Source organism: Amblyomma americanum, chromosome 2 (assembly GCF_052857255.1).
Source record: "Amblyomma americanum isolate KBUSLIRL-KWMA chromosome 2, ASM5285725v1, whole genome shotgun sequence".
Lineage (NCBI taxonomy): Eukaryota > Metazoa > Arthropoda > Arachnida > Ixodida > Ixodidae > Amblyomma > Amblyomma americanum.
In genome coordinates this window covers 69249359-69321447 of record NC_135498.1, presented here as the reverse complement: position 1 = coordinate 69321447, position 72089 = coordinate 69249359, and the positions used below count along the sequence as shown (strand labels likewise).

Sequence of the window (72089 nt, the reverse complement as noted above, 5' to 3'; positions counted from 1 at the left end):
GGTGGATGCACAATACTTGAGGCGCGGAATTAATCTCTCCCTTCCTCACGCCATTTTCATCGGCAGCCGGTAATGGGATATACTGCGCTGGGCGCGGAGCTATCGCTGCGGTGCAAATAAGCCCTTCCTCTAGTCCGTCCTCGACCAGGAAAATGATTAGTCCCTCCCTGCCTATTTTTCTGCGGGATCCTGAACCCATTAATTCACTATGAAGGGCCGAAATTCATGCGCTTGATTCGCGTGATATTTTTAAAAACAAATTTGTTGTTTTGACGGGGCTTTCATTTTAAGTATCACGAGGTGACAATAGTTGAAAAGGAACTAAAATAAAAATTGAAAGAACTACAACTAAAGAAAATGTTAAACACAAAAGATTAAAAGGAAACATCATTTTTGTATAAAATATGAACAAGCAGCAGCAGTGCACCCCGTGGGTTAAAAGGAAGGACGAGAAGTGCTTTACGGTGCGGTATGTGGGATTTAATGTCGGTATTGCTGAGGAGGATGCCAATGTGGAAGACTGGGTGAGTTGGTAGGTAGTCATTCTAGAAAAAACAGCGCACACAGGACAGGGACAGGGAACAGGGCGCTGTTTTTTCTAGACTGAGGAGGATACCACTATTGAATACAAAGACGCCTCTCGCTATTGCTGATTGATCCCCGATCGGTTTCTTTACTCTTGATGCGACTTGGAAATGCGCTGTCGTGTTTCCGATCACTGCCCAATCATTTGCTTACTCTTCGGTACAAACAAGCTTTTCTGATGCTTAGTGTCTTGGAATGATCAATTTTACAATCGTCCTTCTGGCAATGCCAACGCTGGACGCGCTTCCACTGCATGCTCTTAATGCACTCATCCGGCTTTAGGAAGCCCCAAGTTTCGAAACAGGAACCGTGGCGTCAGCACAAACGCAGGCGCCTCGGTGTCGGGCTTCGTAAGCTGTTGGCCCGTCGCTTTATGGGGCGCCGCATTTCCTTCCAAGGCAGGGACATTCGTGGACATAGACTAATATCCATTTATCTCAACTACTTTCGCCTTGTTCGCTGACGCTTGCGTTGTCCGCATGCGAGCGCTGAACTTGGACGAAAGATGCAAAAAAATATATAAAAATACGAAGTCGCGCAACTTCCTGTTTCATTACTGCAGAAAGCCTCTTGGCCCGTAGAGTAAATGACGGTGCGTTGTATGCAAAGCTATCTCACGACTGTCGGATTGGCAGCTCTGTGATATTTTGTGCGACTGGAAATAATACACGAGTAGTCGGATGCCGTGGCTATTCTCCTTCTCTTCTTGTATTTGTTTTCGGCCGCTTGGCATCTACTGCCGCGGTTAGAGAGACAAACATTGGCGTTTGTGCTACGGTTTTCACCCAGCATGTTGGCGATTGCATTCTACTTTTCACGAGTGTTTTCTTCTTGTTTTATCTTTCGCCACATGGGAGGTTTCGTGATGCGCAGCCTTCCGCGGCTGTTATCAAGGCCGCGACTTTTGTTGCTGATAATTTTGGTAAAACGCAAAAATGACTCTAGGAGGAACTCGGAAGTAGTGGCAATTTCATGGGGCAGAAAATATTAGATGAACGTACAGTCTATGGTAAGAAAGAGTTGTGTATTGTAGGGTGACACTAGGGAGGCAATATGTGCTCCGGAGTGTGGGAAAGATCAGGTGAAACAAGGTTACTAGCCTCTCATCTGAGCTCTAAGGTGGCCTTGATAAACCTGCTATTCAGACTGGCTTTTTTCCTTCACGGAACTTGACTGAGCCGCGGTGCCTTAGTATCGTGTGTGTCTGCTCTGCTCAGCCCAAGGGCACGTGTTCGAATCCCGGTCAACCCGGCCCATTTCTATGGAGGCAAAGCGCAATAGACGTACGTGCGCTGTGCGATGTCAGCGAAAAGCTGAGAACCGCAGGCGTCCGGAATTAGCGCGGAGCCCACCACAGTGGCTTCTTTCATAGCCTGCCAATATGCAGTCATGTAACGTTAAGCCTCAAAAACCAAACCACACAACCAAGGTGTCAGTGATAATGGTCAAGTGCTGCTTTCAAGGATATTCCATTTTCGGACACACAAACCGCAGTCACTCGCACGTTATGGTTAATACTATGGGGGAAACGTTTGTAGTAATGTATGTCAGTCTTATCCTCTTAATTGCATAGCCTCTTTACTTAGGAGAAAATGTCCGTGCTTTTCAAAAGGAGATGGACGGGAGGTTAGCACGGCTTCAAAATCCACCTTTATTTTTTTTTCACCAAATATCCGATTCCTGATAGTCCATTGTCCGAATCCAGGTTTTCTCAAGGATTAGCTTTGCTGAATGGCAGCTCTCATCTGCGAGAAAGTGCGAAGAAACACTGCACTGCATTCGCGGCTCAGAGGACTTTTTAAGAGTGTGGAATATGTGTTTTAGCATATTTGCAACTGAAATCTACCCTCGCGAACAGCCCTGAATTCAACGCTGAGTGAGCCTGATGTTCAATGCTGACGTCAGTGGGACACTTTCAAGAACAAAATGCTGCAACACGCCAGAAAACACAACAAAAAGTCATAGTAAATGCCAAGATTACAAGCCAGCACACCTTTCACATCACAATTGTGCATCAGCCTTGCCACTAGGCGTCTTTGCGGTGCGGCAATCATATACCAATTACAATAATTTTGTTAAGTTATGTAACCAGATTTTAGCTGCCATAGTTACCATCATGCATACTAAAACGATTAGCAGAGACACAGTTTAGAGCAACCATGTGCCGAGCCATCTTCTTACTGTATGGTTAGTCATCAAAAAGCTGTAACCTATTCCTTTTCCGCGGATGCTTAACATAAGAGTCTGATGTAAGTAAATTGTAAATAGGCGAGTTTACAGTCCCGAAGTGAAGCAGGGGCATTGAGGGATGACCTAAATGAGGGCTCTGGAATAATTCTGGATTACCTCAGGTTCTTTGACGTGCACTGATATCGCACACCACATGGGCGCTTTGGTATTTCGGCTCCACCGTAATGCGGCCGCCGCAGCCGGGAGGAAACCAACTTTGAAGTCAGCCGGCGAGTGGGCCAAATTCACTGAGCTCTCACGGCAGGTGAAGTCTAATGTAGAGAGGGTAGTACTGTTTCGCTATACATTTGCCCGAACCTCACTTCACACTTAGCTTTAGCCAGCATGGCTTATGCAATGAAAATTTGGAAATGGATAATTGTGGCGAGTATCCCCCCCCCCGCCCCCCCCCCCCCCCAATGTGTCCTGCAGTTTTGTCTTCTTATCTTTTCCTGCAGAAATTGCTTCTGAATGTTCATCGTGAATTCCGGTGACGTGATGAAGGAACTTACCTTTTCTCTGTATCGGGGTTTGGGAGGACGGGCGACGCAAGAGGAAGACTAAGTTTGGCGAATTCAGCAGCGTTTAAGAAATTTTGATGACGACACTGATATTGTTGGTCCACTGAGTTCCCCACCTTACTACTAGCCACAAAGCATTCGGAAGAGAACGTAACTACCACTCATGACCAAGTGTTGGTTGACAAGCGCTGCATGCCCTTTCCTCTCATACCTGCTCTTCACAGCATGCGATTCCTGCCTCGAAGAGTAAAATTTTAAAGTGGACCCTTTTATGTTTCAGTATTGAGTGCACAAGCTTCGTTTCTGAACGTGTGCCTGCGTTTATATCTTCAGTCAGAGGAGCGAAGATGCGTGCAGCTTTTTCTCAAAGGGGAAATGATGACGAAAATGAAAATCTAAGACGTAATCTCCCTAACACAATTATGGTGGCGGTTTGCTACGTTGCAGGTGCGGACGCTATCGGCCATTGCAGTCGCACTGTTCTTCGCAAACGCACTAACACACAGCACTTAATCTTTCCAGTTTCCTTTTACAGCTGATAGAAAATATGAGTGAAGATCAGAACAAGGAACACTCCTTCCTGACAAGAGGCTTCCAGCTACATCTTCCTCTGCCTAGGAAAGGTTGGCTGACGAGCACAATCTTCTCAGTGGGGTTGAGCCGGAGAGAAGCCATGTGAAATAAGCGTAATAGCAGAACCTACTTTTATGCCCCTTTGTTCTAGTTCCGCCGAAGATTCCTCAAATATCCGTTTTTTTTTTGGAATTTAGCCCGGAGAAAGGTTTTCAAAACTAGAACAAAATTAAAAATAGCCAACTTGGTACAGCAAAAAAAAGAGGAAATTTCTTCCATGGTTGGTGTATACCGGTCACAAGCTTTGCAATGGCTTAACCTCTGTAAGAGTGTTGGTTGCCACAGGCGAAAACATTCTTTGCTTGGTGTATGCGCATACTGCCGGGCACAGAGATGTCTAATGACGGAAGCGCGAATATACTATTTATCGCGTTCAGGATGCCGTCCTTGGAAAGATCGCTAACTTTATTACCTTGCTCCTGTTGAAACAAAGACGCAGCTGCATGATTTTCATAAAGAGAACATTTTCAGAGCTACGTCTATTGTTCTATTCTGGCGAAGGAATAAGGATGTAGAGAAAGATGTTCTTGTTGCATTCTGCTAAAATAAAAAAAAATGCGCTCGAACACATGAGGTTGTCACAGCACACGCCTGAGTTGTGTGTCTGGCTGAAGTAGAGGATTTTAGGAAACAAGGGACTAGGGCCATGTACTCAGGGCGTGGATTGGAAAGAGTGAGCAATTCGAATGTTGCGCTTGCATGGTTATCTTGGTAGTCATTGTTTTCATAGAAGTGAAAGTACCCTTGTCTTTAAACGAGCTCCAAGCTTTGTTTCGGTTTAATCAAAGCAAAATACATCGACTTCCTCTCCAGTTGCTGCTTCATGATAAGCTTCACACATAACTGCCGCAGCTACCTACTTCTGCGCAGGCGCTGGTTCATGGAAACAAAGCTGCTGTCATCAAGGTCCATATGACGAAACTGTAGCTTCTTGAATAAGCTAGCTAAAGGTTTGGCGAACAGAGCTTTTTGTTCTGGCATCAAAAATCAGGAGCCCACTGTAATTTGTGGCTCTCTGCACAGTTTTGTTGAGCCCATTGAAGAATTTGCGCTATTAGTAGGATTTCGCAATCTTACCTCCTTCTTGAATTTGTAGCTGAGTGGGTGGATAAGACAAAAACCATTTAGTGGTGGTTTTCAGGGATGATAAATGTTGCCAGTTAATATATTTTGGCCAATACACATATAAGCCATTGTATGCATGAATTTCCTTCCTATGTACTAAAATCATTCCGCGTAAATCATAATGTGCATGTATTGTTTCTGAGTCGTTATTCAAAGAAGCATCTAGACTTCGCCGTATCCAAACTGTGATCACAGAATTACCAGACACACAAGATACGTTTTTAGCTCTAAAATACTGGAACAAAAGGTTTTTCATTACAGTTGGAAAAAGAGCTGCTAATGATTTCGTGGCTGATTAGCACTAACAGTGCAAAGAGCTGACACACGAACGGCGCTATAACAATATGTATTTTAGTTTAAATTCAAAAGGAGACTGCGGACCTATAGAGCTGTACCTGCATCTGAAAGGTACTGCGTTCTAATCACAATGAGGCCATTTTGAGTACAGTCGGAGCTTTGTAAGCTAGAGAAGACCATGACACAAAATACAAGTGTCAGCACCACCAGCAGAATTCGCAAGTAAAATGCATGGGTCGGCGGCGATATTTGTGCGCTGATACACCGCCCATTCAGTTCAGAACGGCGGAAACTTCCCCTTTTCCGCGAGAACACAGTTTGAACCGCATGACAGGAAGATTTTTAAATCTAAATTTTTGGACCATAAATGCGTCTCCTGCTGCCGGGAAAGCTGCAAACTAGCCAGAGACCCATTTTAAACTAGCACTAATTGCGTAGAGTTGTCCTTAGTCTCTCTCTTTAAGGACTTCAACTTTTTTATGGACAAATCGGCCACTCAGGAAGTACAACTAACGCAGGCGCACGTGACAACTAGAGTAAAAAAAGAGCAGTCTGCAGTCAAGCCGAAAAACCCGCCTACTTCGAAAGGTGGCCACTGTTCCGCGAACTATAAGAAACTTTCCTCCGTGCAAACATGTCGACGCATGTACGAACAGCTCTGGAGACTAGAACTGTGCTTCGTTTGCAGTGGGCGAATTCCTGCTTTGATAATATTGTATTTTTTTCGTCTTTCTTGGCGTGCACCTCTTTTACCTAACAAAGTTAGGCGGATAGGTTCGAGTGTCCTATGGTAAACCAATGAGGCTTGATGATTCCGACATGCTTCCCCAAAGTTTGTTCATGCCTACATTGAGCTTTTGCTTGCTTACTTTCTTTCCTCCTTTGACTTTCATCCCATCCCTCAATTCGGTCCTCCGCCGACGTCGCGGATTCTTCCTAATATATGGTGCAACGAATACTGAGCAGCTCTACACTTCGTTACCGAGCCAAAACGTGGGATATGCGTCTGCGTGTACCTTGTATGGCTGTATTATTGCGGCTCCTTTTCAACGAGCTCTCCTGTTTTATTTTCCTAAGGGAGTGAACTTGCGCAGTCGGAAGTTTTACGCAGGCTCCTGAGGCCTCGTAGCGAGCGTTTTAGTAGAGAGAGACTGCGCGGCAGCTCACAAATGGTGTAGTCCTATCTACTTCCACCACCGTGATGAGATTATATTGGGTTCCCTATGCGGTAAGCGCTATCCGCTCTTCGCCTTTTCGTTGCAGGCTTAGTTGTTTTTCTATGGCGTTCGTCTTGGGCGCCAATGCAGAAAAACTCCGCACTCACGTTATAAGCTTGTGTCGTAGCAGTCTCCTGCTTACGGACCACAAAACAGCTAGAGCACATTCAGATGGTACGTGGCTTCGAGCCAATTTTGAGCGCTTGAACACATCTATAGACATGCGTGGTAGGACTAACTAATGTGCCATATACTTGGCTCTACATGAAAGTGGTCATTAAACAGCATCGATGACTGGATATGAAGTTTTTTCTGGTATCATCAATTTCTTCATGCCATCCTCGCACCTCGTAGTACTGAGGCCAGGCAAATTAGGCGTAGTATTCGTAGAAAACATAGGCGCCTCATTACAGAATAACACGAGTGTGCAAAACGCTATTTTCCACTACGGACTCCCTGCTGCCAGTTTGACACGACCATTAATTTACGATAGAGATATCCAGGAACCTCCCTGGCTGTTCGCAAGATAAACAGCTTCCAGCTGCATTTTCCCCTAATCTGGTGTACATTCTTTGCCGACAATCTAAGCAGAAAGAAAACTAGCTGCGACTACCTCGGAGAAACTGGTCTTCACTCCTTCTTCTATCATTCTATCTCCTGCTTTCCATTCCCGCTTTTTGAGCTTATGCCTCATGGCACATTTCTAGAATAATAAAAAAAGCTGCCTTAGTCAAAGCTCCAATTTTATTCCTGATCATATGCGCTGCTGTTCCTGACGTTTTTATCGGTGGGTGGTAATGAGTAATTATTTCCCAGTTGAATATTAAGAACACACCCAGTACTTTTTAGAATAAAGAAGTACAGACATGCCTTATTCATTTATTCTTTGAAGACGTGAAATCTTCGGCCACTGCTGATGTACACTTAGGTTAAGCACAGTGAACGGTCCTTACGTGTTAAGGACATTTTGGGAACTGTAGAGAAAAATGATAGACAGTGATGTCAATATTGTCACGTAGTGGTGACGACAGTCGAAGCAGCGATGAATACGGACGAAAGGATCTTCTAAAAGAACTGTTTATTGGGCTGACTTGCACCCAAAATGGACTGAATCACTCGGCGGCGGCGAAGCGACAAGCGTGCTCGGCGGTCGTCGAACAGAATGCCCGCCGCTGTCGGCCGTGCTCAATTTAAAGCTGATAGCGAACATTCGAGATAAAGGGCGCAAAGTTACTAGAACATTCCGGAACAACGTAGAATCAGCTTTGCCTGGCTGCGATCAATCGAGATAAATCTAGTCGCGTCTTGCGTCGCAAACAAAGTGATAAGGTGGTGTCGCGGCAGATTTGAAAAACGAATAAACACTGCAAATATTCGCGGCATTACTCCCCTCTCAAAGAAGCATCGACCCGATGCATTAAAACAAATAATGCGACTAGTAAGGGAAAAAAACGGATCTTGCGAAAATAGAGCATGGAAATGCAGCGGCCTTTAGCGCGCATAATACGGCTTCAGACGGACTACATGGACAACTTCTGGTCGTACGCGGCGTCGCTGGGATGCAGTCATTGCGTCAGGGATGACTTTATAATCCAGTTCACCCAGCCGACGAAGAACCTTGTACGGGCCGAAATAGCGGCGCAAAAGCTTTTCACTCAATCCACGGCGGCGAATGGGCGTCCACACCCAGACTTGGTCTCCTGGCTTGTATTCCGCGTTGCGTCTTCGTAGGTTGTAGCGTCTGGCGTCGGACCGCTGCTGATCTTTGATCCGTAATCGGGCAAGCCTTCGAGCTTCTGCGCGTTGAAGGTAGGCGGCAACGTCGACGTTCTCTTCTTCTGTAACGTTGGGCAGCATGGCGTCTAGCGTGGTCGTGGCATCCCTGCCATGGACGAGCCTAAAAGGCGTCATCTGGGTGGTCTCCTGCACTGCGGTGTTGTAGGCGAAGACGACGTAAGGCAGGATGACATCCCAGGTTTTATGTTCGGCATCGACATACATAGCGAGCATATCGGCGATGGTTTTGTTCAGGCGCTCGGTCAGTCCGTTGGTCTGCGGATGGTATGCAGTTGTCCTCCGGTGGCTGGTTTGGCTGTATCGCAGGATGGCTTGCGTGAGTTCCGCCGTAAATGCTGTTCCTCTGTCCGTGATGAGCACATCGGGGGCGCCGTGTCGAAGAAGAATACACTTCACGAAAAATTTGGCCACTTCTGCTGCTGTTCCGTTCGGTAGGGCTTTCGCCTCGGCGTAGCGGGTCAGGTAGTCGGTCGCTATGATGATCCACTTATTTCCAGATGTTGACGTTGGAAAAGGGCCAAGCAAGTCCATGCCAATCTGCTGAAAGGGTCTTGAGGGAGGTTCAATGGGGTTCAGAAATCCTGCTGGTCGTGTGGGAGGAGTCTTTCGTCGCTGACAATCTCGGCATGTTTTCACATAGTGTGCGACATCGGCAGACAGTCGGGGCCAGTAATACTTGTCTTGAATGCGGCGGAGGGTGCGAGTAAACCCGAGATGTCCAGCTGTCGGCTCGTCGTGTGAAGCCTGTAGAACTTCTTCGCGGAGACAAGTAGGTACAACAAGGAGGTAGGCTGTTTTGTTCGCTGTAAAGTTCTTCTTCACAAGGACCTCATTCTGCACACAGAAAGAAGACAGTCCTCGCTTGAATGAAGCGGGGGGTGAAGAAACCTTGCCTTCCAGGTACTCGATGAGGCCATTTAGGTTGGGGTCCGAGCGTTGCTGCTGAGCAAAAGAGCTTGCGCTGATGGGTCCCAGGAAGGCGTCCTCATTGTCGTCCAGCGGCGGTGCATCTACAGGGGCTCGTGAGAGGCAATCGGCGTCAGTGTGCTTGCGTCCGGACTTGTAAACGACGGTGACGTCAAACTCCTGGAGACGCAGACTCCATCGAGCGAGTCGGCCAGAGGGATCCTTCAAATTGGCAAGCCAGCAGAGCGCGTGGTGGTCGCTGACCACCTTGAACGGCCGTCCGTAGAGGTAGGGGCGGAATTTCGACGTAGCCCAGATGATGGCAAGGCACTCCTTCTCAGTGGTCGAATAGTTAGCCTCGGCCTTGGAAAGGGAACGGCTAGCGTATGCGATGACCTTCTCCAGCCCGTCACTTTTTTGAACGAGAACGGCGCCTAGTCCCACGCTGCTTGCGTCGGTATGAACTTCAGTATCGGCGTTTTCATCAAAATGCGCAAGGATCGGTGGGGACTGTAAACGACGCTGAAGTTCCTTGAAGGCTTCTGCTTGCGGCGCTTCCCATTTAAACGGCACGTCTGCCTTCGTCAGTTGGGTCAGGGGCTCGGCGATGCGCGAAAAGTCTTTCACAAATCGTCGGTAATATGCGCATAGTCCGAGAAATCTGCGCACTGCTTTCTTATCGGCCGGTGGTTGAAACTGTTCAATAGCGGCTGTTTTCTGCGGGTCTGGGCGTACTCCTTCCTTGCTAACGATGTGGCCTAGAAACAGCAGCTCTTCGTAGGCAAAGTGGCATTTCTCTGCTTTCAAGGTTAGGCCAGACGACTTGATTGCGTCTAGTACTGTTCGAAGTCTTTTGAGGTGCTCTTCAAAGTTCGAGGCGAAGACAACGACGTCATCTAAATATACCAGACAAATCTGCCACTTCAGGCCTGCCAGCACTGTATCCATTACTCGCTGAAACGTCGCTGGTGCGGAACAGAGACCAAATGGCATCACCTTGAACTCAAACAGCCCATCCGGAGTTATGAATGCTGTCTTCTCGCGATCTCTTTCGTCGACCTCAATTTGCCAGTAGCCGCTCTTGAGGTCCATCGATGAAAAATATTTGGCGTTGCAGAGGCGGTCGAGTGTGTCGTCGATGCGGGGGAGGGGGTAGACGTCCTTCTTTGTTATGTTGTTCAACCGGCGGTAATCCACGCAGAATCGAAGTGCGCCGTCTTTCTCTCTCACTAGAACAACCGGTGCCGCCCATGGGCTGTTTGAAGGCTGGATGACGTCGTCGCGAAGCATTTCTTCGACTTGGTCCCGGATGGCTTGTCGTTCTTGCGGAGACACACGGTAGGGGCTTTGACGGAGAGGTCGGACGTGTTGATCCGTTATAATGCGATGCTTGGCAATTGGCGTCTGTCGCACCTTCGGCGATGTCGAAAAGCACTCACTGTAGTTTTGAAGCAGATTGCGGATCTGGTCTTGTCTGTTCCGGTGCAGGGCTGGGTTGATGTCGAAAGTGGGCGAGTTCTCTTGGTCAGGCGGATCTTCTGCGGAGGGGTCGGAGAGGGCGAAGGAATCTCGTACGTCAGATATTTCGTCGTAGAAAGCAATCGTAGTTCCTCTGTTAATATGCCGGTATTCTTCGTTGAAGTTAGTCAGCAGTACTTCGGCCTGGCCATTGCGCAAATGTGCGATGCCTCTTGCGATGCTGATTCCTCGGTCTAGTAGCACCTGCATGTTCCCCTCGATGATGGCTTCAGTGTTTATGGCTTTCGTGGCGCCTACGGTCACGATAACGCTTGAACGGGGTGGGACGCTCACTTCTTCTTCCAGGACACTTAGGGCAACGTGATTTTCCCGGGTTTTCATCGAAGCGATGGCTTCGTCCGTCGAAAGCGTGATCAGCTTGGATCGCAGGTCGATGATCGCCTGATGCTCATTAAGGAAATCCATACCCAAGATCACTTCGCGGGAGCATTGCGGTAGCACAACAAAGGTCGCAGGATAGGTATGTCCTTTGACAGTCACTCGCGCTGTGCATTGTCCTGATGGCGTAATGAGGTGGCCCCCAGCGGTGCGAATTTGTGGGCCGTCCCAAGCCGTTGTTACTTTTCTGAGCTGCGCAGCGAATGTTCCATTCATCACCGAGTAATCGGCTCCTGTGTCGACTAGAGCGGTAACTTTCCGGCCGTCGATGGTCACTTCTAGGTCGGAGGTCCTGGCTCTTGCATTGCATGTCGCTCTCGGCGTCTGGTCACGGCTTCGTCGCGTATGCGAGTCACGGGTTGGGCGTGTGGTCGAAGCTCCTCTGGGTGGCGGCGTCGATTTCAAGGTAGCTTGCGTCGTGGTCGAGGTTCTCATTGTGTGCGGCGTCGGTGCAGCGAGTGTCGGTTCTTCATGGGCGTCGCGGGTGCAGCGTCTTCATGGGGCGTGGTCGGTGGAGGATCTTCGGCGTTTAGCTCGTGAGCAACCTCACCTCCAGAGGTTGCTGCCTTTAGATTCCCCTACGGGGGCTGGGCGACCTTCCTCGTACCGCGGCTGCGTAGCTGCGGCGTGGCGATGCAAAGCGCGAGGTGGACGGCGATGGTGAGCGCGAAAAGCGGTTCGGCGTGTACTCTTCTCGACGTAGGTACTCGTCGATTTCGTGCGGACGTTGTCCGAAGCGTGGTCGTGGGGCGTTAACGGCAAATCCTCGAAGACCGATACGTCGGTACGGGCAGTGACGAAGAATATGGCCGGCCTCACCGCAATGGAAGCACAACGGCCGGTTGTCGGAAGTCCTCCAGGCGTCGCATTTCCTGGGGCTTGAGGGTCGGTCATAGGCTGGGCGGGCGGGGGCTGGGAGGCGGCGTTGTGGACCAAGTGGCTCATTTCGGGGAGGACGTGGGGGTTGTCGTTGGGGCTGAGCAGTCCTTACTGCAGCGGCGTAGGTCATGGCCTGGGGTTCTGTGGCCGTCGGGGTGCCAAGTGCCTGTTGCACTTCTTCCCGTACCACGTCCATCAGAGTCGATGCTTGTGGCTGTGGGGAGGGTGGCAGTAATCGGCGTAGCTCCTCTCGGACGATTTCGCGGATAACGTCCCGCAAGCTGTCGCTGGTGGTGGCCGGCGTGTCCGAACGGATTGCACAGGCAGAGGAAGGGCGGTTGTACTGCCGAGCTCGGACGTCGAGGGTCTTCTCAATCGTGCAGGCTTCCTGCATGAATTCCTCGACCGTTTTTGGCGGCTGACGGACGAGGCTGCCAAAGAGTTGTTCTTTTACGCCGCGCATTAAGAACTGAACTTTCTTTTCCTCGGTCATCCCGGGATCGGCGCGGCGAAATAGGCGCTTCATCTCCTCGACATAACCGCGGACGGGCTCATTCGGAAGCTGGATCCTGGACTCGAGGAGTCGTTCGGCTCTTTCTTTCCTCACGACACTGGTAAATACCTTCAATAGTTCTCTCTTGAATAGCTCCCATGTCGTAAGGGACGACTCGTAGTTTTCGTACCACGTGCGTGCGGAGCCATCCAATGAGAAAAAAACGTGTCCAATCTTTGCCGCATCATCCCACTTGTTGAATGACGCCACGCGCTCAAATTGATCCAACCATTCTTCAGGGTCTTCGCCTAGGGATCCATTGAAAGTTGGCGGCACTCGCGGCTGCTGCAGTATAATCGGTGTCGACATCTTCGGCGAGATTGCGGTGCTCGTAGCCGCGTCTTTTCGCTGTCTTGTGCGGTCCGGCAGTTTCCCGAACTCAGGCTGCTCTCCCTGGAGACGTCGGCTGGCTCGCTGAGCTGCTGGCTCGTCCTCGGGTGCGAAGCGCTCAGGGCTGGCTTCACGACTTGAAGGGGGCGTCCGGAACATGGAAGGCTACCCCGCACCTCCACCAGATGTCACGTAGTGGTGACGACAGTCGAAGCAGCGATGAATACGGACGAAAGGATCTTCTAAAAGAACTGTTTATTGGGCTGACTTGCACCCAAAATGGACTGAATCACTCGGCGGCGGCGAAGCGACAAGCGTGCTCGGCGGTCGTCGAACAGAATGCCCGCCGCTGTCGGCCGTGCTCAATTTAAAGCTGATAGCGAACATTCGAGATAAAGGGCGCAAAGTTACTAGAACATTCCGGAACAACGTAGAATCAGCTTTGCCTGGCTGCGATCAATCGAGATAAATCTAGTCGCGTCTTGCGTCGCAAACAATGTGATAAGGTGGTGTCGCGGCAGATTTGAAAAACGAATAAACACTGCAAATATTCGCGGCAATATAAACAGGGTAAGAGCAATGATTACGCGTCTAGCGAAGAAGCATGAGTAAGTGATACGCAGTGAGGCATTGTGAATACTGCTAGAGTACATGTCATAGGCTATGCAGTCATGACGAAGATTAAGATAAAGCACTCTCCAGACTGCTGTTATATGGCAGTGTAAAAGGCAGCGTCTAAAGTGCGCCATACCTGCGCAGTGCGTTCCAGAGCTTCTCAGCAATAATTACGCGTTTTTAATCGAGCGTTTCAAACGTCGCGCCTATCCGTTTCCTGCTACACCAAGACACTTACCCGAACTGAATTATTGTGGAGAACGTGGTTTATGAAAGCGCCTGTTTACGCGCACCATTCACGTTGGCATATGGTAAGACATGGGGTTTCACTGTGCTCACAGTGGTCTTGCCGTGTGCTCGTGTGGCGATTGCTCCCTGGCAGAGCTTCGACCAGCGCAGAAGCTAGTAGCGTTGCCACTTTCCAAGAGGAGCATTGCGGGGCATTGCTTCCCACGCCTTCAAATTATATGTGGCCAGCTGGTTCTCATTTGGGAGTTCTGACAGCCTCCTGTTGTGCAGTTCAGATGGCATAAGAAGCGAGTAGGGGACTACGGTATTTCTGAAATGGTTCATCCCTAATGGGGGTATTCTCAGAAACATTTATGGCTCTGGGACAAGAATGAGGCAGTGAAAAAAAAAGGCGACAATGTTTCTGCGATTATTTTTGCCATTTGTTTCTTGCCTCCTCGAAATTACACAGACAGCTCGCAACACAAGAAAGGAAGCAGGTGTGACTAATTAGCACCGCCCTCCTTTCCGTGAAACAATGTATGCGATTCCACGACAGACTTTGTCAGGGAACAATTTTGTGCGTTCAGCCGGAACGAGGAGCCGAGTAAATCTGCAACACTCAGGTTTGCGTTGGGCTACATTAATCATGAGTAGCGCCGCCCACACCGTGTGCAACGTCGTTTCTGTTAGTGCTAGCGGGTGAAACACTATACTGAACGTCACCGCGTTGGCACACACCACACTTGTCTCATTAAGAGGAAACAGCAAACAACACATTACGAATGGATTCTAGCTAGTTTCTAAAGTCATGCAATTGTAGTTTCCTATTTTTGGCGCTACCTAATTAACGCTACAGACCACTTCAAAGGACCATGTTTTAACGCCTGGCACTAGAAACATCGTGTTCGTTGTGGAGTCAATGCAGAAATAAGGTTAAATAGAGCTTGGTTATCATCAGAGGCTCTTCCTTTCCCTTTTTTGTTTTTCCAGCCTCTTCTCTCATTCAAGACTGAAAACGGCGCGAAAAACGGGACAAGATAGAGAGAAGAAACACACACAGCACCGACTTTCTCTATCGTTGTCCCGATTTTCGCGCCGTTTCCAGTCTTTAATCATGAACCAACTGGCCCAACAATCCTCCCTTTTGCAGTTATCTTCTCCCATGTAGAAAAGATTTTCTATTTTCACTACCTAACCCGTAATTTACTCTAGAATACTATAACTTTAATGATCATGCATGACTCTTCGCAATGTTCATGAATTGCACGTAGTTCCCTATTGATATTGCGTGTCTGAGGCGGTTCAAAAACAATGAACAGCTGATTTTCCTGGCGACAACTACTTCAAACTGAGTGAGGTCGTGCAGTGGCCGTCTCGTCCCCGCGGACCAGCTCCCACCGTGGCCGAATACTTTTTATTTCGTATTATTCATTGTCAACCTTTCATTTTTTGTCATCTAGGAGAAGGTCGAGGATTATTCACAGGGATTCATTTATTACAATGCCGTCTATATAACAGGGCGAATTCTGCCTAAAATGGCTCATCTTAGCTCTATCACCTGGATCTTCATCACTGCATGCTTGTCAAGAACACTCGCTGAGAGCGAGCAGCATCATTAGCCAGATAGGCTTCACCTATTGATGCTAGCTTGCTGTCTCCTCTTATTCTCCTGACCTTTCCTTTTTCCCTGCTCGCTCTGTTATTTGCGATGCAGAGACTTAAGGCGCCGTGTATTAGGTGCAATACCTGTAAGTTTCTGCATGACTTCACCTGAGCTAAGTTCAGTCTGTCGCATAAAGACCGAGGGAGCCGACCGGGCCGCTATTTATAGCGCAAGAAGGCGTGCGACAAACAATTATGAAAAGCCTTTCTAAATGTTACTAACTGCAGCTCTAAGGTGAAGCCTTTCTAGTTCATATTTTCATCGTCCGCACTGATAAGAGCGATATCCTGTAACGGTAGATACGCAAGGACATCGGCAGGTACACATCTTCAGTATCTTTTGCGAGGTACGGGAAAATGTTGTAATATAAATTTCTTATTATGGTAGGGCGATTTGCAACAGCTAACCTCACGCGATGAACTGCCATTGGCGTCTTCCATGTTCATAATAAAACAACCGTACAAATAAAAGCATCCTACTCAAGCGCCGTGTTCGTTATCTCGTGTTTATATACGCTCAAACTTTCAGAACAAAGCCAAATTCACTTGGGAACAGTCGACCCAAGCAAATTCGGATAAGAATCGAAAATTTGCTTGTTTTCCTTCCAGACGAATTTGTTCTTCCGCCTCCCGAAATAACCGCTGTTGTTGTTGCCTCTCTTGGAAGCATTTGTCTGCTTCGGTTCTACCCATCAGCTGCTGCTGTCTCATGTTAGCCGTTTGGGAATGCTCGGTTTGCTTTGAATTAAAAGTACAACAATTGTACAGCAAGAGTGTCTTGATTAGACCCAGTCTATAGTTGTTCGTTTCCATAATTATTCGATTTCTTACTGAAAAGCTACCTTTATTTTCACCACTATTTTCTTAAACCTTCTCTTAAGGACCACAGTGGACTTGGGGCGGACGAGGAGACGAGAAATGACCTGTACTGCGAACACCGCCCAAATGAATGTGCGTCCTCTGGGGAACTTTTTTGTCCTCAAACTTTTACTTCTATGCTCGGAGTTCTTCCTCATTTGCTGATTAAGTACAAAATAGGAGAGCGGCCACGTCAAGCAAAGTAGCAAGCCACTGGGTCAGATGTTTGTTTTCTCGAAAGTTTACAAAGGGGGTTTTTCATTACCTTCTCCTTTCCTAGGTCTAGTGTGCAAGTCATTTACATTTTTTGCTTTATTCTTTCCAGTTTCTTTTCTCCGTAACATTTCTAAGAAGAAATGGCCAAAACGTTCAATACCGAGCCTTCATTCTCGCCCTTATCTTCATCTGCTGCCGCTGAAAGCACTGTCTTCTGGTGCTTTGAGTTCTTTTAATGTGCTGAAAGCCAGGTGGCACCTTACTTTGCAGATTAACTGAGTATTCGTTCATGCCTCTTTCCCTTCTATAACAATCTCAATGCGACTGCAACGAATGGAGTATTTTTGTCTTCAGCACGACATTCTGATTGTAACACGTTATGAGGTGTGTGCCATTGAATTCACTAACACGCTTGAAGAAAAAAACAATATCAACAATTTCATCCATTCATAGTTTTCGCTCAAATGTTTTGTACCGCTGTCTTTGTTCATGTGCCCACTTTGACACTGACGAGGACAATCAGGCGGGCTGGTTTAGTATGCCAAGCGAAATATCTACATTAACGCAATCAAAACAAGGCAAGTGATCATCGTTTTTTCCTTTAATGTATAGATTATTTTTTTTTGTGACCACATCATTGAAACATTTAATTGTTCGAGTTGCCATCCGCTAGAACTTAAAAACCTCCACTTAGGACTGCATACAAAGAGAAATCAATTTTTTTCTTATTATTCGACGTGGGCGCTAAATTTACACGCGTTCAAGTCAATCTGCGAGCATCCGTAGAGTTACAAGAAAGGAAAAAAAGAGGTAGTTTCTTGATGCAGATGGCTTACATTGTCTCGGATGAATGAGTCTGGTTCATATCTCTCCGCGAAATAAAAACAACAACACGGGCAACCAAATTCATTACCGTCGTAAATTAATGTAAGAGCCAGAGCACAATTTTAACAAAAAAACCTTGCAGAGCTGAAGTTTACGCGAAAGGCAGCAGTATTATTGAATTTTACGCGTTTTGTTAGCCAGGAAACCAGGAAAGGCACTTCACAAACAGCTGCGCTGTGTGTTATAGCAAGCGAAATTCAGAAGACAAAACACGTGCACGGTCCATACCTGGAAAGAAATAGCTCCGTATGCTACTACGAACAAAAGTAATGACAAATGTATATACTTTATCACTAAGCAAACTCTTGAATGCAATAGTAGTCAGCTGCGAAATTCCATCGGTTAGACATCAGTATCCAACAAGGTTGCTACAAGTGGGCGGCTGTTGACCTTCTCATTTACGTGGTAGTCACGAATGCGCTGTATTGTCGCTGCATATCTCCGCCTAAGGCTCTTTGTGCTATGCATTCTCAAGAAAAAAAAACGGTGTGCTAAAGTAAAAATCAACTTCGCCAAGGATTTTAAATAAGACGACCTCTAGCAGGAGCACAGGGCATGGCATGCTGGAGTGGTTCACTTATGCGACATCAGGCTCACTTCCCCGGCTGGTGAACTGCGTGTCTTCACACTTTATTCACTATGCATCCGCACAGTGTATCCGACTGCGGCAGCCGCAGGTTTTTGCGTGTCTGTTCAGTGAAAGAAAGAGTCCTCTCCGCCCAGGGACGAGTGAAATGTACGCCCTCCTGAGTCGCGTGAGTTCTTCAAATTAGGTTCCTGAGACGTGCGAGTCCAAAAAGTCGACAAGAGGCAGTGGAAATTCAAGTACGATTGCGTACATAGGACTGTGTCACCTCGAAGTCTCGGCGCGCGATCCACATGTACTTAAAGCAGCGTCGTTTTGTTTTAGTCGCGAAACAAGGGGACTAAATTTCGTTTATTCGCCTCCGAAGGTACGAGTTTGATGAGCATCAGGGACGGTTTTTTATTTGGTGTTACATTTTTCGTAGTCACAATAATAACGCATTTGGCACGCCATAACCTATCTCCATGTGTCAAACGCATAGCACTCTTGGAGCATCTTTATGAGCATGCAGCACACAAGTGTCACAACAGTACTGACTCACTTTAGAAGATTGTTGAGACTGCGCTCTAGATTAGCAGTCACCTTGTGTATGAGAATGGCCGTTACAGACCCCATCCCCTCCCTCCCCCCCTGGAACTGTGTGCTTACACCCGATAGTTAGATATTACCAACTGCTTGCTTGCTGTGTTTTAATAGCGATGCCCACTTACTTCCAGTTAGACAATGGCACTCAGTACACCACAAATCTGCACAGAAAGGAAAATTCAGCACAGATCTATTGCCTTTTTCATGCAAGAAAGTTTCATAATATCGAACGTTTTTTTAGAATGGTTCTATTTCATTGGCTCATAAAATGCGAAAACACGGACACAAAATCATCTCCAAAAAGACGACAGGAGGATGAATCTCACAGGAGAAAGGAGAAGTTTACTATTAATTTTTCTTTCCAGGGCTAAACTGGACCTGTCCTCTGTTTTACTGTCCTCGGGACCGCATAAACAGGAAATAAACATACGACCGATCTATCACTGAGTAGTTAAAAAAGAGATAAAAGCTATAGGGATGTTTAAGACACCTTAAGAGTGAATCGAGAAAGGTAGCTGCAGTAGCAGGTATCCAAAATGCTGTGACGGTGCCAACATTTTCATATATCAAATTTTATTATGATCTTAGAGCGCAGCTCTTAAGCGCCCGTTCGTTGGTTGAGCTGCGCCGCCGCCGTAACCGAGCCAAACCATAAATAAATCAATAAAAATACACAATCGCCGCGACTCGGATTCGAACCTACGGCGCAGCGAACAGATCAGCTTCGCTGGCCACTGCACGTGAGCAGTAGATTACCGCCGTAGCTTATGAAGCCGTATGGTAAACTGCAACTCATTCTCGCGCTGTGCGTTGCACATCGTCGCCTCATCAGCTAATACTACTATCGAACTAATATCGTCGCCAGACTTGCCAACGATTCAGCAAAGCAAAATAGGGAGCATAGAGAGCCTGAGACACCTGCACAGCATCATTCAAATTTCTCATTGAGAACTATCGCAATCGCCCTTAAATGTTATTAAAATTTAAATGATCTATATAGGTTGTTTTATAGAAACTGGGTTGTTCATAATCCTCTGCGCAGGTTCCAATCACGCCACAAAGTGACGTTATCTCTCTCTACCAATCAATAATTCATTGCCACGTGCCACGAACGGTGCGCGGGTTGCTCACATCTGGTGGTCAGGTTGGCACCTGCCATGGTGGGCATATTATGATCACGTCGCACTGTCACGTGATCTCTCTCGACGGCATTGAGCGAATTTCATGACACCGGACAGCGGCTAGGCTTTGGTGTGACGAAATGCTATCGAATTGAAGAAGGTTCCCGTACCTAGCACAAAGAGAAAAAAAAACAGTTCTATACGTGTTAACCAACGCTCATAAGCCGTTTTACTGAAAAAAAATACCGATAAAATAAGAAGCACGATTAATTTGTGTTCTCATCGCCATCTTTCAAACCAGTTCGTAACTGTAGTTATGACACACTTTCTTTCGGTAGATAGCAGCACAACAAGAGCGCAAGGCAGCTTCTTAGAAGCTTGCTGCGAATCATTTATATGGCCTATCAAGTTTCTCCGACCGGAACTTGAGCAGGAGACGGAATATTTAATGAGATTCTTTACCCTCCTCAGCGACGTCTAGCATGCAGAACCCACTTTATTGCTGACTGACTGCAAAGCCGAGTTCCAACATTGCATTTGAGGAATCATGAACCGAAACGGCATAGTCTCGATTTCTATTAATTCTGCTGTCGACATGCGTAGCCCCGTTTACATCGACACTTCACCGCGAAACTTTACAGATGCGGTACTTTTTTTTCCTAAATTGTTTCCGCACCTGATCTTTCGTCACAGTTGCTTACGTTTCTATCTTCTTGGCACAATAAAATTTTAACACATTTTGATATTGCTTTTAATCGTTGCTCTTCTATCGCTTCAAAACAAAAACTTGTTATAACATGTGTATAGGTTTGTCTTCACAAAGAACAAGATTTCGCATTTTAATTTCGTAGAAACCAACGGCTGAAGAGAGGAAAACTAAAACCAGTGATTAGCACCTCATCTCAAATTACTGGTCTTGCAGAACTCACACGGGACTTTGAACAGCTAAAAAAAGGTACAAAGGCTAATATATGTCAACAAGACTGCCCTTTATGACTACACGTGAGACAACTGGGCCGTCAAATAAATGGTCAATGGCAGGTTTGCTTTGAAAGGCATAGGCTAATTTTTAAAACTGGCGCCGTCTAGTTTCCCGGCAAAGCCTTTTATACCCTGCACGCGTATTTTTTGTTTTTATTTCACCAGGCTCTCTGGGCAAAAGCGCAGGAACGGCAAAATACGTGCCCACGTGTCGCGTCGTACCTTTTTCATCTCTTGCCTTCGTGTTGCCGCTGAAAGAACCAATTAATAGTTACTAATACTTCTTAAGTTAATTATTAATTGTTAACGGCCGATAATTCTTAGTTTTTTTTTCAATAACTGCTCAACTTTATGAATCATCATACAACTTTTAGGGCGCCAATCAGCATCCGCCTCACCAATTAGTTACCTATATTAAGTCCTTGATGTGTCTTGTATCCCTACAGCACAAAAAATTGAAATGGACAACTATAGAACTACATCCTAACTAAAAACGAAAGCTGAGACAACCTAACGCAATATACTTGTTTGTTTGTTTGTTTTCATTACCACTTACAGATGCTATGCACAAATCGTCTCATGGGAGAATTTCTTCTTATAACATCACGTTCAAAGAATGCCCGATCAAACTTCGCAGGCCTTTAAAACAAATTTTTAACACTAACATTTATTTATGATTACACTGCAGTGTTCTCCCATGTTACCATGAACTGGAAAAGCTCCGACTCATTAATTATCACGTGCGCTTGCCTAGCACTCCGAGTGCTTTGGTATGGGGAAGTTCAAATTCTAGATCACCAAAATGCTTCGCGCTCGGAGAAAATGTGGCCTCGGGTAACAACTGCCGCGAAATGAACACGCGTGAAGTTGCGGAATGTCAAACACATTAGAAATAGAAAAGGTTGAGCAAGACGAATACAAGTTAATCATCCTACGCCCAATCCTAGGCTGTAAATGCCAATACGATTCGATGTCCTGGTTTAGGTCACTCTTCTTCCAGTCAGGTCGATATCTTGATACACCATGACCTGACAAAATTATTTGAAATAATTTATTCCTGCCAGAATATTTCTCGCCGTCCACCACATCGTTCTAATCTGTTCACAGAGTTCGTCCGAAAGCGAAACCCCAATTAAAACCTTTTTCCGGCGGCCATTACAGTGGCTATGCGGCGGTAGAGTCCTGGCGTGCGCGCAGGTATACCATCCTGTGTACGCAATGCCTCAAGATCTTGTAAGCAGTAGACGCTTTTAAGAACACTAAATTATCTTTCTTCATAACGAAGGAGATGTCAGAGACTTGAAAATTACAGACCGACCAGCTTACTATCTGTTGCTCAGGTATACACTAAGATAATCGCCCAAAGAATTAGAGCAGCCTCAGACTTCAGTTAAGCAATGTACCGGGCTGGCTTTCGGAAGTGACGCCCCATTGTAAAAATAATGACTCCACCAATCAGTTAATTCTCTAATCAAGGGTGAATTGTTAGAGAAGACAAACGTAACAGTGCACGGACGAGAGCCGGGTGGGCGGATGACATTACGAAGCTTGCTGGGGTGGGAGTGGCCTTTTACGGCAGAGGACGGAGTAGACCGATGATGATGATAAACGGAACTCCTAGCTCAGAAATCAATTTATAATCGTTTGCGCCCTGCTTTTCTCGCTGAATTGCTTTGCAAGGTTAACAGAATTTTTGCCGTAATTTTACGGATTCCCTTCCTTAGAAATAATTAGGAAGCCTTTTTTTTTAGTGTTGCGTTGTACCAGTAAACTTTTGCTGAACCCAGCTGTGAGCGTATATGCTTCAAGCTATGCGAGCCTTACCCGACGCGGAATTTGTAATGAAACTTACGTAACACGTCTTGCGGCCTTGTGCGTGCAAAGGGTGAAGGAAGACATGCGATGTAGGTTCACACACAAGTGGACGTTCCAAGCTCGGGCATCATTGCTGGCACTTAATGAAGCTACGTTCGACACGCTCAAAGAAGGCAGCGGTCTTATACAGAGGTGGTGAATACGAGTCCCCCCCCCCAGCCAGGGACTGTTCTTCTCTCCAACGAATATTACGAAATAGGCTCTTAATTTGGAGAAGCCAGTAACTTTAGCGCTGCCACACTTTACTTAAACATCGTGCACGGTGCACTTTTTCCGTATTTTTCTTTTCACCTAGCCTATCCTGTAATTCACCCCTGCGACAGAGATTTTGTTTGCTCATATTGCTTCTACTGGCACCGAAGGTACTGGCGCTGATGTGAACGATCGATGCTCGGTCTTTCGGTGGTAACTCGATATTAGGATGCAGAAAATGGTAATTTGCATCCGATTGCTGAATGACATCTATCATAAAACCCGACTCTGGTTGGTATCCCGAGTAACATGAGCAAGCACAGCTTCGCAGGCTATCAATTCCATGACGACGAAGTTCGGTTAGTCCGCATGGACACGATTAAAGAAAAAAAAAAGCTTCAAAACAGTTTTTTTTCGTGAACAGGGCTGATTGAGTCGCTCGTTCCTAAGGAGTGAAAGAAAAAATCGAATTAATTTTAAGCAATTATTTGAGGAATAGCTCAACATTTTGGCATCTTTCGAAAGTTTCTTTTTTTTTAGATATTATTTTGAGTGCCTGCACATCAAAGTTTACTCAAATCGAAGAGAAGATTGGACAGTAACTTTCTCGTACCCATTGCACAGAAGTGGTACGAGATAGTTGCCAAAACAAGATCAAGAAAACTGAACTTTATCAATGAACTGAATGCCATTTCTAGCAAAATTTTTGTTATCAGATGTGAAGAAGAATAGCCGAGTGAAATTCTAGCGATTTTTCTTACTTATAAAAAAGTATCAGCAATTACCAAATGAAAAGATCATGACACCTAGCAAGAAACGTATTCCGGCGCTGATCAATAAAGATCCCACTTAGGCTTCAGCCTGAATTCAGCCTCTTGTTTTACTAAGTGGAATGGATGTTGATCCTCCATATTGTTTTCTTTTCAGTAAATTTTTTCGCCGGACCTAATAGTCGTCTAACAATAAGAGTGCTTGTCCTTCACGCGGCAAAGACATTTTTGCCGCTGTATTAACCTCCAGGTTCATTGAGTTCATAGGCTCAGTCTATTTACTATTTCTTTTTTCACTGACCCTAATAAAAAACAACGTTCTTCTTTGCTCACATGTAAAATTTGTATGGATGACTTTACGTGCAAAATAACGTGTCATAGAAAGCCAAATCCCCAATGCTTGTCTTATTGTTCTCGTTTGTACCATGATAGGATGGTGCCAGCCTAATTTGATTTTCGTCCCTCTGACTTTTCGTCCTCAATATAAGAGCAGCTACAGGCGGTCACTTGCAACCGTCCTTTCACACAGCGTTTTCAAGAGTGTTATGTGCTATCAAACCATCAGAAGCTTCAAAAAATCTGGCATGTTGATCTGGCAACTCCAGGATCCTTGGACATCAGATTTAATTGTGAGGCAACTGCGAAATATTGTAACTTACTGTTATGCAAATATAAAAAGTAATGGCTCATTCTTCTAATGCGTAGCAATATCTTTCTTTTAAAGGTTATCGAATGCTCACATTTCGTACTTAAGACGGCCATAGAAAAGGAATGGGGAACATTTTCGACGATTGCAGAAACATTATAGGAAAAAAATGGAAGACTGCCGAGAGAATATCTGCGGATACATCAATTGTTATAGTTGAATCTTACGAGATACGAAAAAATTGAGTTGTTAAACAACCTTCCTTTCAAAGAGCGCTTCTTTAGAACTTGTATTTGCAAAACCTATGACCTTCCTGGGTTATCCGATAAATTATGCTTCAGGTTATCCACTAAACCATGTACTGTAATTTGCAAACCATCCCTGCACTGAAATCTCGCTTTCATATGCATGATGTGACATCCTCTGAAAATCGTTCAGCAGGCGAAGCCTAATTTGATGTCCTTCAAGACAAGCTTTCATTTTGGGCATTGCGCAGGACGTTCTCAGCGTTCTTAATTTGTGCCATAACACGGTTGCTTTCCTGTCGTGTTCATTATTCGATTAAGCACTGTTGTATTATTTGAGTATAAGTTAGCGAAACGGAGAGCATAAAGTGTTGCACTTTGCCGTTGGATTCAAGGTTCTCCTCTTAAAGTCTTAAAGGCTCATAATGTAGACAATATTGCGCAAAGTTTAAGTATGATGATGTCTATAAAAGTCCTCGGAGCTCTCCCGGCCTTTTTTGAGTTCGATCCTGCCACCACATAGCGATAGAGAGTGCCGTCTTTCCAATGGCTGCGCTTTGCGGGAAGTGAGTTTTCCACAAGAACTTGATTGTTCAACTCTTGACCAAAAACACGGTTTACATCATCCTTGCTCCCACAGGTGCCCCGTCACCAAAGAAGACCCGCCGCTCCACGATGCAGTACCAGCATGCATCGCAGTGCCCTGGCGTAAAGGCTGATTCACATGCAAAAACTAAGCGAACTGAGCTATTGAGCGGCATGTCGAGACGAAAAATTCCCAACTTGTTCGAACCTCGTCGCACTGGTCGCTCGAGCCGCCGTGATGGGTCGAAACAGGTTTTCGCGCCGCGGCGGCAGAAATCGCGTTTTCGCTTGCATGTGAAACAGGCTCATGCACGTAAATAGAAGATGCCCAAGCTAAATACGCACTTATACCAGCAGCCTCTTCACCTTGCGGATATGTTTGAATGCCTCGGTAGTGATCTTGTGAGCTATCCACTGTTGTTAGGTCGACAGGTGGCCGGCTCGAGGTAGTATTGTTGCCCCCGGAATGAAGCATAATACCAGCCCTATTTCATGGGCTGAGAAACGGGCTGCTGCTTTACGCTTACATAATCGTCACACATCTTTTCAAAAGCATAGACGGTATTATTGGCTCGCGTGTAAGGAACAAGAATTTAAGAGAGTGACTAGAATCATAATGAGATATATAAACCTCCACAACAGTGTGAGCAATACTCTCGCAAAAGCCATCACTATACCTGGTAATCGCGGTAAAAGCCCTAATCTCGGCCGAAGCTCAAGCACAATGTTTTGATCAGAAACATGCTGCTTGGCTGAGAACAACGTGTGTATGCTTGATAGGTTTTTCGCAGCGAAGGCGTAAACCTCTAAAGTCCAAGAAAATTTTCGTGTCGTCGGCGTTGTTATCAAGAAACGCCAGGCTAAAAATTGAATGCTACTCCGAGTGGAAATGTACCAAACAGCATAGATATCGTATATCATACTGATCATAAAGGAGTCGTAATGTAAAAAAAATATAAAAATAACAGAAATGAGAAATAAAAATACAAAACGTTATAAATTAAAAACAAAACAAAAATATATTAACAATAAGAAAAAGAAAAAATAATGAAAAATAAATAAATGGTATAAATGGTAAACCTCGTTTGAAAACAGGCATACAGCACACAGGTCAGTACTCGCTCTCATTAAGAAGAAATACAAAACAAGCATCAAAACCACATGATGAATGATAAGGCACGTGTGAACAATGGGAACACCGTTTCTCGAATGTAACTCAACCAACCACCATTCATGGTTCATGCACTGATTTAACCTTAGCGAACAATACCTCTACAGTTAGAACTGAAAATCTCAGTGTATATCATACTGATCATAAAGCAATAGTGGATGCCTTTGTGAAGTAATAAAGGGTAATATAAGTACATTTCACTTGTCTCTGGTTTCACTCTTTGTAGAGCCACATGTGTGAATTTTCAAGTGACGTCGCAGTGGATTGTTGGGTGTCGTTTTACAGCTTCTCGGTCCAACCACCTCCACAGCGTGGATTAGAGCCACAATTTATTTTCCTTGTCTAACGGGATTTGTCGGGGACAAAGGCTCCAGGACACGCAGACAGACATTTAGCCGTATTTTTGCGCTGTGTGCCAATATCGCTTCATTTATCTGGCTTACATTAAAGCAGCCAAATCCAAATTTCGCCTCCACAAGTGTGACCTCTAAAAACTGGTCGATAAAAAGCTATGTCCCTTGCTTGCCGGTGGCGCATCTTGGAGACTTCTGTCCCCGAAAGCACGTATAAACACTGTGCACAGATAGTAGCCAAAACAGGCAGCAGGAAACGTTTACCTGAGCGTCGCGTTTTATGTGTGCTACGTTGTAGAAACGCAGGGATCGCTGCACTTCCTGGTCCTATAATCTGTGCTATGAGTGAGCGAACTTACGTCATCCATGCTCCGGCGAGTAAAAGCAGCCGAAACCTGAAGGTCACTTTCGTTTAGAATCGACCAAAATCTAAAACCGAGAAAATAAAGTTGAAGCGCCGATGAGGAGCTCAGAACATGTGGCGTGTTTAACGCGTAGTCATGAAGTGTTTTGTATTTAATTTGTAGCGGAATGCCGCCAAAATAACGAAATTTAATTCCGCTGGATTCCTCATCACAGCTGTGGAGCGCCAAGACCAGTACGTGAGCCACCCCGGTGGGTCGAGGCTTTCGTGGCAGGTTTGCCGTTTCGTGTCAGGCGGCTCACGAGTGCGGGATATGCGCAGGTGGGTTCAAATAGGTGCTTACGACGTGTGTTCATAAAGACGGGGCCAGCGCCACTTTCTTGAATCACACTGTTACAAGAGTTGACATTAAGCCGGCAGCAAAAAGCGCACAAAAATAGCTTCACAGCTAATATTTTGGAGTCAGCAAGCTTTATACAGCGCTCATCATTGACATGAGTTGTTTAGAGTTTAAAGCCTGCACTTCTTTTTCCTGAGAGACTTCGGTAAAAGAGCCCTGAAACACTTTTAAAAGTGATACCTGAGATTGAATTTCTGACTGCAGGAATAAACATACAAAAAAAACTACATAAATGAGCAAACACGAACTAACCATATTCGACACGGCACATTTTAAACATGTCAGTACAAAATGTTCAGTTTAAGTCAATTTTCGGGTTCTCATTCCACTCCAGCCATAAATAACTCGAGGGCCATTGAAGCATCCCAACCCGTAGACATAATATAGGTGTCATATTTTCCTCTTCTCTGTAAACTCAGGCTGCAAGCTTTGCTTCCTTGATGACTTATGGTGTGGGTACGTCTTTATTTTTGTCCGTGCTCTCAAGAGCTCTTTTTGTTTATCATTAAAGACGAACACGCCCTGGAAACCATCTTGGTGACAAGAGTTCCGCGTGACACCCGGGAACACCTTACCGTCACGTTCACGTCTTTCAGTGATTTTGTCTAGCATAGTGCGCAAGACTCTGCAAAGCAGCAACGCCGTGCGTATGAACACTTTTCGAGGCTGGTGTTCCGAGGCATGGAGGCTTTCCGTGAAAAATTAAACCCGCTCTTGGCTGTCGTCTCATCCTCCATGCTGTGAAGAAATTTGCGACCCTCGCAGTGTTGTTCCCAACCATCTGACCCCGCAAAAGCCGAGTTCTAGGACGGGATAAAACTTGTACTTGAAACACGCCATGCCGCCTTGAAATTTTAACATTGGAGCACAGACACAACACTGCGGAAATTAATGGCACAAGGGAAATATACCCACATTAGTGACTACGAGGAATGAGTCACCACAATTAATTTCAGACGCGATATTCAGCTGAAATGGCTGACTCTTTTCAGCTGTTTTGTCACACCGCTGTTATTTCCTGTTAGCGACATTGTGTATCCGAAAAATCATCTGAAGGTCGGAAAAGACTGCGGCATTTCAGCTTGAAGTGAACTTCTGAAGGACAACTCAAGTGACCACGTGCGCCAAAGACGCCGCCCTGACATAAACGTGTTCGTGCTGACTTGCCGAATTAAATTAAACGCATAATTCTGCCGATCAACATCCCTGCCACCAGCATCACACCCGTCCCATTTATAGTTTTTCCATCCTCCCTAATTCCCGCCGGCGAGAGATTTTTCTCTCGCTAAGTTGCTGGCCGCTGTAGAACGCGGACCTCAATTAGGTCTCTTCCACTAGTCCTCGCAATCCCGCCTACGAAGTGGGGTTGACTAGGCACGTCGTGCGCAGAGCGACCGGAGTGAGTCGGCCTGGCACGGGCCTCCTTTCTGTGCCAACAGTACGGTGCACTGCGAGCGTATGCAGCAGCCCTCGGTCCAGACATGCAGAATAAGGAAAGAGAAGGGAAGTTTGAATAAGGGCTCTGAACTGCTTCGCTTCTTGGCCTCACGCTTATCTCACGTCTTTTCACGCTGTTCTACGCGTGTACTCGTTATTGCGATACTTCATCCTTCGCCACGCCCAAGTCGGTGCTGACCAACGAGTCACCACCAGATGTCGCGAGAGTTCGAGAGTATCATGTGAAGCTTGTGGGTGGTGCATTTTGTACTACGAGCGTGTGTGGCACTGCAATGAACTAGGAAAACTGGTGCAAAGCACAGTCCGACGTTCCCGACAGCACCTCTCGCTAACAGCATCATTATTTTGCTCAAATGGAAGAACGTCAGTGTTCTTCTGATCGTGTCGCCTCTTGCTTGCCGCTCGCAGCGTGACAGAAACGAAGCCTTGATGTCGGAAAACCCTGGTGTGTTGGGCGCTGTAAGCCAGTCACAGCCCTCTAAGCAAAACGCCGGTGTGCGCCCTCGCGTTCAAAATTTTCAACAAATACAACTTGTCGGCTTTGCTATGGTGAAGACCTCTTTCGAAGATAACCAGTTTAACAGCGACTTCAAGCCACTACGTGTTAAAAATGCGTTGTACGTGTTTTCCACTTGTTACGCTATATCTGTCTACGGCGTTTTTTATTTCGTCGACGTGTATCTTTATTATTATTATTATTATTATTATTATTATTATTATTATTATTATTATTATTATTATTATTATTATTATTATTATTATTATTATTATTATTATTATTATTATTATTTCGTCGACGTGTTTTTTATTAACGTCGACGTGTATCGCATAATAGGTCTTGAGCAGCGATTCCCGCGTTCACCTGCTTCATGGATGCAGAAGTGCGGGTGATCTCATTAATGTCCCTGCATGATTATGTGATGTAGATGGGCTCCGGTCATGCTCCCTTTGTGCCTTGTCGGCGAAACTGCCCAATCCTTGTTTTCGAGACTTTATAGCTCTCTAGCTTTCAAGGCACTTCAGTAAGAAGGAGTATATTGGGTGTTTCTTCATATTGCTCAACATTCAAACAGGAACGCCGATCATACCATTTAGAATCGATGCCTGATAAAACAGCACAGTTTACTCCTTTTGTATTGACCCATCAAGGACCATCAAGCATAAATAAATGATGGTAATAAATTGAAAATTTACATTCTGTAAATATGGCCAGTTAAGGTGATTTTCTTTTTTTTTTCTCATCGATTTTGTTTTTTCGGTAGCGAGTGCAGCTGACGGCCTGGTGCACCGCCGAACTCAATGACGCCGTGAAACAAAGATCTTAAGCAACAATTCTAGCTTTAAACGATCTTTATTAATAGCCCTTGACTGCAAGAGCGTGCAGCGTTCCGAACATTCATTGTCAAGCCTGACACTATTTTATTCACTTTAGCCAACAACAGACAGGGAGGCAGGCTTATCAATGTGACTGTTCGATTTGAGTGTCAAGTTACACTGCGTGGCTCTAACGTTTCTTTCACATTATTAGGGGCCCTACAGGCATGAACACAAAGTCAAAGTGCAGAACATGTTAGTGAAAATGACGCAAGCGCCCTGAAGCAAAGAACGGGGCGTGCAAACGAATCAAGAGAGTTGGGCCCAGCATGACGAATTCTGATTCCCCGGAACTTTCCGACGCAAGAGAGAGTAACGCGGATCCGAATTGTGTAACTTCGCTATTTCTCACAGAAAGATAGCAACCGCGGAGCAGGAGTCGGGAGGCGAACAGGAGGGATGAACAGCGAGCAGTGCATAGGTCTCGTCCCTAGAGGTCATGGAGCGCAAACACTTGTACGTTCGTTTAACTGAATTGAGAGCGCGAGCAGATAGGGTGAGGCATCACCACCACAGTAGGAGGAAAAAAATTGTGGATGCCAAAATTACCAATGAATAATTTATCTTTCCATCTTGCTTTCTCTTCTGTGTGTGTGGCTTCCGAGGGCTTTAATGCAACTAGTTTCGGGATTAGTGGCCAACTTAGCATAATCTACAAATTTAAAGCTACCTGATGTTCACATCGCTGGCGAAGATTCGGGCAGCCGGATGAGATTATGAAGTTGGCGAGGGCAAGAATGGCTAACCTGGCATGGGACAGGGTTAACTGGAGAGAGACGAGAGAGTCCTTTGTCCTACAGTGGGGACTGCTCAAATCGATGTTTTAACGAGATAGCGTCAAGGATTAAGGGTAGTGAGAGGGAACAAGGCAGACGGCTGGAAGGACAGTTAGCGCTGGCAGACAGTGAAGGTCGCCGGGTGTTATCCAGGGAACCAGAGGATGGATTGTGCACCTGTAGCATGAAGGAACCATACCTCACAGCTGACCCAGGACGCATTCATTCATTCATTCATTCATAATGCCACAGAAATGTGCAAGAAAACTTGTCATGGGGCTTTTGCACTTCGTTACAATGATGTTGTTTAAACGAGCTTACCGAATAAAACTCTAGGTGTTCACTTCGTAATGAAAACAACGGCGCATTTACTGGAAGCTATTGAAAAGGGTGGTAATACATATTATATTTCTGTATATCTTTTTCGTTACTTGTTATATTTGTCAAGCGATTAGCAAGCAAAGCGAAATGTCCAGTTCCGGTGTGTGTACCAAAACATTTTTTAGCTTCTGCGTACCAACATGATCTCTCGTTCCTGTTTATAACAGTTACACTTTCAAGGTCCCTGTTGCACTTGGAATCCGGGTGGTGGATAGCGCCATCTGAACTTTTCCTCCTTGTCAGCCTCCTTTCGACGATAACTTCTGTCTTTAGGGAAGCCACAGTTGCCTTGATATCAGTCAAGAAAAGTAAAGCGTATTATCAATAAATTAAAGGTGCTGCATTCAAAGTAGACACAGAAGTCGTTGTTTGTCTGTTCCTACCGACTTGTCTATTTTATTGTTGATACTTGAAGGCACACAAGTTGCTGTCGGTGCCCTGTTTTTTTCTGTCCTTCCTTTGTCTTAGCGCTGTTAAACTAACCAATTCGAGCGACCAACCGCCGCCAAACCACTCTCTCGTAATAAATTCAACCTTATCTCATTTTGCGAAACACGTGGCGGCATGGTTTCGAGGTATGTCAAGAACGGCAGCTATTTTTCGCTCTCACCTGAACCTGACGGCGCTTAATAATTGGTTAACGTTGCCGTCCTGCGCTAAGAATTCCCGGCGCCGCTCATGCATACAAAACCGTTGCTGTTGGCTACGGCACAGCAAACCCGATATTAAACGTCGCTTCGCTGGCACCTCCAAATTGCCTGCGGTTGTAAGTGCAAGGAATAAGCAACATATTACGAATGGCTTGAGGTGAGCTTCGAGCCTGAACTGCGGTTCCCCACTTTGCTCTCCTCCACGTTAACGCTGTACCAATTTTTTAAAGGACCATTTTTCAATGGCCGCTACTCAGGCGTCGCACCTTTTTTTACAGGAATAACAAGAAGACAGTTAAATAAATGTTGATCACGCTTCTTTCTCTCACAATCCTCTCTCCCGGTTCGAAAGATTTTTTTCCTTCAGACTCGAACCTGCAATGCAGTGTAAATAACTAGTAGTTTAATACCTGTGATCGTGGTTTTTGCGGTGCTGATTTATCACAGGTAGTCGGGTCGTTCGCCTCTCAGAAGCAGAGCACGGCTGATTAATCCGGCGTTGATTGCCTCACGTTTACCGCCAGCCTCGCACTAGCCGTTCCCGAAGCCAATGCCCCTCCCCCCAGACCCTCTCACCGCGGCTGAGTACTTCTTGAGATCTTTCCGAGAAACCATCGTTTCTCTTTATTTCCCCTTCGTCTCTATTTTTTGTTGCCTTTCAATTCACAGAAGGTGGACGACGTTCATTACGCATGTCTGAAACAGTTAAAAGTGCATGTGCAAACCATTCATCGCGATTTCATTTTGATAACAAGACAAAATATAACAGGCAATCCGCAACCAGTGCTGCAGTACCTTTCTGCAATCAGTGTAGTGATCACCGCTCGTTATGTGTGGTGGGAATAATAATTAATAATTGGTTTTTTGGGGAAAGGAAATGGCGCAATATCTGTCTCATATATCGTTGGACACCTGAACCGCGCCGTAAGGGAAGGGATAAAGGAGGGAGTGAAAGAAGAGAGGAAGAAGGAGGTGCCGTAGTGGAGGGCTCCGGAATAATTTCGACCACCTGGGGATATTTAACGTGCACTGACATCGCACAGCACACGGGCGCCTTAGCGGTTTTCCTCCATAAAAACGCAGCCGCCGCGGTCGGGTTCGAATCCGGGAACTCCGGATCAGTAGTCGAGCGCCCTAACCACTGAGCCACCGCGGCGGGGTCACGTTTTCTCTTTTACGCCTGGTTGACAGTACTGCGACTTCGCTTAATACAAACACTACCGTGCAAGTGGCATGCATTTTCAACGCGCTGCTTTATTCGTTGCTTCGGACATTCGCCATGATGGCGTAATCAGTCTTCTCGGTCAGATACGTGCATTCAGCGTAGAAGCCCGAAGGTCCACATTTAATGCAGTCTGCTGCTACAGAGCTTCGAACGGGTGACATACTCAAAGCGATGCCGAAGCTCAAATCAATTGTTACTGTTTTCTTTTTCTTCGTTTGATTTGCGTTACAGCACAATTCCGAGAATGGAGTCTACTTTGATTTCGATTATATGTTAAGGAGATAAAATTGAGCATACCATTTACCTAGATTCGATATTTATTACGAAGAGAAAAATATAGCTTAAAAACAGCAATCAGTGAAGATTTCGAGCTGTGATTACTGCGGTAATTATTCCACTCACTGCGACACAAACGTTGACCTCTTTTATGCATCTTCGACGATACTTCGACCGCATTTGGCTCAAGTGGCATCTATTCAGCACCACATTTTCTATTAGTTATATGAACTTCCACGTTTATGAAGTGCTCCTTCTTCTCAGCATGATGAAGGCATGAATCTCAGGTGCTGGAATGTCTAGCATTTTATGGTACCAGCAAAATGGTGGACTTGCTTCAAGCGCTGCCCCCGTGCTGAGAATTAGTGGGCTGGTGGCCAGAGAGCTGCTTGCGTAATGCCAGTTGAGGATGAGAGGACGTTGGCTGTGCATCATTATTTACTGTGATATCCTGTGAGCAGTCATCCCGAATAAAGCCTGTTCCTAAGGAAACTTTCTGTAGGCCGTGTCTGCGAGTTCCAGACGAATCACTAGTTGACACTTGTTCCGCAGCCGTGCCGCATTACTTTGGAGATTGCAATTTATTGCAGAGCGGCGCCTGCATGAACAATTCAGTTTCCTTACATGATCATAAATATTGTCATCACTTTCACTTATTATGACGCAATTTCAAACGTCTTCGCTTCTGCAGGCATCAGAGGCAGTAACAGCCTAACGCAGGCAGGAATGTTTTCGCCAATTCCAGAGTCCCCGTCTCTCTTTCTTCATATCAGACAAACTTTAGGATAAGACGAAAGGAGTTTAAACGACTTTTCCTTAAAAAAGGGTTAGATAATGGGCTAGTTGGTTTTCTGACAAAGCATTAATCTTTTTAGCGCAAACACGACCGGATCCAGAAAAAAAAAAAAACCCGGGCGCTACTTACAATTGATTTATTGAAGGTAGAACCACGACATATATATTCACAGGCCAGCGTAGGCAATCCTGTGGATATATATGGTTACCTGTGGATATTTATCGTTACTTGAATATATATGCTTTTGGATATTGTGGATATATGTGATTATCGTTATATGGTAACTGGTGGATATATATCCTTACTTGTTAAGTTGCGCTTGCGCAGGCCTGCGTATATATATGCCGTGGTTATACCTTCAATAAATCAGTTGCAAGTAGCGTCCCGGTTTCTTTTTTTCTTTCCGGGTCCTGTCGTGTTTGCGCTAAAAAGATGAATTCTTAACTTTGCCTAGAGACTATTCTCTGTTTTTTCTTTCAATGCGTTAGCATTACAACCCTCAATATTGCAAACACTCTCAGGCTTTGGTGTTGGTGTGTGTGGCCTCAGTTGCTAACCGGTTAAGTGGAGAGAGAGAAATTTTCTCATCCACTAAGGAGGAAGAGAGAACAGGAAGAGATGTTGTGATGAGACGGGTGGTGAGAGGAATACCGCGGTCTCCAATCATAGTCGAGGGGTCAGGTTAGTGAGGGGGGGGGGGGGGAGGGGGCTGCTGTTACATTGTTATTGATGGAGTTGATCACGCCACCTGCTTGCATAGCATGAACACGTTAGCGGCAGCGGCTGCTCTGCCCAGAGTGAAGACTTCCATCAGCAGCTTATGTAATACGAATCAATTGTTCCTGTCTTTTAAGAATGCGACAATTGCCTACTTTGTGTTAGCGAATAAAACTCGCTTGGTCATAAATATGCACTCAAAAAGAAAAAATTCCATACAATTTTAGCGTCTTTTCTGAACAACATTTTAAATGTTGTGCTGGTTTTTGGGAACCAGTCCGGCTAAAAAGCGGTCATAAAAACGTCTTCAAGAAGGCAGACGAGACGGAAAAGACCCCCCCACAAAAAAAAAAAAAGGAGAGCTTATTAAAACTTATTTTCGTGTGCAGAGCTAAGATGGGTCTCTCCTTCGTTCCATTCATCGATGATTGCGTAAACAGCATTTAAACTTGTAACCATTCTTGCACAAAATTTTTGCTGAAAAGGATCAGTCATGGCTTCTGATATCTAAGACCGACATAAAACAAAATACTGCTGCTGCACACGTCGACCAAAACGCGAAACCTATTTGGAATAAAAAATAAGCGATAAAACTACAGGCGCCACTAATTCTTGTCTTCATCACACTGTCTCAGTGATTTCATGACCACGGTTATGATGCACTTTCCTTCGCAACACCTGCCTCCCGGCTTCTTCATTCAAGCTGGCTGCGAACCAGCCTCCAGCATCCAGCCTCCAGTACTTCTTGTCGTAATCTCGATGTAAGGTGACAGTTTTAATAAATGTGTCTGGCTTTCTCGGGGACTGATCACTTGAATTTATCAGGGGTTGAAGCTGACTTTCTCGAGGATTGATACGGAAAGAAGTTCCAACAGTTAATTTGAGAACGCAAAAATCTAGACGCCAAAATTCCTGAGTCAATGCTTCCTCCTGTCGCCAAACGTAATTCCGCTTAAATGGACAATTATCTGTAATGACCTACTGCCTTTCGACTCTTCTTCGCCAAATTGTTTCCGCGCAGAGTTTTCCCAAGGCCGCATTACCCTTTGTCAATTTGGCTTTACGCAACTCAATTCGAACACTTTTGTATCTTTGTCGCAGCGGCGGCTTACTGGTTATGATGCTCGGCTGCCGACCTGAAAGATGCGGGTTGCATTCCGGTCTCAGCTGTCGCATTTTAATGGAGGAGAAACAAGTCCAGCTTTCTCGGACACAAATTTTGAAAATTGAAAAATTATAAGACACTGTTATAGAAATATTGAAGGTAATGGTCCTTTATTCTGATATGTAGCAACATGTTTCTTTTGATGTGTTTCCAGTGTCTACAGTAGAGACGGCCCTAGAAAACCACTGGAGAACGCTTTTGACGATAGCAAAAACGTGAATAAAGAAAAAAAGACTGCTGTCGGGTGATCTGCGGATATATTGTCTGTTACAGTGAAATCTTACATGAAAAAAATGGCGCTCATAAATGGTTTCCCGCTCAAAAATAGTTTTCTCCAGAATTGCTGGTTATGTTCTAGAAACCCATCTTTTGTGCGATGCCAGTGCACGTTCAAGAACTCCACTTGACAGAAATGATCTAGAGCCATTCACAACGGCGTCCCTCACAGCCTGATTCGCTTTGGCATGTTGTAGACCATAAAATAAAGAAAGAACAGTCTCTTGGCCGCTCTCTGCTTTTCTGTGTAGAGGTTATAATTCATTTGGAAAGACTCGGTAGCAATTTTACAGTCTGTGAACGCTGTAAAAATTTGGTGTTCAGGAGGTGAAAAGAGCAGTATAATTGTCCCATTCGCATTGGACACTTGAACCACGCCGTGAGGAATGTACGCAAGGAGGGAACGAAGCAAAGAAGAGAGAAAGAAGTGCCGCTGTGGATTACTCTGTATAAATTTCTAATCCCATCTCCTGCACCGTACTTAGAAGGAAATGATTAATGAAGGGGCGGAAGGGGCAGAAATAATTAAAAAAATATATGGACAACGTTGACGCTTGCTCTTGCTGAGTTTTGCGACTTCTGCACCGTAGTGAAAGAGAATCAACTTTCACGCTTCCGCCCATGGTATCACGCGTCTAATCAGCGACCTATCTGGGATATCACGCATTGATAGTGCAACATGGCAACTCATCATATTAGCCCAATGCTTAGGGGAATCCTCCAAGGTGTAGTAGACCGTAGGTCGAGGTGGAGTGACCAACGTCGTTCCCACTTCGAGCTTTTGATAAATTCGCTCTCGCCCTACGATATGCTAGCCTTCCCGGTTAGCAAAGTGGTAGAGCGACTGCGACGATAAGGTGGTGGTACCGGGTTCAAACCTCGGACCAGGACAAATTTGTTTTGAGCTATGAAGTTTGTGGGAGCTCTAAGACTTTCCTTATTAGCCCTTTAGATGCGTTTCAATGGATGCTTATGAGCGATTACTCCCATATCACTCATCATATTGAGCCGCCATGGTGGCTTAATGGTTATGGTGCTCGGCCCCTGACCCGAAAGACGCGGGTTCGATCCAGGGCACGTTCGGAATTATCCGGAGCCCTCCACTACGGCGTTCCTCATAGACTGAGATGCTTTAGGTCGTTAAGCCCCTTAAACCAAACCAAACTATACTCATCACATTGCTCGTAATAACTGCGTGAGCACTACGTTGTCGTTGAGGTTGCTCATTGGTCTTCTTCCTTGTTGACGTGGAGCAGTGTACGCGCAAGCCTCTTCCGAGCTGGCTCAGTTTGGTAGCCCGTAACACCAGAGCGACAATCCTCTCTCGCGCCGTCGCATTCACGGGTACTCTGCATGGCCGTGGCTGTGAATCAAAAGGCGTCCATGTGCGATGCGATGTCAGTGCACTCCAAAGATTCCAATGTGGTCGAAATTGTTTGTAGCCCTCCGCTAGAACTACTGCTGGTGAAAATAATTTACTGCATCTCTTTAATCAAATCGAATCAAATTTTATTTTTCTTCGTACAATGTGCAAGGATATCGCAGCGACGGCATACGAGCTGCCAGTCTGGAGCCTCATTGGCGCAGGCTGCTGCCCGGGCTTTTTCGATGAGTTCTTTTTGACACGTTTCGTCCAAGCTGGTCAGAGCTGCCTCCAAACCTCCTGCTTGGGCGGGTTATTGATATTCAAAGCCTTATTTTGCTGGCAGGCTAATGTTATACTGCTGCGAATATTTGTACAGTTTGTATGTTCACGCTCAAAGCCGCCGGCACACGACTTTGTCGTATTCTTTTGTGACGTGAGATGCGACGACATTTATCTCAAATGACAGCAGCCATGTGCAACAGCTTCCACTTTGTTTTGGAATGTTGTAGTTGGATGATTGGCGCCTTATCTAGACCGTTTCTTGTCAGTCAGCTTTAAATTGAGCGCGGCCAAGAGCGGCAGGCATTCTGTTCGACGACTGCCGAGACGCTTTCTGCTGTCGCCGCCGCCGAGTTGTTTTTTTTAGGCGCAGGCCCGCCCGACAAGAGAGTTTTATTCGGAAGCCCATTTTGCGGCCTTCTTGACTGCCGCACTGCCATCACCGCTACGTGAAAATGGCACACTTCATCGCTTGTTTTCACGACCCCTCTCCGGAGGGCTGCTGGACAAGGCGTCCCTCGTACACAAGATTTTTTCTTCGATAAAGGTTTTTGTCTCTCCGGTTTCCTCTTTTTTCTTTGAATCTCTCCTTCATTCTTTCCCTCACGATGTAGTTGAGGTGTCCAACGAAAAGTGAAAAATGCTCGCACCCTTTCGTTTCTTCAAGACTAGTTTCCTGTAAAGGGCGGAGAGCAAAACGCCAGAGCAAAACGTCATATAACTGCTGCTAAGGCAGCGCTTGCGGTAGGCGTCAAGTCATATCCACCGGCTTAAAGACTGGCGTACGCTTACGGGCCGTCGAAAAGGGTCTAAGCTTGGCACCAATAGTCACGTCTCAGCGTACAATTGTGTTTTATTTTATTTTAAGATACAAGTGGTAGAACGGGAGTCATAGCTGTCTTCCGGGACTATGAAGAAGACCATGTACTGGAAATGCATTCTGCTTTTTTGCAACTAGTGACGATTTCCTACTAAATAAATTGGTCGATATAGTTACCTGGTAGTGAGATCAGCATCAAAGGGAAGGATAATCGCTCAAATGCTTCGATAAAGTTGAAGCGCCAAAAGCGCGTGATACGCGTCTCAAATGCGCTCGCTGTGGCCCGTGACAAGGCATGTTCTCTCGCGCCGACTGCGAGCTAATCAACGCGATTTCTAGCATCCTGCTCGGTGCATCGAGCCCTAAGGCAACTGTCGAAAGCCGTTGACGCTGGGCGTTTGTTGCGGTTATAAACACCGTCGCATAGTCAGTGTCAAGGCGCGGCAGCTGCTGCTTTGAACTGCGAGCAGCCGTTCACTTGCGCTCGATGGCTTCCGCCTTCCCAATAAGGTCTCGTTCTGCGGCGAGAAAGGACGTCCCGGCGATCATCACCGACAGCACATCAAAGAAGGAATATGTCGTTGGGAAATTCCTGGGCAAGGTAAGCACCCCGACCGCTGCTGAGTGGGAACCAGCATGGTACGGTTCCGTACTAGATTTTGACATTTTAGCTAAAACTCGGTGCTCAGAACGCAAGGGCCTGTCGTTATGCCTTGCGCAGCGCTTCGAGGTGTAGATCATCTTGAGCCGTCACAGTGCTTGTTCTTTAGGCCCTGCATTCGCTTCCAAGGTCGTTTAAGCAGCGGATATACGGCGCACAGTTTGGTGCACCTTCCCTCATCAAACGATATATCTTATTGCGCTGGTACGGCGGTCTACAGGCTTGATGACACTTGTATAGAGCGCTCCAGCGGTACTGTGCGAAGGAAATAAAGTAGAAGTTTTATCCACGTACTGATTTCTGCGCATAAAACATGCGCCCGAGCGCGGCCGAATAGATAAGAGAACCGCAAAGGCAAAGGCGCATTTCCCCTAGCTGAGCAGTCGCGGGAAGATTACACTCATGAGCACCACAGCAGAGCGCAGGATCGCTCTGGACAAGTGTGCTAGCCGGGTCTATTGGCTATAGATCAGATGCTGGTTCTAATTGTAGAGGCTTGTTAGCAATTGCGGCTCTGCCAATTTTATCTTCTCCACCGTGGCATGATGGCTGACGTCACCACACTCATGTCGCTCCATGCAAATTGCGCAATACACTGGGCATCAAGAGAGGATGGCGATGTCGCAGAGCCGGAGAAGGCGTCGATAGCGTGCTCCAAGGAGTTGATTTTGCTTGGCCTCGGGCTTCGCCTTACAGGATTTCCAAACACCTACCACTAATGACACGAGGCCACACGGGCAGCTCAGACGAACACCAGGGAAACGCTACGTGGGTGACGCACGTGCGTGATCTTCAGCAGCCTTTCGCCGAGCGTTGGGCTGCTTGCATTTCCAAAGTGTTATAGCGGACACGTGAAAACCATTGCTGCATTACAACATGCGCAGTATACACATACTAAGCATAATAATTACACAAGCATGATTAAAATTGGGTTGTCGTGCCAGATGGGGAACGATGCTGCATATTGAAGCGAAAAGCTTCACTACTCTAGGTAAAGGGGTCGCCGCGTAGGCCGGAGAATGACCTTGAAACACCTTCAGCTCAATTACGTTAGCATTGTATCACCTCGTGTGGTACAGTGATGGTGTCGAACCCCTGACTTTCACATATGACCTTTAGTTGGCCTTTGACGTTGGGTGACCTTTGGATCGACCTTTGACCTTAAGAACATCCGATGAGCTGCTGTGAAGTCACGTAATGACATCTGATGGGGGTGTCTTTAAGACCATGAGACACCACGTCATAGCCACGTGGTCGTGTGGGTATTTATAGAACGGCTGTCGCGAGCGTGTAGCGGAGCTGCCATGGACGAGCCTCAGAGGCTTAGCAAGCGTGCTTGCTTTTCGCTGAATTCCAGGGTTAGCCAAGTTAAGCTACTGCCATTTTTTTTGTTTTTCATTTCCAGGGGGCCTTCGCAAAATGCTACGAATTACTTGACAAAGACACCAACACAACTTATGCAGGGAAGATCATTTCGAAGGCGCTTCTCGTAAAGCCGGCCAACGAGGCAAAGGTGGGTGTTTTTTGCCATTGACATTATTAATGCAAAAGCATTACTAGGCTACGTTGGCGGGGCCGTGTCACCAACACGCGTCATCAAAATGTGTCGGCAGCAGTTGCGGGGAACTCTGAAGAGATGGCGTCAAACGAGGGGTTGTAATTGAAAAAGGATGATGTGAGGATGCTGCGCAAAAAGAAATTATGTCGATAGAGTGATAAGTTAATACGTTAGAGCCAAAAATGCCCAAACAGTATGCGGAGCTAAGGCATCGTGTGGCACGACATTTAAAAAATCTGAAGCGTGGGCGCAGTCAGTGCGTGGCGCCAAATTTGAAAACTCTAAATTGGTACTGAGTAAATTATTTAGTGTAATTAAAGAATCAAAGAGAAGCAACAAGAAGCAACGAATGTCGAGAAGGCGTCAGCGCTAATTGGCATTACTCCAATGCTGGTTACCACAGTGATCTCGAACGTTTTTGTTGCCGCTTTTGATATAGCAAAATATATCTTCGTTCAGTGTTTGTGTTTGCTATTCAGCAGATGAAAAAATGAAAATGAGAATTGGCAGTAATTGTCTCACGTCTGACTGGACACTCGAAATGCGCTGTAAGAGAAGGGAGGAAGGTGGGAGCGAAAGAATGGTAGAAAGCCTTTATATATGTTACATTGTTTTATATACATACCTATTCTTCACAATACACCTGAAACCCTTCACGCTCTGGTACGAGTGAACAAAAATACTTGCTAAGGGAGTTGATTACGGTTTATGCTCGCAACTTTTGAAATAAATGAACTCATCGAAAATGCTGCCATCACCGGCTAACGTCAATGCACAGCGAAAACCGCGCATATTTACCTGACATTTGTTTTCAGGTGTTGCGTTTCAAGTGCAGTTATTTTCACCGTCCGCGAAATTATCTTGGCAGCTCGCTCGGTCAAATACTGATTTGTTTTGCATACGCTCGCCCGGCTTGAATATATCGTAAAAGATCGCAGTCACGCATGTCTAAATACAGTGACCAGTAGTTTCCTAGCTGATAGTAATTACCTTGTTAGTTTTGCCCAGTTAGATTTTAGTACTACCCATAGCCAGTTATTGGCGCTTAATTCGTGTTCGCTGAACGTCCACGAAGAGCCACGGGGTACCGAGCCTAATATTGGCATTTTATGACGCACTGCCTTCCGGGTAAGTGGTAGAAGTCATATCTTGTTTAAACTATGCAAAACAGGAGGGGGGGGGGGGGGAGGAATCCCCAACAAGCTTATTCTAAACCTAACCACCTGCCGTTAAAACGACCTACTACCATCACCGGTATATTTCTTCGGACATCGGTGGCACGGACGTCTCCGCCGCTGAACTGCTGAACTCGTTTGAGTCTGTGCATACGTTCCTGTCCCCAAACACCTATCTCAAAAGAAATTGGCTTTTTAAGACCTGATGCACTTGCGTGCCTGCAAGTCATCACTGATCTTTGTCCGCCGCGATGGGACGGTGGTTAGTGCGATCGCTTAAAGAGTCAGAGGACACGTGTTCAATCACGGCCATGGAGGCCGCATATCGATGGAGGCAAAACGCAAAAAGACGCCCGTGTGCTGTGTGGTTTCGGCACGCGTTAAACAACCTCGGGCGGTTTAAATTAATCTGAAGCACTTGTCTACAGCGTCCCTCATAGCCCTTGTGTCGCACAGGATCGTTATACCCCATAGTTTCAATTTTTCATCAGCACCGTGTAATGCGTCGCCTGCTTGCCTTTTCACATTTGGCGACTGTCCGATTATCCTCCACATCCTGTGCTTGCTGTATGCAGATGGTCGAGGAGATCCAAATCCACAAGACCCTCATTCACCCCCACATTGTCAGCTTCCACAGCTGTTTTGAGGATGAAATGAACGTGTACATCATCCTGGTGCTCTGCACCAGACAGGTGCTTATTAATCAGCGAGTTTTGTCCAGAGCTGTGCAGACTTCGTCGTTCTGGCTTTCAACCTTCGTGTAAATGTCTCTCTTGAGCAGAAAGCAGGACAGACACACGGGCTGTTGAAACCAGCACTTGCGGAACACAGGATTGTAGAGGAGACTGACAAAGACTATATGTGAGCCCTTCCTTTCACTGCCTTGTGTTCCGAACATGCTTCTTTCAAAATGTCTATTAGTGCTGAAAACCTGCTATGCTATGAACCAATTGATTATGAGAGCCGCGCAACAATCTAGAGGCAGCTCGGAACGCGAGTGTTAGTTGTGTATCGGAGTATCCTTTTATCTGAATAAAAAAGTAAATGTGATATGGAAACATGAAGCAAATTGCATGGCTGCCTCATCTTGCACTGTGGGCGGTCTTGTATTGCAGTCATGACACAAGTATTCATTTCGTGGTAATGGTTGTTCTGGAACAGCGACTTCCGGGCTGCGCTTCTATTGCTTTAATTTCCCCGCAGAATGAGCTTCACCTTTTGTTACGGTACCCGGCTTATAACGCAATCTTTCGAATCGCGAAGCTCGCGTTCTGCCTCGCGACAACAGCTTCGTTCGCGTCTAACTTAACGCGAGGTGATCGAGCCTGAAGACTGGCTGAGAAGTTCGGTTCGATGGTGTCCACACGATCTTTCTCCTAGCTGGCCCAAATTGCCGCGGTCAGCATCATCGAGGCTACCCAATAGAGCGCGCGAACAACTCCTGCTTTTTATTGTTTCCTTGCGTTCATGCACGCTACTACAGGCGCTTTTAATGGACCCTGCCAAGTATATCGGGCTAAGTCAACCCATTCGTTAAAGACGAGTTGCTCTGTTTTAAGCCGACCCCCTAGTGTGTCCATGAGAGCCATGTGAAAACTTCAGGCTGAAATACCAGCTCTACACTTTCTTCAACCTCATGTAAACGGGTGATAATTTTAGCCTTATCGCGTTTCTTGACGCGAAAAAAAAAACTAAAGGCATGCAGTTTAGCCAGCTCCTTGTAGCAAAATGTCGTGAAAGTTCGTGTAGTGCCTTAGATAACTATGCAAGGTTTTATTTCGCGTTAAATTGAATGGCGTGATTGGAGCGGGAGTACATTAAAACATGTCCGCAGAAGATTGATTTTTCGACTTGTATAATAAAATTATCTTTTTACTTTAAATAGCGGAGGGGTTAAATATTGAGAAGGTAAAAACGGATGCTTTGGCGAGTTTGTAAGTCATTTTTAAAACAGAACAGCGCGCACTTTGATAGGAACACGAGGAAGACACGATAAAGACGAGCGCTGACTTGCAACTGAAGTTCATGAAGTTTATTAAACTGACGGAATCCACTGTAGAGACTGTGACAGCAAAACTTGCCACCCTGACTTCAGTCGCACACAAGTTTTAACTAAGTACAGTAACCAATTAACACGTGAAATAATTGAAGCAGCGCACATCGCCTGGTCAAAAGACGCCTGTGTCAGAAGCCCCTCTTTATCGATTGGTCCCAAAGAACTGACATTTTAGCGGGGAAGGGGGGGGGGGGGGGGAAATGATGATCTCAGTTATCGTCCCTGTTTTGTGCAGCATGTTTGGATGACTTGAATCTATGAACGATTCTGTGTTTTCTTCTTTTTGTTGGAACTGCATATATGCCTCGTTCCAAGCAATAAACTTAGTTGCAAGTCAGCGCTCGTCTGTGTCGTGTCTTCCTAGTGTTCCCGTCAAAGTGCGCGCTGTTCTTTTTTAAAGAAAGATTTAGAAGCACACCCGTTTCCTCATTTCCACCGTAAGGAATGACGCATGCTTTCATTCAACCTTGTTTCAATTTTCCTTCGTTTAAAAGGTGAAAAGAGAAGCTGTCTTCGTTGTGCTCTTTGTTGCAAGTTAGGATTTAAACGCTGATTTTGAATACAGTGCCCTACCCCTAAGGGATTCTTATCACTCGAGCCTTTGATGTGCGTCATAATTATTATCACTGAGAACTCAGTTTCATGACCGCGATCATGCCATAGTTTGTCAAGAACGCTGGTTGAACACGTTACTTTCAGCTGACGCGAAAAACTTCCCCTATAATCTTTCATCGAGCGAGGCTGGCAGAGTTTTGTGTTCACAGGCCTTCACCACAGGCAACATAATAAACACGCCTAAGGGCGCAGCCAAGGCACCTAACTGTTTCCGGTCTTGATTTAACAGTTAGGCAAAAGTCATTACATTGAGCGCTGGTTACAAAACGCAACACTTCGACACATCCGGATAGAGCTGCGCCTCACAGGCATCAGTGTGCAAAGCCTACGCAGTGGACTAAAAGGGACATTTTGGGTTTTTGTTATTTATATTTGGCTTTGGGCTCTGTGGCAATGGCCAAATCAGTCTCTGTACGACAGGCACAGACATGAAAGCTTGAAAAGGACCGTGTCAGCCATGTATGAGAAGTAGCGCTTCATGCACAGATCACCAGAGGTTGATACCAGAAGGCAACCCTGAAGCGGTAACTAGCGAGCCGAGTAACAAAAGTCAGTTAACATTTTATCTATTGCAGCTAGACGTGCCATTTACTTAGACGCTTAAGTCTCACCGTTATTAATACACATATCGCTGTCCAGATTCTCGAAAATGCAATTCTGATCGATGCTGCAGTGCAAGAAATATAGCGCACGCGCAGGCCCAAAAGCCAAGGGACGCAGGCAGCCAAACCTGCAAGTGCGCGACACCCTGCCGTGCACGTGTCGCTTGCTCTAGTTCAGAGCTACTGGCACAAGTTGCCAACAAGAGTTGAAGTAACTGTTTCTTTAATTAATCCTGCAGCAGACGAGAATTAGTCACGTGCGTGCGCCCGCAATAGAAAGAAACACGTTTATTGCGACGAAGCATTAAGCTTCGAGGATATGGTACGCGAGGGTCATTAAAGACAATTGTACCCCATCAGTTAGTCTGAACTTGGCCAGGGCCAACATATAGGGGGAGGGAGAGGGAAACTTAAGGGTAATTAACGGATTGAATGGCAGCGAAGCAGGAGAAAAGGTAATGTTCAAGACGTGCACAGGGCTCAGGCCAATCTGTGCATGCGAGGGAGGTTCGGAGCCTGTAGAGGTAGGAACGGGCAGAGGTGATCAGTGTATTTATGTCGATGCTTGAATGCATACCTTGGGGGCTGTGGGAGATTTCACAGGAACGGAAGGGTACGAAGAGATTCTCTAGTGCTGTCTAGGTGAAGATTTATTTCGTGTTTGTAAATGAGAGTACTGTCCCTCGTTTTCGGATAATGCCAGGGGACCCGAGGCGTGCGGTGTTCTCAGTTAAATTGGCTAATCCGTCTTTATAAGTGTCGCTGCAGGCATTCAATAAGAGAGCAATGCGAACTGCATTGTTTAACTCCATTATTTTCTAGTCGCTGAAGGAGATGCAGCAGCGCCGGGAGACGCTCACCGAGGCCGAGGCCCGCTACTTCCTACGCCAGCTTCTGCTCGCTTGCGAATACCTGGCGGCACAGCGCATCGTTCACAGGGACCTCAAGTAAGGAAACCTGCTGCTAAACGAGGAGATGAAGCTCAAGGTAGCAGACTTTGGTCTCGTCACCCGCATTGGCTTCCAGGGCGAGCGCAGGAAGACCCTGTGCGGGACGCCCAACTACATGGCCCCGGAAGTCCTGTCAAAGAAGGGGCACAGCTTCGAAGTCGATGTGTGGTCGATCGGATGCATTTTTTTAGTCATCTGGGATGCTGGGTTTTCTCATTGCTTTTGAATTACTAGCAGCACCACCGAAGCCAGCCGAGAAATTTATTACACGTATTGGCCCTAAGGATCCGCCGGCATGTATGCGTCCCAAATTAATCGAATAGACACTGGTGGAGTCCCATAGAGGTGTTTTCAGGATGGAATTTTTGTAATAATTTTAGGTATTCTCAAGCAATTTTGAATAGACCTTTTTGGCAAACATAGACATGAATAGTAACAAACCAAGATAGCAGACCTTATTACTACGTGCGTAAAAATTGCAGTATGTTATTCAACGGAAGTCGTCAGAGACACTTAGGTCTGCTTACTGGTGAGGAGGCGTAAACCCGCATGCTCGCTTCGTGAACGCCGTCGCAAAGCGCCACGTGATGTAACCGGATGCCACGGTGCTAGCAATTCTACCTCTGCATGCCTCTAAGCCCAAGCCGCAAGACCACCGCACCTCTTCTGATCGGCGCGCTAACTTCGTGAAGCAAGTCGCCTCCCTCCCCCACCAGCTGCCGCGTCACGTTGCATTCGAATGCGCCGACACTCTGCATGAGTCCGTTGTCAACTTTCCTTAGGAATCCTCATAGCACTTCCTGGTGTAGTGTTGCAGCGGATAAGCTGTGCGCCACTGCCCTGCGATGCTAGGTGCTGCCACCAGTGGCGTTTGTGCGATCCAGGTTGTTCTTTCCGGGCAACCTTGCGCGACCAGTCATTAATTTAAACCGCCACCTGCCAGGCTGCATGAGCGCGCCATGTTTTATAGGTACCATCATGTGTCAACACACGCACACGCGCACACGCACACACACGCACACACGGGTTTTTGCTTAATAGGGTAAGGCTTACGCTCAAAATGTCGGGCCGCCGCGGTGGCTGAGTGGCTGTGGCGCTGGGCTGCTGGCCCGAAAGACGCGGGCTCGGTCCCGATCGCGGCAGTCGAATTTCGATGGAGGCGAAATTCTAGAGGCCTGTGTACTGTGCGATGTCAGTGCACGTTAAAGAACCCCGGGCGGTCAAAATTTCCGGAGCCCTTCACTACGGCGTCCCTCATAGCCAGAGTCGCTTTGGGACGCTAAGCCCTCAAAAACCAAACCAAACCATAAAATATACCCGCCGCGGTGGCTCAGTGGTTAGGGCGCTCGACTACTGATCCGGAGTTCCCGGGTTCGAACCCGACCGCGGCGGCTGCGTTTTTATGGAGGAAAAACGCTAAGGCGCCCGTGAGCTGTGCGATGTCAGTGCACGTTAAAGATCCCCAGGTGGTCGAAATTATTCCGGAGCCCTCCACTACGGCACCTCTTCTTCCTTTCTTCTTTCACTGCTGGACACATATCTTATTGTGTAAATAGTTTTTATATATTACTTCTCCCCCTATCCTCTCTTCCTGTCCCCTCACCTCTTTCATTTCATTTCTCCATTCTGCCTGCTGTCCTTTATTTCCGCTGCCCCAGCTCAGGTGCTTCAGTATCGATGGCAGATGCCGGGGCTAGCAAACATCTTTTCCTTCCTTTTTACTATTATTTTTAATAAAACCACTACCACCACCACCTTACTGTCCCCTCACCACTTTCATTCCACTTCTTCAAACTGCCTGCTATCATTTATTTTCGCTCCCCCAGCTCAGGTGCCGCCGTAGTGATGGCAGATTCCGGGGTTAGCAAATACCTTTTAAGGAGCTCGTGTTGCAGAAAAGCCGATGTCTTCGGCTTTGGCCGTGAGCGAAAAATGGCGCATCTCGGTGCACACCTGGGGCCCTATTCTCGACACGCATGGCCGCCGTTCGCCGCCATATTGTCTCTCTGATTGGCTCATTGGGCGATCACGTGCAAGTCACGAGTTTTAAATTTGTGGCGCGAAACTATCAGGCTTCGAAATAGCTTTCTGCCGTGACGTCAAAATGACGTGTACTTGAAGACTGATTTTTAGCACAGTTATATTTTGTGCCGGGTTGGTAAATTTAAATGTCTGTGGAGGAAAAACGAAGCTACAGCTGGCATGGAGGAAAACACTTCGCTCGTTTTAGCAATTTTGAGAAAAAAAAGTTCGTACTGTGAGGGTTGCTTCCTAGAATGTGATTGGCTGGAGGAATGTCACGTGATTCACGTGATACGCAAGCATAATTCAGTGAGGTCAAAATGACGTTTAGTGACGCAAAGGAAATGCTGCCATTGCTGAAAAATGCCCCATTTGGCCGCCATAATTTGAGACGGCCGCAAGATGGTCGAATTATGGTGGACATAGTCGAATTATGACCACACTGATTTATACGCCTGTTAGCTCACCGTAGTTTGGTAGGCGCTTATTTGAAGTAATAAACTGTTCCGAAACATGGTTGTTTTAAATGTAGAAGCATTGAAACGGCGTTATAATGGTACCTCTTAATTAAGCAGCCTTTTAGAGGCTTAATTATCAGAGCGTAATTTTACACCCGCGTGAGGACTCTAGCTGCGCTCCCGTTTCAAACGCTTCTCTCATGATAAGAAATTATCGGTCCGCGCGGTCGCGGTTGCTACAGCACGGATATGGCGGCGTCCGTAGCTGCCGTTTGTTGTCACAGGCTGCGAGAAGCGAAGCATTCGTGAGTGCGCCTCAGTGTTTTCGAAGGACTGCCCGGTTCGTGAGTGTGACTGCCTGGCCAGCGATATATGGTGTGGTGGCTGTGCAAGAAGATTTGCGGGAAGAGGCAGCGCGTGAGCACACTGGTCTGCCTTAAACATGGTATTGTAGATGCTCCGGCCGTTACTCTGATCCTGTGTTTCAAGGCGCGATCGGTAGCTGTGAACGTCTGGACACCAATTAGTTCAGTGTTTGCCTCTATTTGCACGCTGTCGCTGACCTGATATTCAACTGCGTGTGTGATGAGAGGGTGGCACAAAGGGTTGTCTGCCGGCTGAGCAACATGCTTCCAGAATGTGCTCGGCTTGTCGGCGGGACTGTGCTCATCAGGAAATTGCCCTCATCAGTGCATCATCTGTGTGCTCAATTTGTGTGCATCAGTGTCTGTGTGTATAAGGGCAGTTTCTGAAGACAGCGGTGTCAGCAAGACAGCGTACATGTGCCAGGTACATCGTCTCGAGTATCGATGAGGTAAGGGAAACAGCAACGAAAAATTGCTTTTGACTTTCTTCAGATGGCTGCATGCAAAGTTCATATTGATGGCTGGCGGCTTTCTTCGGGTGTGTAATAACAAGTCCCTTATGTTCCTACCCTTTTTTGGTCACATGCAAACAGCTGTGAATCTCGTGGCACATTTATTTGTAGCCTATTAAGCGAGGAAGCCTTGCGCAAATAAAAACAGCATTTCAAAATAGTCTTGTCTGTAAAGTAAAACGCACAACGAGTTTTCAGATTACTACAATATGCGGATGTGGGTGACTCGTAGGGCGTCTGCATGTCTATGGTTCTCTTTCGTTGCACACAAATGCAATGGCTTGGCATCTGCATTTTGATAAATGCAGTTGCAAAAGCATTCGTGTAGTGAGATTTTAATGCAGTTAAATATTCTGAGGTAAAGTTAACCTTGGACTTCCCCTACAATGTGCCTTGTAGCAGTTGCCTTCACTGCAACACAATAAAAATATGTAATAATTATTTATACCCATCAGTCTGGCTGTAGTCAAGCTGTTTTCACAGTTTTGTTTTACTTCCTCCATCATTTTGATAGAGATGACCAATAAAATATAACTGTTACAAAAGCAGTTTATTTGAGTAGTAGTTACAGTCATACATGAAACTTTAGTTTGATAATTACAGCCCTGTGATGTCTCGCATTTGAAAGTCTTTTCTCTTGTGTGTATGAAACTTGCATTGCACTCAAGCTCACGCACTAAAGACAGTGTTGATTGCCTTCCAGGTGACATGTGTATAATGTGCCTCTTCGATGCATCACTGCTATCCTAGGAAGTCATGTGCTGAGGAATGCTGCTGCAAGGTTCAACATCATTCACCTCTCAGCTAGAGTGCTTCTCAAGCAAAGAATCATTCTTTGGAAGGGTTGCATTGGATGTCTTCACAGGTGTCAAGTGCTGTACATTTGGAACAGGATTCTTTTCAAAGGCGATCAGAACTTGCACTGTGCGACACCTTGCATGCATCCTCACTTAGCTGCAGGACTCACTGCCATAGTTTTCACCTGTAGTCATGCTATGATCAGTCTATGTAAACATTTTTTGTGCTTCAAGTTTCATTGCACACAGCAAGAAAGCTGTTCAAGTCTTTGATTTTTGTGCTGCTCTTTAAACAGGACCAAATTTTGCTTTCAGTTTGTCACTAGAGTGTGTAATGACAGGTGTGTTTGATGTGTAGACTAGGCTTTTCTCGAATGCTGCAGTTCTTCACGTGACAGGAAGCGTAGAAGAAACTTTAATCCTACCATCTGCAAATTGGCCGGATGTGTGCTTAAACACATGCTTTAACGCTACTGAACAGTTGCTAATTCTTAATGTACTGCAATGCTGTGTGCTCTCTTTATGCAGAATGTGCATGTTGGTGCTTTAGTGCAGTGAAACAGAGGAAGTCACCAAAATGTTTTTCTCCTGCCAGCAGAGCTTTGAACCAGTACTTCTCTTTGATTTCTGTTAAAAGTTTGTGCTCCATGACGTGATTACTGCTTCACTGAAATTTCTTGACATGCACGAAACATAGGGATGTGTATGCAGTTATTTATCACATCTTGCTCAGGGCGCAGTCTGATTTTGTAGGCAACTGTTCGTCCGATAGGAGGTCCCTACTGTGTCATTTGTGGGTGCTCACAGAGCAAATTGTCTCCTGGTTTTAAATGCTATGTGTAGTGATACAGCAATCCACTAGTTTTCCTCTGAGCAAAAAGTGAGGCAACTCTCATGTTTGCCATCTGCCAAGCTTGTATAAATGAAAGACAAGGCAGCTGTCTGCTGGTTCGACCAGTTTCGCTGTGTAAGGCCCCGCTTTTACCAGCCTTGTTGCTGGCACTTTGCTTCTTGGCTGCTGCTAATGCTGATAGGCGAATTTGACAAAAATTCCAGACAATCTGTTCAACCTATGTTTCTTTGGTAAAATTGGGGCATCAATGGACGCATTGCTATTTTTTGATTCAACACAGGAATCTACTGGATTTGGCACTTCGTGAAATGGGCATTATCAATGTGCACATATACCGCATCACAATTCTTTCACACGTTGCAACTTGTCTTGTTACCGGAGAAATCTGCCTCTGTGACCCTGATGTGTGTGGGCTTTTACCACTTTTGCTGTGTGGCAGCAGCAATTGGCTCATTACTGTCATTGCCATCACGTGCCATCATCATTAAATTTTCTTGTGTATCAAAAACACATGGTTTTGTTGTGATACTTTGCACAAGAGAGTTTGTTCTACAGCTGACTTGCTCCGAAATTTTTCTTGAGCTTCAAAAGAAAATTGGAAGCAAAGCAATTATTTTTTTTTAAAACAAGATAATATTTCAGGGGCTAAAATTGTGTGCAATATATCCTCCAGTGCACTCAATTTCCACTAACATATTGCAGTTTTCTCTGCCTTTGTATTACAGCTGATTTGTTTAGTCAATAAAATGCACCAGTTTCACTTACATCTATCCTGATCACCAGTTTATCGTCTACTTTACCCAGTACTCAGGCCTTCCCTTGCGATTAACTGTGTCAGTGCCACCAATGTTTTATCCCACCTCTGTGTAAAATTATCTGTGCATGCGTACCTGTGCTGATGTTAGGCAAAAAAGATGCAACTGACTAAATGCACGAGAAAATTGCATTCAACCCTTTAGGGCACTTTGTACACTGCTGCATACATTTCGAACTAATTTTTCTCGCGGTTTGATTTAGTTGTCACTTATTTATTCATTTCAATCCAATTTAGCATCCATCGTACTCTAAATAGGGTGCTTTTAATGGTTGCAGCGCATATTGTTCTGGCAGAATACAACAGCATAGTAACTGTTCCAGTATATATGTTTGTAAACAATGCCTAGATCAAAAATTGGAATGCTTGTTCTGCTTCGTATTTGAAATTTCTGTTTTGGTTTTTAATGGTGCGCCAGCTGTATTCAATTGTAATAAATTGCAGGGTTGTAGTCAAAAGTCTTCAGGCCACATGGTCTCCTTTTGATCCCCGAAGTGCAACACTCAGTGTTCTTGAAGCTTAAAGGGCATTGAAAGGCTAAAACAAGGGTTTTTCTCACCTTGCAGAAGTTTACAGCATGATGGGTGCCTTGAATACTCCACTACGCAGCTAAAATTGAACCCTGTGGCGTGAAGTCTTCACGTAGGGGTCTACATGCACCGTATCGGTGCAATTCCTACTGCTGACTTCTCCTTTTAGCTGTGTATTGTATGGTGCTGTGAGGATAATTTATTTCGTGTTGAACAATCTCCTGTGGTTTATTAATTATCATGAATACATCCTATGCGGTGCACACATTAAAAAACCTACCGAAAGCCAGTGGCTACCGTCGCTGGCTAGATTGCTTTTTGTGCATCCTGGTGACATTTATCTTAATAGTACCCTAACCAGAACACTACCGCTGTCTGTATTGGTGCCTCCCATATGTTGTCCTGAGGGCGACATCAACATTGTATGTCTTGCCTATTTTCTGTCTAATCTTACGCTTTTGCTTTTCCTGCCATGTTCCTGCCTCTATTGCTGCAATATTTGGCTGTATTAAATTCAAAAAAGCGGTTACCAATTTTATGTGTTCCCCCACTCTTCTTTGTATACTTCCGGGCCTTCAGAGTATGGAAATAAATTAATTTCCTCCTTGTCTGTAGTGCTCCTAAGTTTTACTGTCATGTTTTTGTTCTCCTTCAGCTCTTCGGCTCATGGTGCCGCTTAGTTGTCTCTTTAAATACTGCGTGCAAGACCAACTGGAATGCTTGGCCCCAAAACACATGTTCGGGCTTTGTGTGACGTGTACTAGGCAATGAGTGTGCATACATGAACATTAAATAAAGTTTCTTGCATCACACAAATAAACCTGCCGCGGTGGCTCAGTGGTTATGGTGGTTGGCTGCTGACCCGAAAGACGCAGGTTCAATCCCGGCCGCAGCGGTAGAGGCCTGTGTACTGTGCGATGCCAGTTCACGGCAAAGAACCAGAGGGGGTCGAAATTATCGAGAGCTCTCTACTACAGCATCTCTCATAGCTTGAGTCACTTTGGGATCATAAACCCCATAAAACAAAGCAAATAAAGCAAGTATCTTGCACATTGCATGTGTCTTACTGTAATATGGTGTCCACCACCGATATTTACTCTCTACCTCTATGTTCCTCCCCTGCCCCTTTGAGGAATAACAGGTGAAGGAACTTTTCCTTATCCGACCTCTCCACCTTTTCTGGCATATATCTTTCTCTCTTACTTGGAAGCTTGCTGTACTGTACTTGATCAGGCACCTAAAGGAGCTGCTTGATTTTATGGTAGGTGCATAACTGTTATTCTACGACGAAGAAACTTCAAGATGCTGCCTGGCTCGTGTTGCTTTTATGGACAGCAAGGGAGGTGAGGCGGCCTGTAAGTGCTCAAGAAAATAATTTTGCCCCACCTCACAGAATGTTGTGCTTACTTGCATCGCACATATAGTGTAGCTGCTTCTGTGTGGTGGTCGTGAGTGTTACGCATTCACTTGAACAAGTAGAAAAAATTTATGCCTTTCTAGGAAGGGAAAAACAAGCAGAATTGCTGACAGCATTTGTAATTTTTATGAAGTAATATATGTGCCACTTACATCACAAAAGTGCATGCGTGCAGGCTTGCGAAGCAAAATATGAGTACATCACTGAATGTTGTGAGGATACGCTCTATTCAAATTATGTTGTGTGTGTGTGGGGGGGGGGGGAGTTTTCGCTTTGTTTTATGTTGTTATTAATGCCAGAAAGGAATTTTTTTCCCCGGCTTTGCACATTTAAGTTCACAATAAGGGATGCGCACTCGGTGTGTTCTCCTTGACGAGATTTACTCCGATATTCCGCGCTTTGCAGTTTCGTTTCGTGCGCGGGTGCATGCAAACATGACTAACAACAGAGTCTGGTGCAACGCGTTGCCTAAAATGTGCACATCGGCTTGCCTTGCCAAGCATGCATTTCAGCACTAAACACATCTTGGAGGCCTTCCAAGCGCACACAGATACAACTCCGCTGCACCCCGCTCTCTGTTAAAGCCGATACGTAGCGATTAAAAGCTTTAGCACCTTTGCTGACCTGACGGTAGCTGACGCGGCGCCTAAGAAACAGTGGGTTTCCGCAGAGTTTACAACGCTAAGTATGCGAGCGTTGTCCTCAGACAGGGACTGCTGGCCTGCGCGTATTTAGGCGCCGTTTCAGCAGTGGCGGCAACACTCTAAAAATATAGCTCCCGTTGCTTCCTTTCCTGGCCCGGACGAGATGACTTTTCCCCCAGAAAACTGCCTTAGTCTCAGTTCCTGCATTCAACTGTGGCTGGTAAGCAAATGTGCGAAGCTGTCGTCGATCGTTATAAGGAGCAATGCCACAAAGGCATCATGCCGGCCAAAGCTTTCACTTTCCGCTCCCATTCGGCACGTACGCCATTACGAATACCCTGGCCCCGTTCCTGATGTTCGCCAGCTTCTCTGGGCAACAGTACGCACGCGTGTGGCGCCGCTCGTGACTCGCGGGTACGCCATCAGTTCACCTCGACTGAAAAGTCGTCTAGGCTGCGCCCTCGCTCGTACCGCCGCATCGAACTCGATGAATCCTTTGACAACCGACGTGCGAGTCTTTCGCACTGAGTAGCCTAAGTCGGTCTGCCCTTAGCTGCTGCCGGACATCCGACATGATACTCAAGAGGCCGCAACATATTTCACTCCTTCGCACTGCCCCTCGACGCGTATGCACCGAAGATTGCAACGCAGAGGTTCAGCGCAAGCTCCCGGAGCGGCGTTCTGTACTTGGCTGTTCCGTACTTGGCGCCAATAGTAGCAGACGACGGTATTTATTTCTAGATCAGTTTTTACTTTTTTTTCGCTTCACGTAATCAGATTCTGTGCGTACGTAACCTGGCACCGCCTTGATGGTTACGTCACGCCTACGTCACAATTTGAACAAAATGGCGAAATGTCGAGAATAGGGCCCCTGATGTGTGCTGTAAGGGAAGGGATTTTCCTTCCCTTACGGCGCGGTACGGGTGTCCAGCGAGAATTGTGACAGGCGTCATTTCCTGTCCTTTCCTGAAAAGCTTTCCTTTCTTTAAAACAATTTTCATTTCATTTTCCTTCAATTACGGCCCGTTTCGGGTGTCCACCGATAGATGTGAGACAGGCGTCCTTTACTTAAATTGTCCAACCGGTCACGCGTCGCGCCTAAGGGGCGATGGTGTTCCTTGCACTCCTTGCCAATGCTGCAACACGCTGTCGCGTCTCACTCTTGAAAACGAAGCTTAAGGGTTCTCCAAGTTTTTGTTCTTATTTTACATTAGACACTACTACTACTAGTTCTACTACTTATACTATTACTACTATTACTGTTACTACTAATATTACTCTTACTACTCCCGTTGCTGCGGCTCAGTAGTTACGGCGCTCAGCTGCTGACAAAAGACGCGGGTTCGATCCCGGCCGCGGCGGCAGAATTTCTATGAAGGCGAAATTCTAGAGGTCCGTGTATTGTGCGTTGTCAGTGCAGGTTAAAGAACACAGGTGGCCGAAATTTCCGGCGCCCCTCATAGCCTGAGTCGCTTTGGGACGCTAGGCACCATAAACCAAACCAGACTATTACTACTATTAGCATTACTATTATTACGATTATTACTAATATTACTACTAATATTACCATTATTACTCTTATTTACTACTGCTACTATTATTACTGTTACTATTATTTACTATGACTACTATTATTACTATCACTATTATTTACTACTATACTACTACTACTACTACTGCTACTATACTACCAATACTACTTCTGCTGCTGCTGCTGCAACTACTACTACTACTGCTGCTGCCGCTACTGCTGCTGCTACTACTGCTACTACTACTGCTACTGCTGCTGCTACTACTACTACCACTTCCACTTCCACCACCACTACCACTACCACCACTATATTACCACCACTGTACTACCACTACCACCACTACACTTTCACTACTACACTACCACCACTACTACTACTATACTACTACTATACTAGTTTACTTCTACTGCTACTCACGGTATGCGCCTTTAATGCCGTTTCGAAGAAAGCATGATATTAAACGAATAATGAAAATCCCTGTATGTCAGTATGGCTATATATATATAGAAACCGCCAGTCACTCGACCACAAACGTAGCTAGGGAGATGCAGCCTTTTTTTGCTTTCGACCAGTGTTAACCAGAGCTAAACTACCAGAATTTTTTTAACACCTCTAGGTGGTAGAAATTGCACCGGGACCTTCCACAACTGCGCCCTTCTCACCGATAGTCAGTTTCTGAACATAGAGCGCTTCGATCAGAATTGCCTTCACTCTCAGACCTGAGAAGAAGGCTGAGGTCTACATTCGATTTGTTGGGGACAAGGACTTTCGCTGAGGGCACACAATCGTTGAAATTAATTTTACCATGTGTTTGGCGCATAATGGCCCGAGTTGCTTATGTGCCATAAAAAGCCAATACAATGCAATACGTTTCCATTACCATCGCAAGACCACTGAATCAAATCAAGTGTGCAGTCTTCCTAACCGCATGCTCTGGTATTGAGCGCACAGATGTGTGAGGAAGTAGCTGCTATTTGTAGCCATAGTACTAGCTGATAAAATCAGGAAGACTACTGCATATCCATCAACAAGGTGCGCTTGAGTTATTGCACCGCATTGCTTGTAGTAGTAGTAAGTGGTTTTTTTTCTTAAAATGATAATAAAAAGGAAGGCAAAGATTTTTGCTAGCCCCGGCATCTGCCATCGATACTGAAGCACCTGAGCTGGGGCAGCGGAAATAAAGGATAGCAGGCAGAATGGAGAAATGAAATGAAAGAGGTGAGGGGATAGAGGAAGAGAGGATAGGAGGAGAGGCAATATAGGCATGATAGGCATGTACTGCGCCTATAGGAGATGATAGGCATCTACTGCTCCATTTCCTTTCCCCCAAAAAAACCCCAATTTCCACTCCCATCTTCCTCCCCTCCCTCACGGTTTGTCAAAATAGACAATGCGGCGTCCAAAAATTAGGTGCGGTTTGAGTACTGCCGAATTTGGTTAGAGAGCGAAACCTGCGGTGGTGTCAGGCAAGCAGACGCGGCTTGGTATCTGTAACGTTGAGTGCGTTCCGCACACTGAATACGCAGCGCGCCCACCCTGCCATCACCCGCCGCTATGGCTCAGTGGTTAGAATGCTCGGCTATATTTTTTTACTCCGGTTACTAGGAAATGTCCCAAGATCGTACGAGTTGCTCGGGTATGTTCGGAGGGGCGCCGCACCAGCTGCCCGAGAGGTTGTTCCGGAAGAGGAGCATGGGAGACACAATCCCTACCGGCGGCTGCGACCGGAACGGCCTCCTGCGTGCCGTGGAGCATCGCTTAACCGCTGCGCTGGTAATTAATGGTACGATGACTCACCACGATCTCTGAATGTTGAGTAATAATAATAATAATTAGATTTGGGGAAAGGAAATGGCGCAGTATCTGTCTTATATATCGTAGGACACCTGAACCGCGCCGTAAGGGAAGGGATAAAGGAGGGAGTGAAAGAAGAAAGGAAGAACGAGGTGCCGTAGTAAAGGGCTCCGGAATAATTTCGACCGCCTGGGGATCTTTAACGTGTACAGAAATCGCACAGCACACGGGCGTCGTAGCGTTTTTCCTCCATAAAAACGTGGCCGCAACGGTCGGGTTCGAACCCGGGAACTCCGGATCAGTGAATGTTGAGTAGAGAAACACGAATTCTGCATATAAGGGCACTAACCCACTAAAAATACCACGTCGTGCCCTTGAGGCGCAGCTTAACTGTCTTCTTCAAGTGAAGAATGAGCACCTGCTCTCGCAGGACTACTGTGGTTGACTACGTTCAACCGCTACCAATTACTATTAAGGCATTTAGCTGAGCCGCCGCTGTCGCTCAGTGGTTACGGCGCTGGGCTACAGACCCGCTAGACTCGGTTCGATCCCGGCCGCGGCGGCCGAATTTCGATGAACGCGAAATTCTAGAGGCCCGTGTACAGTGTGACGTCAGTGCACGTTAAAGAACCCCAGCAGGTCGAAACTTCCGGGGCCCTTCACTACGGCGTCCCCCATAGACATAGTTGCTTTGGGACGTTAAACAACTATAAACCATAAGCATTTACGTTGATTTGGCAAACCTGATACTTCATTTAATATCTGCTGCTGGCCCTTGAACCCAAGATATTAAACTTATTTTTGGAATATGGCGGAGTGCTAGACGCACTCTGGCACGGGTCGGCCCGGTATTGCACTGCCTCTTGGATCGGCCGGGGCCTATGGGCCTATTAGCTCGAGGCGCATTTTCTCTTTCCTTCCTATCCTTTAAGTCTACTTTCAGCACGCGGCAGCGAGCGTGGCTCGGCTTGAGCAAGTAGGCAGGCCCGTGCTCTTTCCTTTTCCTACTTCCTTTCAGCAACATCAGTCATCAGTGGATTTGGCAAACAGATCTCTACTCTTTGATCTGCACTCACAGAGAGAGAGAGAGAAAGAAATAACTCTAATTTGCACTCATCAAAAATGACGGGGAAGAAGGCTACAGCCTAAAACATCAATCATTCCACTAACTGTAGGCCGGAATCCATTCGGACTCGGCGGCGGTTAGGTCGATCGAGACCAATGACTTTGCGTTCTGCTTCGTGGTTGAGCAAGAGAACTTGCTGCAGGTGCTTGATACAAAAAGCCAAAAATTAAAAACAAAGTGAACAAACTATGAATGGTCCAACGACATATCTACAAGCACGCTTTTTGTCGTAATAAAATGCAATAATTTAATGGCCTTGCACCCCAGTGGCGTTTTATCTTCGCTTATTTGTGTTAAGAATTTCAGCACTCATGGAGTTTCAGCGCCAACAGATAATTATGTGCAGAACTTTCTTGCATGTGCAATGCTCTGCCCTAATGCATTTCCTTGTTTAGGTATTCGATGAATAAAGCCTATTTTGTAAACACGTCTCCCAAAAGGAGCCATGGTTACAGGTCTCATTTGAAGTCCCAAGCTATCCTGCTTCTTCCTTCTACCTGCACTCCAATGTCTAGTCGGTTCTGGGACTCGAGAGCCTGCTGACACCGAATTCACGTCGGCTACATGAGCACGGGCAGCTCAAACCGATAGCTAACGTCGTATATCAATTTTACTGACCAGCCTTCGCGGTGGCTCAATGATTCTGGTGTTCGGCTTCTGACTCGAAAGAGACAGAGAGAGATGGAAAACTTTATTGGGAATATATATGGAGGAAGTATGAGAGGGCCCTGAAGGGACCCTCCCTTACAAACACAAGGTGGGCTCCTCGTTACAGGAGCCCATTGGCCTCCAGGGCTGCTCGGGCTCGGACGACTAGGGCCTTTTGGCTCGTTAGGTCGGAGCAGTTGAGCAGGGCTGCCTCCCAGTCCTCCGGGGTGGGGTTGGGTTTGGGCTCTAGGTTCGTGGTTGACTGGCATGCCCGCACCATCTGGTAGATATCCAAGGACTTCTCCTCACAGTGTGGGCATTTTCCCGTGCAAGCGGGATCAAAGAAATTCAGAACTGCCGGGCACAGCAGAGTTTTGGTGAAGAGACGGAGGAGAATGTGTTCCTCCGTCTTAGTGAGGTCCTTGCATGGCTTGTGAAAGATTGAATGTTTAGATTGGTAAAGTTGTGTTATTTCCTTAAAGATAAAGACGGGCTTGGGATAGGAATCCGCTTGCGGTAGGGTTAGAACGCGTTGTTACCCGGAGAGTGAGCGCGCGGCGGAGGCATCTGCCATTTCATTGCCTTCGAGTCCTAGATGAGCGGGAGCCCCTACTATTTTTCGGGGCGCGGGGGCCCCGGGATAGTCACTGTTTTGAAGAATGCGGTAAGCTAGGAAATGAATGTATCCCTGTTCAATGTTTCTACAGGCCCCTCTCGAGTCAGTAATGACGACCCGCGAGTCCCGGTCTGCGGCGGCTCGAAAGACGCACTCTAGCTCCCTGCTGCGGTGGTCGCACATGGATGGACGGGGAATGCTGGAGGCCCATGTACTGGGCGATGTCAGTGTCTCTTAAAGAACCCCAGGAGCTTGAATTTATCCGGAGTCCTCCGCTACGGCGTTCCTCAAAGCCTAAGTTCCTGCTTTTAGACGGCAACTAGCATAAAATCGTGAAACTAAATATTTCCCGATTTCCCGACTGCACTATACACACCCATTTAAGGAAATCTTCTTTAGTTCTTGCCGCTTCGCGGTGGCTGAGCCCGAGGACATGGGTTCGATCCCGGCCGCGGCGGCCTCGTTTTGGTGCTCGCGGAAAGCAAGGTACCTGTGCACTGTTACATTTAACTGCACGTAAAATAATACCAGGTGATCAAAATTATTGCGGAGCGCTCCACTACGGCGTACCTTATAGCCTGCTTCGCTTTGCGACTTTGAGCCGCATATACAATCTTCCTTATTCTGCTCTCGATAGTCTGCTCCAGTAGTTCAATAAAGTGCGGCATCCTGGCGGTGTTCCTGCAGTATGAGACTAGTGAAACGCTCCATATTCAGTGGATGAATAAACGGGAGTAAGCGAAAAATTGCTGTTCTAAAACCTATTGGCTTCGACGAATAAATAAATGCAGTAGGAACATAAAAGCACTCACTGTGTTGTACTCCGCCCCCAAGTCGTTCCTTCCAAGAGTAACCAATAAACATGCCCTCACCCTCCCCCATTCGCCATCCGTTTTCGGCACACTTACGATGGCAGGTAAGCTAGGTGCACTGAACACATTAAAGTCAAAAGCGCTACAACTGGGGCTAGTTGGAAATGCATCCTTGAAGGTATTGGTGAGCGCTACCAAAATACGGAAAGGGACGAACACACAGGACAAGCTCTGTCTAACAACTGTTTATTCTTTGAAGAGACATGACTATATACACATATTAACGCCAAATCATACACAGAAGAGGGAAGAGCACACGGCGCTGACAAGAGCGATATGAAGGCCAAATATATAATAAAAAGATCAACACGTGCCTTTACAACAGCCGAAGATTACTGTTCCTGAGGTAGTTTAATTCACTTCTCCCTAGCATCACCGAAGAGAGCTGACGCATTAATTATCTGGAGCAACATGCATAGCGAGAGCTTCGATAATTTCGTGTTCCCGCCTTTCTGGCCCGACTTATTACCTTGGTGTTTTTTAGCATCAGGGTGCATTTGCAGTGAGCGCAATTTGGTGCCAGATTCCGGGATTTTGCTACTTGACCGCATAATCTTTCGTGCTCTCTGAGCCTCTTGTTCAGGCATCTACCCGTTTTCACTACGTAGGTTCGTTGACAGCTAAGTGGAATGCTGTAAATGACGTTTTCTTCACACTCTCGATAGGTGATGTCGTGTTTGACGTTGCACCCAGGTTTCTTTTTGTAGTCTTCATTCTCGTTCACCTTTTTGCACATTCCAATGAGCTTATTGGGAGCTGAAAAAACCACCTCAACTCCGTACATGCTCGCTGTCTTCCTTATTCTGTGGGAGATGTTATGAATGTATGGCATCACAACGGTGCGTCCCTCATAGCTCGGTTTCTTATTTTTATCGGACCCAGTAACTTCCCTTAGTAAGCTCATTGGAATGTGCAACAAGGTCAACGAGAGTGAAGACCACAAAAAGAAACCTGGGAGCAACGTCAAACACGACATCACCTATGTAGAGTGTGAAGAAAACGTCATTTACAGCATTCCACTTAGCTGTCAACGAACATACGTAGGGCAAACGGGTAGATGCCTGAAAAAGAGGCTCAGAGAGCATGAAAGATGATGCGATCAAGTATAAAAATCCGGGATTCTGGCACCACATTGCGCACACTGCAAATGCACCCCGATGCTAAAAGCACCAAGGTAATAGGTTGGGCCAGAAACAGAAGGAAATGCGGAATTATCGAAGCTTTCGCTATGCATGTTGCTCCAGATAATCAATGCGTCACCTCCCCTACGGTTATGCTAGGGAGAACTGAATTAAACTACCTCAGGAACAGTAATCTTCGGCTGTTGTAAAGGCACGTGTTGATCTTTTTTATTATATATTTTCTTTTAATATCGATTTTGTCAGCGCCGTGTGCTCTTCCCTCTTCTGTCTATGATTTGGCGTTAATATGTGTATATAGTCTTGTTTCTTCAGAGAATAAACAGTTGTTAGAAAGCGCTTGTCCTGTGTGTTCGTGCCTTTCCGTATTTTGGTAGCGCTCACCAATACCTTCAAAGAACACATTTAGTCTCGTTTCTTGTCACCTCTTGCGTTGCGGTTGGATAATTGATTTTTTGGGCAAATGAAATGGCGCAGAATCTGTCTCATATGTCGGCGGACACCTGAACCGCGCCCTAAAGGAAAGGACAAAGGAGAGAGTGAAAGCAGAAAGGAAGAAAGAGGTGCCGTAGTGGAGGGCTCTGGAATAATTTCCCCTACCTGGGGATTTTTAACTCGACTACTGATCCGGAGTTCCCGGGCTCGGACCCGACCACGGCGGCTGCGTTTTTATGGAGGAAGAACGCTAAGGCGCCCGTGTGCTGTGCGATGTCAGTGCACGTTAAAGATCCCCAGGTGGTCGAAATTATTCCGGAGCCCTCCACTACGGCACCTCCTTCTTCCTCTCTTCTTTCACTCCCTTCCTTATCCCTTCCCTAACGGCGCGGTTCAGGTGTCCAATAATATATGAGACAGATACTGCGCCATTTCCTTTCCCCAAAAACCAATTATATATATATTTTTAACGTGCACTGACATCGCACAGCACACGGGCGCCTTTGCGTTTTGCCTCCATAAAACGCAGCCTCCGCGGTCGGTTTGAGCCCGAGTACTCCGGATCAGTAGCCGAGCGCGCTAACCACTAAGCCATCGCGGCGCGTTTTTGTTGCGCTTTTGTCGAAATCATAGAAGGAACGAATGGTGCTTGACCTTTCCCGATGTTAACATCTCTAAGATAGCACTGAGTAGAAAAAGTGGCTCCCCTGGCCCTCTAACAGACTTTCCCGACTGGACTCTTGTTCCACCGACAAGCCCAGACTTTCGGCTTCCTGCACCGCATATACTGCCGCTAGGTGTGGATTATCGCACTCCTGCGTGGTGGTCCGATATCTCTAGCCTCCTTAACGCTCTTAATATGCTTTTGGAGCGCCCTGATTCCTAGTCGTCTCTGAGCAATTCATGTCACACGCACACACCTTTCCTCCTCCGTGACAGCCAGGCTCCGCCGGCAGAGGACCGGTGTGCCGCTTTGAGTTTCGCTTTATTTCATCCTGTGAACAGCCCGTGCCTTTGTGGTGTGAGCACTGAAAGCACGTTTGATCTTTTTCATGCACCCGCCGCGGTGTCTCAGTGTTTAGGGTGCTCGACTACTCATCCGGTGGTGGTGGTGGTGAAAAGCATTTATTAGGCTATATGTACAGAGAGTTGCTCGGGGAGAGGCCCCTAGTAGGCATCGCCCCTTACAATAGAACGCGGAGTCCCTCATTCCGGGACACCGCTGGACCTGACCGCTGCGCAGGTCCGCCGAACCAGGGCCTGTTGGGCCGATAGTTCCTTGCAGCCGAGCAGAGCCGCCTCCCAGTCCTCTCGGGTAGGAGAAGGGGTGATGGGGGACAGAGAAGGGTTTTGCCTGCATGCCCAAACCATGTGAAAGGTGTCTGCCACCTCCCCACAGAATGAGCAGCGGCCGTCAAAAGAAGAGTCAAAGTGCTTGAGAACCGCCGGGCACAGCAGGGTGTTTGTAAAGAGCCTAAGGAGAGTTCGTTCGCCAGCTTACCCAGTCCCTTCATAGAAACCGAGTAGCGCCGGTGTTCGGCACGATAGTGCTCTGTGATATCTTTAAATGAAAGAAGAGGGATTTAATCCTGGTTAAGGTCCTCCCAAAGAACGCCTGGTGCCCGGTGAGTGCGCGGGCTGCCTCATGGGCGGCTTCGTTACCTGGCATGCCTTGGTGGCCGGGGACCCATATGATTGAGCGGTGAGTTGGATCGCAGTCGCGAGTACTGTGATGAAGAATTTGGTGAGCAAGTGGAGTGATCCAACCAAACTCAAAGTTACGACAGGCTCCGCGAGAGTCTGTGAGGATGAATTTAGAGTCGGGATGGGAGGCTGCGAGGGCGATCGCTACGTTATCCGCATGAGTTGAGCTGGGCGCCCTGAACGAGAGGCCGTCCACCTGTCTTCACTCGTGTACGACTGCAGCCGTGTACCATTCCCCCCTGGAGTGGTGGTAGGGGCCTGCAATGTCGACGTAGAAGACGTGTTTCTTGGAGCCATAGTGGCGGTGCAGGGCATCCGCCCGCGCCTGGCGCCGGCCATTATGGTCCTCCTTGTTCATCTTAGTCGGAAGGGGTCGAACGTAGAGGGCGCGTCTCCACAGTTCGGGCACTCGAACCGGTTCCATTGTATGATGGTCATGTTTGATGTGTAACCGGTCCAAGAGGCGGCGACCGGACACGGTCTGAGCGAGACGCGTGTATTGGTTAACGAGATGCGCCTCGCGTAGTTCCCTATAGGTGTTCACCATCCCCAACGCGAGCAGTCGCGCGTTGGAAGTAGAGATCGGGAGGTCGAGGGCTCTCTTGAAAATTTTGCTGAGGACAACCTCCAAGCAATCTTCGTCATGTTTCCGTAAGCGGAGGTAAGGAGTCGAGTACAGTACTCGACTAGTTACGAAGGCATGGGCGAGCCGCACCGCATCCATTCTTCGCAACCCTCCTCGCTTGTTGGAAACGCGGCGAACCACTCGGCCCACCTGGTCGCCGACTCTGCGGAGTTTGGCAAGGGTCGTGTCTACCTTGCGATGCTGATTAATGAAGAGACCGAGTATTCGCAGCTCCTGCGCTTCACGGATGGGGCCGCTGGCGAGAGAGAGAGCTGAACGGAGATTTTGCATTTCGGAGAATGCCGAATATGCACAAATTCAGACTTGGACGGGGAGCACTGGAGGCCGCAGTACGTAGAATAGTGGTCTACTGTGCGCGCCGCTGCTTGCAGGCATTCCTCCATCTCTCCTATGTTTCCCGTAGTAGCCCAGATGGTGATGTCGGCGTACAGTGCATGCTGAACACCGCCGACACCCACCAGCTGCGCTGGGAGGTGCATCATGGCAATAATAAAGAGAAGCGGGGACCACACAGCGCCTTGTGGTGTGCCCCGCGTTCCCATCTCAAACGGACCGTACTCGGTCTCTTGTATGCGTATATAGGCCAAGCGGTCTGTTAAGAAATGTTTAATGTAGTTGAATGTACGAGGACCGCAGTTGGTCTCGCTAAGATGTTTTAATATGACGCTGTGTTTAAAATTGTCAAACGCACCCTTCAGATCGAGTGCTAGGACTATCTTGTCATTGTGTGGGTGTTCTATGGGTTCGAGAACCTCACGGTGAAGCTGTAAAAGGATGTTTTGTGCGGACGTATGAGGTCGGAAGCCGAACATGGTGTCGGCGAAGGTGTTCTTGTTCTCAAGATATTCCGAGAGGTGGTCACGGACCATCGTTTCCATAAGTTTCCCTACGCATGAAGTGAGGGAGATGGGCCGGAGGTTGTCTGTGTTTACCGGTTTCCCCGCCTTCGGGATAAAGGTTACCAATGATGACTTCCAATCAGGTGGCAACGAAGTGCCCCCGGTCCAAATACTCATCCGGAGTTCCCGGGTTCGAACCCGACCGCGGCGGCTGCGTTTTTACGGAGGAAAAACGCTAAGCCGCCCGAGTGCTGTGCGATGTCAGCGCACGTTAAAGATCCCTGGTGGTCGAAATTATTCCGAAGCCCTGCACTACGGCACATCTTTCTTCCTTTCTTCTTTCACTCCCTTTTTTATCCCTTCCCTCACGGCGCGTTTCAGGTGTCCAATGATATATGAGACAGATACTGCGTCATTTCCTTTCTCCACAAAACCAATTATTATTATTATTAATATTATTATCTTTTTAATGTAATCTATTCATCGCTTCGCCCCATTGCTTTCGAAGTGCGTCTCGTGGTTCGCGTTATAATATGTATGCAGTTCTGCTTACTGTTGCTTCAAACAACGTCCTCCTCTAAGTTTACAATTTCTGAATGTGGCACACAACTTTAACATGTACTTAAAGCTTAAGTTTCTGTTAAGTGTTTGAAAGGCAACCTGGAAGTATTGTTTGCGTAAACTGATGTCGAGAAGTACGGGATGTATGCACTTCACCGTCTTTGTGGCAGGCTACTTTGTTTTTTTTTGTGCCCCCCACCCCTTAGTAAAATTTCCGAAACTGCGTATCCTACGAGCTTAAAAAATGCCAGGGGCTCTTCGGGGGAGAAAAGAAACGTGCGTCCATTTGCGGCATGCACATTAGAAACGATGCCACGTGTTTACCCAGGAACGTACCGTACGTGGACGAGAACGGCAGTCAGCACTACCACACACTGGGAAAGTACCCCTCATCTCTAGAGAAGAAAACCATATTGCTCAAGTACTTTACGACCTACATGGAGAAGCTGCTGAAGACTGTTCTGGACGTCATTTCGCGCGAGTGTGACGACCTGGTCTGGATACCTTGCCTAGAGACGTGGCTGCGCACCCGCTCGGCCGCCTCCCTATACCTGTCCAACAGAACGGTGCAGGTAGGAACGCCTGCATTCGTTGGCGTTGCCTGATGCTTATTGCTCTTGGCTTTATTCAGAAGGCGTGTGATTTATTTTATCAAGTCTTAATGATAACCGGATCAAAGAAAGCTCAAGTCAAGTCGGAACAAAAGCCGAAAAAAGTATTGAGCTTGAAGGCATGCTTCAAAACTAGTTCACGTTTCGAATGTAAAGTAAAATCGAAGACACTACACTTGATTATGTATTTAATCCTCACTATGCGAGGTTCGGCGCATAGTGGTTTTGGCATAATGGACAACTGGGGCTCGAACCGACGAGGTTCACGTTGACTTTAATGCAGCTGTCTCATCAAGCTGACATCCACGGAGACATCGCAATTACTTGAATATCCACGCATTTTTTTTTTCAGTGTACACGATCGGTTTTAGACGCTGTGTCTGCGCTTCCAGTTCTACATAGGAAGTATAGTGTCTCTACGTATACCAGGTTCTGTTAAGAGCAGTATACGAACTTTTCGCTGATGTTTTCCAGAACTTGTAAGTTGCACTCTCGCGAAAATGTTCTAAAACAGCACGAGGGACCGTGTGCAATTGTTCAAATCGCTATAAGGTTTTGCCTTTATCGATAAATCAAGTGTTTTAATGAGAGACGCTGCTATCACTATGAAGTGAGCTTTTATATACTAGAAGACCTGAAGAAATGGAATAGCGGTATCCCTGTCCTCGGGTCGTGTTCGCAAGCAAACTGCGTTGGCGTCTTGCCATTTTCTCTCGCGCAGATCCCCGAGGCTTCCCAGCAGAGCCAATAATTTCAAAACGGGGATCATGGACTCCTCTTCGGATCTTCACAAAGGGCGCCGAAAACGACGAAGACAAAGACCAGAGAAGCGCTTGTCGGAGTCTTTTCTCGTCTTCGTCTTCATAGTGCTCTGCGTGCTTTCTTCTCAAAAATTTATTATCAACTAGCCCGAACCCAGAACTTCCAGTCTTGACATACAGAATTGTGAATTGAATGGCTGAATAAATGTTCTCAGCTTTCAATGCGTATTGTACTCTCGTGCCCAACATAGGCACAAAGCTTCCTAGAATCAATTTTTATTATGAGAAAAAAAAAAGTCCTGTAAAGTTGCCTTCGCTGTTCTTTTAGATCAAATTATTGTGTGACAACCCGGTTCTCTCCGTCACCGCGCAATGTTCTAGTGAATGCGGTAAAATATACTGAACGTAGTCCTGAAATGCAAGTAGTTTACTGAGACACTACAGTACACCAACTACTGAATTTCACTGAGGCATCCCTTTATTAATTGCTCCCTGTATTATGTTAATAGTCTTCTAGTCATTGTTTTGCTTCTCTTCAGATCAACTTTTCTCGGGACCATACGAAGCTCGTCCTATGCCCTTGGATGAACGCCGTAACATACGTCGACAACGCCGGCATCTTTCACACTTATAGGTTAAAATCACCTGAGCTCGGCTGTCCACCAAATCTGTTTTCATGCCTCCGGTATGCGCGCACCATCCTTGACAAAATGGCCTCTGGGTCATGCTAGCACAACAGACCCGCTGTTTGACAACACGCAGCCCGCTGTGCGCCCGCCCGGGTCGCCAGCGAACACATGCGTATCAATTTATATAAAGATACACCATAAAAATACATCTATTACATGCGCTTCTTTTATGTTTACTACATGTTACGTTTTACCTCAGCGACTCACCTGGTTCAGTTCGTTGCGTCTCCGTCGTTAATTCTCTAATGTACCGAAAATCAGCGTGAACTCCTGACCTCAATTTTTGCGTCGACGTCTTGTTTTTATTCACTACTGTAATATTGGACAAGCTATTCGAGAGTTCATGTTTGCTTCTTTCGAACTGAGCGCTATGCGTTCTTTTTCTGTATTCTGATGCAGCAGGCCTCTCCTCTGAAAAAAAAAAATATTTGGCGTTATCAACCAAACTTGTATTCGTACGTGATGCATAACGCGTTGGTTGCAACACATCGTTTTGCTCTGGTAATTATGTAGTTATTGCAGCGTAGCGGGTCATGTATGCTCTATGCGATGCCCAAAGACGCTGGTTCTCTCTCCGTACGTATTTTTGCTTCCCCTTCTAGCGATCAGCAGAACCAGCCTTGTTTGTTATCTTATATTGCACTCAGAGTGTACCTTATCGTGCAAGTCATGGCAACATCAAGGGAACCCTTCTGACCTTTTGATGGGATTTTACACGTGTAACGTATATATCATGCAGTCATGTGGTATTATCTATTTCCATCACAGTGGTGTGTTTTTTGACACTTATGTATTTGCATTGCATATATTGACTTTAATAGAAGGTTATCAATTTTGTTCTAATTGTGCTGTTTTTGTCTGTTTTATTAGTGTTGTATCGCCGAAAATGTTTGTAGTGTTTGTTCATTCTTCAAAGGTTCTTCGCGTTCGAGCGCAGCCCAAAGTTGCTAGCGTTGCTTCGAGCGGCGCCAAGCGCGCTTTCGTACACGACACATTCACGGTACAAAAGCATGAACAAACATTATTCGCCTAAACTTTAATGCAAGCAGTCAGTACAATAACTTTAAAATTGTATAAGACTGTTTTAACCGCATTAGGCGCATTAATTTTGCGTTGCGGTCTTTGCGTCGCTTGCGTACTTTGCGTTGACAACATGGCGGCGCGCTGCCCGCACGTTTCGCAGCGATAATATGTTCGTCGTTAATCCCTCAAAGCAATATCGTGTTCTAAGCTTTTGTATTCGCCTTGGATTTGTCCATTCTTACCTTCGCATAAAGTTTCAAGAGGCAAATAGCTCTTGTATACCAGATATCAAGGCGATTTCCCAGGTCTTAAGCCTGACGAAGCAGCGCTCCGACGCAGTTGGATTGGCTTGGTTTTGGCTCGTCTTGTATTAGAGTGGCTACAGCAGTGTCTGCTTCTGTGCGCCGCGTACGCGCAATTAAAAGGGTTTTAAACGACATGCGCGTATGCGTGTATTTAAGCATTTAGTATACATTTATCAAACATTTTTGTTATTTTTGCAAAATCCAAAGTAGTGATTGTGGCGCCACGCAAGCTTGCCGTAAGACACGAGAACCATTTCAATGGCCATTGAGATTTGGCTTGTAGAAGCGACACAACTCCTTCGAGTTCGATCTCGATTGAGAATTTCGAAGACCCTGGACTCGTTGGCCATTGAAACTTGCCGTGTGACAGGAGTATAAGAGTGATGGACATTCTGTTCGACGACCGCCGGGAACGCTTTTAGCGACGCCGCCGCCCAGTGATTCCGTCCATTGCGGACGCAAGTCAGCCCAAATAAAGAGTTTTGTTTAGTCGCAATTTCCGCTGTCTTTCTGCCCTCAGGACTGCAGTCACCACTTCATGACAGCATTATCACTCTAAGCAGTGTTCACATTCAGAGCATTGGCCTCCATTTCTACCACAAAAAAAACGTTATATAAACTGCACTTTGCCGCTTCCAACACGTTCTAACACGGTCTTTTGATCGCGCTTTGGGAAATTTCCATCCTGCGTAAAGTTAATGCGCCGTTCTTGAACCACGCTCCGTAGCATGGTCATGTCCCAAAAGCGAAACGTTAATTAAATAATAATTGGTTTTTTGGGGAAAGAAATGGCGCAGTATCTGTATCATATATAGTTGAACACCTTAACCACGCCGTAAGGGAAGGAATAGAGGGAGTGAAAGAAGAAAGAAAGAAAGAAAGAGAGAAAGAAAGAAAGAAAGAAAGAAAGAAAGAAAGAAAGAAAGAAAGAAAGAAAGAAAGAAAGAAAGAAAGAAAGAAAGAAAGAAAGAAAGAAAGAAAGAAAGAAAGAAAGAAAGAAAGAAAGAAAGAAAGAAAGAAAGAAAGGTGCAGTAGTGGAGGGCTCCGGAATAATTTCTACCACCTGGGGATCTTTAACGTGCACTGACATCGCACAGCACACAGGCGCCTTAGCGTTTTTCCTCCATAAAAACGCTGCCGCCGCGGTCGGGTTCGAGCCCGGGAACTCCGGATCAGTAGCCGAGCGCCCTAACTACTGAGCCACCGCGGCGGGTTAAACGTTAATGAAACAAAAATGAAACTGGCACAAGTAGGCTGATCACCAAAAATCCGCGGTGTCGGAACCGCGGCGTTGATGCATGACCAGAGGACACAATCTTTTCCCTGTGCTACAATAAATGTTCCCATTTCAGCCGCCGAGAGGCACGCTTTTTGCTCTACAAGGACGCCACCACACTTCTTACATGCATTACGCGGTGGTGGCGGGGACTGATTGGAGGGGTGACAGCCGCCACAGCCACAGTGTGCACCAGAAACGGCACAGAGGCAGAACATTGTGCCATAGCTTTGACAATGCGAAGGCTCCAGTTGATTTCATTATCATCGACTCTCCAAACACCTGTCACAACTACGCAAAGGGACGGCCATCTCCCCTATGGACTGCACCATTATACATCGCATCAGTACTATCTCATAAGTTCAGTCCGTCTAGATACCTGTGCATGTGTCCCTCCCAGGCAATGAGCGCATTCATGCGACAGCCCGAGGACTTATCCCGCGGGCACCAGTGAAAAGCCATTGCAAAGCAGATTAGGCGGAGTTCGATCTCGCCTATTCGCACACTCCAGTATCACCGACTGTCGCCGTGCAGTACACACTCACCGCCTAACAAAAATTTTCTTCGAGATGAGACTTCCTGCTGTACTCAACT

At 46.4% G+C, this 72089-nt stretch overlaps 1 pseudogene; it reads left to right on the top strand.

Annotated features, from left to right (window-relative positions):
• The first annotated feature begins 39355 nt into the window (after nt 1–39355).
• On the top strand, nt 39356–68933 carry LOC144119735 (serine/threonine-protein kinase PLK1-like; annotated as a pseudogene).
• Nucleotides 68934–72089: the final 3156 nt, after the last annotated feature.